The sequence below is a fragment of the Euphorbia lathyris genome, chromosome 3, assembly GCF_963576675.1.
Source record: "Euphorbia lathyris chromosome 3, ddEupLath1.1, whole genome shotgun sequence".
In the NCBI taxonomy this organism is placed as follows: Eukaryota; Viridiplantae; Streptophyta; class Magnoliopsida; order Malpighiales; family Euphorbiaceae; genus Euphorbia; species Euphorbia lathyris.
In genome coordinates this window covers 51,474,919-51,547,007 of record NC_088912.1, presented here as the reverse complement: position 1 = coordinate 51,547,007, position 72,089 = coordinate 51,474,919, and the positions used below count along the sequence as shown (strand labels likewise).

At 36.2% G+C, this 72,089-nt stretch overlaps 2 protein-coding genes across 2 annotated transcripts; one reads left to right on the top strand and one right to left on the bottom strand.

Annotated features, from left to right (window-relative positions):
• Positions 1–23,263: 23,263 nt before the first annotated feature.
• On the top strand, positions 23,264–30,997 carry LOC136224621 (uncharacterized). Its single transcript, XM_066013007.1, has 4 exons — positions 23,264–23,390; positions 24,011–24,076; positions 26,319–27,652; positions 30,608–30,997. Coding segments are annotated over exons 2-4 (1,374 nt in total). The 5' UTR covers positions 23,264–23,390; positions 24,011–24,074; the 3' UTR covers positions 30,646–30,997.
• Positions 30,998–37,321: 6,324 nt separating this feature from the next.
• On the bottom strand, positions 37,322–42,172 carry LOC136224802 (protein HIGH CHLOROPHYLL FLUORESCENCE PHENOTYPE 244, chloroplastic). The gene is made up of 8 exons (XM_066013224.1): positions 41,853–42,172; positions 41,527–41,780; positions 41,358–41,456; positions 41,080–41,274; positions 40,386–40,478; positions 40,187–40,282; positions 39,764–39,904; positions 37,322–38,096 (listed from the first exon to the last, which is right to left on the bottom strand). Exons 1-8 carry the CDS (start codon positions 42,004–42,006, stop codon positions 37,920–37,922), a joined length of 1,209 nt encoding a protein of 402 aa, XP_065869296.1. The 5' UTR covers positions 42,007–42,172; the 3' UTR covers positions 37,322–37,919.
• Between the last annotated feature and the right edge of the window lie 29,917 nt (positions 42,173–72,089).

Below are 72,089 nucleotides of genomic sequence, written 5' to 3'. Positions count from 1 at the left end.
AGGCCCGTCGCTATTCGCACATTTTTGTCGTTTGAGATGGCGAATAGTTCCGTTTCTCCCAATGCTTCCGCTGGCAACTTCTCCTCTACCCTATCTTCCTCGTCTGGCTTTGGTTCAAGTGACAATGTAGAGGCCTGTTGAGATACAAGTTGATCACCTTCAACTATGACTCGCCCTTGGTGTGTTGGTAAATGTAATGTTAAATGCTTCATTGAGATGAGCGACTCCGTTTCTGACAGGAATGGGCGTCCCAGAATTATGTTGTAGGCCAATGGGAGATCAACAATTGCGAATTCTAAATCACCTCGCCATTTTAGCTTTTTATCGCCCATTTCTGCCTCCAACACCACCTGTCCACTTGTTTGAGAGGATTGACCCCCAAAACCTGTTACATCCATGAATGTATGTTCCACTCGCTCGTCATTAATTCCCAACTTGTTGAATACAGCCCGAGTAATAACATTACAAGAACTACCAGTATCAATAAGGACCCGCTTGACGTCCCATCCTTCTACAGCCATTGTAATCACCAAAGCATCCGCATGCGGCTCCGTGATTCGCGCGAATGAGTAATTGAGGGCATCCCCCCTATGAGTGTTGTTTTTTCGCTGTTCACGGCGAGCTCTTTTTGTTGGAGGCTCATAGATCCCGCCGGCTATCACATTTATCACTCCTTTTTTCTGCTTCTTTTCGGGCCTTGCCTCTTCTTCATGTGGTAACGTTGCTTTCTCGTCACTAGTCTCCTTTCGTACAAATTGATTCAGCTTGTCCCTTTCGATCAGCCTTTCAATCTCCTTCTTCAATTCATAGCAATCGTTCGTGTCGTGGCCGTTCAATCTGTGGAACCTGCAATATTTGTTAGGATGTCGCCCCAAACTGGTTCGACCTTTTACCTCGGGGAACCGCACATCCTTCTTCAGGGGGCTCTTTTCGATCCAAAGTAACACCTCCTGGCGAGTCGTGTTTAATGGTGTCTGATATCCACCACTTTGAAAGGGGCGATCGCCTCTTCGAACAAAATTACTTTTGGACTGGGTCTGGCGTCGATTGTCCGAAGTGGATCTAGCGGCATCTCTTTCTCGCCGGGTTTGAGCCCTATGTTCCCTGTTGACATCATCCACTTCCATGAATTCCTTTGCTATTTTCATGAGTTCGGCCACTGTGCGCGGCTTGTTGCGGATGATTTCCTCCCGCATACTCCAATCTGTGGTTCCATCTGCCATGATGTTGCGGATGCTCACGATATCCGGGTTTTGCAATCGCACCAGAATATCGTTGAATGCGACAACAAATTCCCTTAGGGAATTATAGTTCCTCTGTTTGATCTCCTTCAGCTGCCTATCCGTCACATCCGCTGCTTTACAGCCCACAAATTTCGCACAGAAATCCCGACTATATTGATGCCAATTGTGAATAGATTCTGCGGGTAAAGATCGAAACCAATCAGATGCGGCTCCGCCCAAAGTTGTCGAGAATAACCTGCAAATGATGCTTTCACTCGCTCCTGCAACATCCATTAGTTCTCTGTAGTTCCTGACATGAGCCTCAGGATCAGAATTTGGATCCCCATAGTATTTAGGTATCGCGGGTGGTTTGATTCTGTGATCTGGAATGAATTCCCGCAACGAATGGGCAAAAGGTGAATCGCTCTGGACCTCTGCTCTCGGCCTAGGCGAGTACCCCATTCACTCCATCATGCTTCGTAATTGATCTTCTAAGTCAATATCGGGTATTCGCCGGACTTCTTCCATCCGCTGCTGGTGAATTCTGGGTGGCACCCACCCGCCCATCGGTGTTGAGACGTGTGCCTGTTGGGGGACTAACCGCTGTCCCGTTATAGGATCAAAGTTCCATGTGTGCTCTCGCCCAGGAGTCATCAACTCCAAATGTCTGTGAGGAAAAGGTTCCACTTGCTGTAGCGGAAGAGTGCCTTGCACTCCTGGCAACGGTTGGGATGGCTGCCAGGTCGGATGTATCGTCGTAATGAGATCTGGGTGCGAGTAGTTGCTCGGGTGGCTGTGTGGGTTTGTGCGACTACTCTGGCCCACTTGATTTGGCGCCTGAGATGGCTGCGGGAGGGCCGATATGACAGGGATAGTCGGTGATTGTGTTGAGATAACCACAGGTTCTTGAGGAGCAGCCGCCACGGCGGTATTGTGTTCGGCGAGGGCAGTTAGTAAATTAATCATTCGATCTCCAGCCGCCTGGCTCATGTTCGAAGCCAAGACTTGTCCTGCCATCTGCACGAAATCACTATTGGACATTTCCATCTCAGTTTGCACTTGGACTTCCAATAAGGGACTCAATTGTCCCGAAGGACCCGATGAGCTAGGCACCACAGGCTGTGTACTTGCAGGTTGCGAATTCGCAATCCGTGGTCCCCTGGAGTTCATACTGGTTGATCTAGTGGTAACGCCGGTCGTTCGTGATGGTTCTGATATGTTCTTCGCGTACCTTTAACCAAATGTTGGTAAAAAAAGGTCCACGCTCACCGCACCAATGATAACTTGCCGGATCCGATTTGATATTCTCTGCCAGAGTTACCTGCAAAACAGAACCGGAGACAGGATCTCCGGGAAAACTCTCCGACGATCAAGTCAGTTTTTGTAAGAAGGTTGGTAATTTGACAATAGTATTGCGGGGAAAATTGTGAGCGTACCTTTTTCCCTCGTTCTTAAGGCCTTTTATAGGTGTTTTTTAGGTAACCGCCGAGGGCGGTTACTCCTTAGTGGGCCACGTTCTGAGGGCGGTTCCCCCTTTTTAGGCCATGTCCCTTTCGTGGCTTTCATGGCAACGAACGTGGTTCTGAGTGGGAGTCTTGATGCTCCGTTTAGGAATTCGGGGCGGTTACTCGCTTCACCCGTTTTCGCTTATTCGGGTCCCATTCGGGGCGGTTACTCGCTGCGCCCGCTTCCTTTATTCGGGTCCCATCCGATCTTAGACCATAGGTCTAAGTATGGGCTGGGCCTGCGAAATGAATATGACCCGGTTTAGCCTCGCGGGTCATCAAGAAAATACCAGAATTTAACGAGACGATCAATATTATCTACATCCCCGGATACAAAATAATATTTCAAATGAGTAAATATTATAATAGAGAAAGAAAGAAAAATTAACTAACCTTAAAATTAGAAGAGGTTTGTTGTGTGATGTTTTAAGCCTAAAGCCCAAAACCCAATATACAACATTAGAAAAACTTTACTAAGTTATGTTTTTCCAATGTGGAATAACAACATATGCACATCTCATTTCCCCTTCTTCTCTCTTGGCTTCCAATATGGGATTCCTAAAAGAGAGCCAACTTTTCTACAATCTCCATCTTGGCGATCTTCCAGGAAACCTAACCAAACTATCTCTCTATCCTTTCCCATACTCAGTAGTGTCTCCCAAATGCAATTTCAAGTAGAGATGACATTAATCAAGTCTAAACAATGTTGAAACTTGATTAACGTTACCACCTTCGTTGCCATATCTACAGGATTCTCAGCGGTCAGAATCTTCTGAAGCTGTATTTGTCCGGCTTCAAGAATTTTCCTTACAAAATGATAACGAACATCGATATGCTTCACCCTTGCATGATAGACTTGGTTCTTTGCTAAATAAATAGCACTCTGGCCGTCACAATGCACTTTGACATGCTTCTGACCAAATCCTAATTTTTTTAGCAACCCCTGAAGCCAAATTGCCTCCTTAACAGCCTCTGTAACTACCATGTACTCTGCTCCGTCATAGACAAAGCAACTGTCGACTGTAAGGTAGACCTCCAACTAATTGGTGCCTTTGCCATGGTGAAAAAATAACCAGTAGTTGACTGTCGGGTATCCGAATCACCAGCATAGTCAGAATCACAATATCCTACTACATATTGACCGACTTTCTCATCCCACTCAAACATCAAACCAACATCCACAGTGTGTTGGATTTACCATAGAATCCATTTCACAGCTTGCCATTATCCTTTACCAGGATTATGTATATATCTGCTCACAACTCCAACTGCTTGTGAAATGTCGGACCTCGCACCATCACATATATCAAGCTGCCAACTGTATTCGCATATAGAACGTTTGACACGTATTATCGTTCTTCATTATTTTCTGGAGATAGATTTGCACTGAGCTTGAAATGAGGAGCAAGTGGAAGGCTTGCCCCCAGTACACCTTTGTGGTGGGACCCCTCCCCGGACCCTCGCTCAGCGGGGACGCGTGTTGGGGTTTAATGTCCTATAGACAATTGTTTTAGGATACAAACTTAATGTGAATGAAATGTTCTTTATATCATTTGTTTTAATGAGATATATGTTTTATGACTATATAAAGGCAATCCCTTTTAAGCACTAAATAAAGTCTAATAAAAGAAAATCCGTAAGTTTGTTTAAAGTGATTATAAAGTGTTCATACAAGCATGAAGTGAGACGAAACTTTGTAATAAACTAATAAACTTAAAACCACCCCAAGTCAAGTAATATGTTTAGGATTGACATATCACTATTGAGACTTGCATGTAACAATGTCTTCTGTCCGATAGAAAGCTGATCTCACAAGCTTCATATATATAGATATCTGGACAGTTACATGGATCCGATGAAAAGTAGTTCATTAGGATTGGGCACCCGACTTGAGATAACAGGATGGGTAGATTCATCCTTGTCACATGTTCATCTCATTGGTATTAATAGGTATAAATAATCCTCAGACTCAAAGGAATGTTAATTGGTCATTCTGGATTACTGAATGTGACACTTTGATCCTGTTGTAACACGATCCTTAACAGAGATGACTCTGGGGTGTGAACAGCAGAGGTTGGGTATCACAGGAAGTGATTGCGGGATCATTATACATTAGATTGAGCATTTATCACTCCCGATAAATGGGAGATATCTCCATGGATCGCTTGTGGAAGTCTTGATTCTAAATCCTTGCAAGGTGATAGCTTAAGATTGAAATACGGATTTCTCTTAACCTATCTAATTGGAGTTGACTCGGCCTAGACAAGTAAAACGAACGTCTCGCTATATGTGACTTGACATTATCCATAGTCATAAGATTCAGTTCAGGGATGTAGTTGATAAAGGATCGAATTATACCGTAACTAATACGGAAAGGTCAACGACAGAATCAACCTGTCTTCTTATAGCTCTAGGGGAATGATTACGGACTTGCTAATCACATACTTTGTACATCTTTCCGTTATGCAAAGATTAAATATAATTCTTTGAAAATTAATTTAATAAGTTGCATACGGCTAGAAACAATAAGAACCTAATAGGTCACACATAAGACTTGGAACCCAAAAGAGAGACAGATGCTAATTAATTGACGGAAGCCCAACTGAGCCCAATAAGACCCATTACTAGGGGGGGCGATTTTATGTATGTTAAATACATAAATAATTAATTTGATTTTATCAAATCCTAATTAGATTAGGATTATGAATTAAATTAATTAAAGGATAAATAAGTTAGGAGTTTTAATTAGATTATATTACTCCTATTATTATCCAATAAGGTTATTATTATTATCTTTTATATTTAGATATATTAATAGATAATAATTAAGAATTCTATTCCGAATTAAATTCTTATTTCAATAACCTAATTCTATCTAACTAAGGATTGGATACAAGAAAGATTATAAATACCCCCTATGGGATTTTCGAAATCCCAACCCCTAGAGAATTTCGAATTCCTAACCCTAAAGCAAGAGAGAGAATTTCGACCCCTAGCTCGAGGACGAGATTTTCCACCGCTTCCTTCCGTTCAATTGATTTTCATCTCTTTCTCTTTATCCTTGATCTTGTGTTGATTAATTAGAGACAATCTACTTTGGTTGTTTTAAAACGGTTGATTCTAACTTGATCTTCTATTGTTTTGTTTTGTGCTCGGGAACTCGAAGTAAGAGTTGTGGGCACTTCGTTTGCAACGGTAGATAGAACTTCTGAAAGGTATTTCTTTTATCCCTCTTTATATGAAATAACGATTAACGGATCTTGGGGTTAATGGAAATAAGTTAAATTTTTTATATTTCCGCTGCTATACGTTAGCCTATTTTCCTTCAGTGGTATCAGAGCCTGCGTTAAATCCGTTATTTCATATATGAAAATTTAGAAGTTTTTCAATCAGGTTGAATAAATATTTATAGTTAGGTTAATTAACAAAACCGTTTGGATTAATTAGTTCTAAAAGATAAATAAGTTTTAATTAATTGTTAATTAAAATAAATTGTCCATATGTTCCTAATAATTTTGGTTGATAATCATTATAACAAAATCTATTAGGTTTATGGTTAGATTGATAAAATCAGTTTTATTTATTCTAAAAGATAAAACGAAAAATCTATAATAGTTTTTTCTTATTTTCTGAAAATCGTTTTAAAACCGTTTTATAACTTATATATATATATATATATATATATATATATATATATTAAAAAAATAAAAATTTATTACAACAGCTCGGGTCACGCCTTATGGCGCGACCCGACTGCTGTCGCGCGGTTGCTGCCGCGCAGCAGCAACCGCGTGCGGCGCCTGGCCGCCGCTGCCGCAATGCAGCGACGGATCAGACGCCTAGGGCTGCTGCCAAACGGCAGCAGCCCGACCTCGGGTCCGACCCGAGACCCACTTGATTTTAAATCGTTTAAAATTAGTTTTAAATATATATATATGTTTCAGAAATTAATAGTTTTCTGTTTTGATTATCGAATGAAAATTTATTTAAAAGTTTGTTTTACCTATTTGTAAATGAAAAAGTTTTAAATGAATTAAAATCAAAATAATTGGGACGTGCATAATTAAAGTTTTGTATAATTATATTAATCTAAAAGTTTAATATAAAAGGATACGAAACTGTTAGAAGTAAAATTGGATGAAAGTTAATTTGATGAGTTAATGTGATTATCCTAAATACTACATAAAATACTTATGTAATCAACCAATTAAATTTATTTAATTGAGTCTATGCATGTTTGGAGTTATGGACATATTTGGACCCTCTTTAGTCTTTTGGTATTTTTGAAATAGGGTCTGCGAGTCCTGCCTTTCTACTATCTATTGTAATTTCTCCTCTTATCTAATTCCATTCAATTCAATTGAAGTTTTCTTTAGTAGAATAGAAATTAATATGTAATTTCAAGGCGCCATGGAGAAGACGGAGGACCTAAAGAGAAATATGTAATAGTTAGTATTTCCCTAGGTTTGACCTTTTTATTCCGTCTCTGGCTTGACGGAATAAGTTAGATAATATGTCCATAACGCCAATGTATATGTCTGATGTATGCTAAAGCAAATCAAGACTAAGTTAGATTATGAGACCTAAAATAAAATCCCTCATTAAAAAGTTTACTAAATAAACAAGTTATTAAAATCGGTTGCCCCTCCCTAATATTATAATTCAACCGGCAGTACTGGGGGCCTTTGGGTTGTTGAGCAAACTCAAGCTCGGGGTCTTACGGTAACACCTGAATTATCGAAAATCACTTTTCATGAATATGGGGTAATACTTAAATTAGATTATGATAATTGGATGAGCAAACTCATGTTGTCATAAACTAATGGGCAATATGGTTGGGATTAATGTGAATAGCATATTAGTTACTAATGTGGTTAGTAACCCAATAACCTAGGAATCACATTAAAGATGTGATTGATTACATGAATCTAACTAACGAATGAGACTAGCTTGTTGAGCAAACTCAAGGCGAAATCTCAGGAGTTAGGATCCTAGCTCACTAAAGGATTTGTGAAATTCTTCGAATTAATATGGAGGGCTATTAATTTGGCAAAATAGTGGGAGCAGTCTAAAATAAACTAAAAGGCCTATAATTTTAGATTGATGTACTTTAAAGTAAATGAATAACATACGTTTACTCTTTCTCACTCTCAGGTTTGATTAAACACTCTTAAAATCATGACTAACACCAATCTGCAAAACATTCTTACCGATAACAAGTTGAACGGTTCAAACTTCACCGACCGGTTTCGTAACCTCAAAATTGTTTTGAAGTTCGAGAAGAAAGGGTATGTACTTGATACACCGATACCCCCTTACCCAATGGATGGTGCTCCCTACCAAGAATTTTATGCTTACTTGAAACATAAGGCTGATGACGATCAAACGGGAGACATCATACTTGCATCTATGACACCGGAATTACAAAGGCAACATGCGGATATGGATGCCTATTCCATGGTCAAGCACCTAAAAGAGTTATTTGTGAATCAAACTCGGTGCGAACGCTTCGAAATAACAAAGCAGTTATATAGATGCAAGATGCAGGTGGGCACATCTGTAATGGCGCATTGTGCCAAGATGATTAGCCTTATCACCAAGTTTTCTAGTATTGGAGATGCGATGACCGTGAACTAAGTGAGAACTTACTTCTTCAGTCCCTCCCCGAGAGTTACTCACAGTTCATCATGAACTACCAAGCGAGTGGCTTGCAAACCTCTCTTGAAGAGCTTGCAAATATGCTCGAGACAGTCGAGCCCAATATAAAAGAAAACGAGGAGATACCAGGCCTTGCTATTGAAGGATCAAAGAAGAGGAAAGGGATCTTTCCCAATCCAAACCATCCTAAGAAAGGCAAGGAGGCCATGCTCACCGAAACAAAGGGAAAGGAAATAAAGAAGCCCAAAGGCAAGTGCCACTATTATGGTGAAGTGGGGCATTGGAGGAGAAATTGTTTGTTGTACCTAGCTACCCTCAAGAAGGGAGAAGTCGGGACTTCAACATCTGGTATGTTCTATATTGAAATAAATACAATTTCACAGTCTGAATCTTGGGTACTTGATACCGGATGCGGATCTCATATTTGTACAAATATGCAGGAACTAAATCGGACTAAGGAATTAAAGAAAGGAAGCATAAACTTGCGAGTAGGAAATGGAGCAAGAGTTGCCGCCCTCGCAATTGTAGATTATGTTTTAAATTTGCCCTCTGGGCTTGTAATAGAATTAAGGAACTGTTTATACGTTCCACAAATGTCTCGTAACATTATTTCTATTAGCCGTCTTGTTGACGACGGTTTTCATATTTCAATAAAAGACAAATATTGCGATTTTTATAGAGATTCGATTTTCTATTTTTCAGGAATATCACAAAATGGGATTTATGTGTTAGATGACAAAATTTCTGTTTTCGCAATTGATACCAAAAGACATAAGCTAGATAATTCAACTTACTTGTGGCATTGTCGTTTAGGCCATATAAACAAAAGACGCATGCTTAAGCTATATCAAGATGGGCTTATAAATTCAATTGATCCTAAATCATTGGAAACATGCGAAGCATGTTTAAAAGGTAAAATGACAAAGACACCCTTTAGCAATAAAGGTGAACGTGTATCAGACACTCTAGGACTCATTCATTCAGATGTATGCGGTCCTATGTCAGTCCAAGCAAGAGGAGGATTCAGATACTTCATAAGCTTCATAGACGACCATACCCGATATGGTTATATCTACTTGATGACGCACAAGTCAGAAGCTTTTGAGAAATTCAAATGCTTCAAGAATGAAGTAGAAAATCAATTAGGAAAGAAAATAAAGACACTTCGATCCGATCGAGGTGGCGAATATCTTTCAGATGATTTTCTGAATTATCTAACTGAATGTGGGATATGCTCACAATGGACACCTCCCTATACACCATAACACAATGGTGTATCCGAGAGGAGGAACCGTACCCCACTAGATATGGTACGATCCATGATGAGCATAGCATTACTTCCAAAGACATTCTGGGGCTATGCCTTAGAAACCGCCCTCTTCACCCTAAATCGAGTACCAACTAAATCCGCTAATTCCACACCATATGAATTGTTCGTTGGTAGGAAACCCGTGTTCTCATTCATAAGAGCATGGGGTTGTTCAGCATATGTCAAACGCATTGCGTCCGACAAACTAGATTCTAAATCTGATAAATGTTTCTTCGTTGGATACCCTAAGGAAACTGTGGGATATTACTTCTATCATCCAGATGATCAGAAAGTAATAGTATCCAAGCACGCAACCTTCTTAGAGAAAGAGTTTCTCGAAAACACAGAAAAGGGAAGCATGATTGAACTTGATGAAGTTCATGAACAAGAAACACCAACTGAAACAACAGAAGCGGTTGAGGAACCCGATGCAGTCCCATTAGATGAGACTCAAGTGCCACCCCTTCGTAGATCACAAAGAGTTCATGAACTCCCTATTAGATATGGTTTTCTAGTGGGCGATGATGATGAGGTTCCCGTGTTAGACGACGAACCCGAAAACTACGATGAGGCTCTTAACAGTCCAGATTCTAAAGCATGGCTTAAAGCTATGGATTCTGAGATGGATTCCATGTACACCAACCAAGTGTGGACTTTGGTTGATCCACCCGAAGGGATAAAACCCATTGGGTGAAGGTGGATCTTCAAAAAGAAGACTGACATGGATGGAAAGGTTAGCACCTACAAAGCTAGGTTAGTAGCGAAAGGATATCGTCAGAAGTAAGGAATTGATTATGACGAAACTTTCTCTCCTGTGGCTATGTCCAAATCAATCAGAATAATGCTTGCTATTGCCGCTCACTATGATTATGAGATTTGGCAAATGGATGTGAAAACAGCTTTCCTAAACGGAAACCTGCTTGAGGATGTATATATGATGCAGCCTGAAGGTTTCATATCAAAGGATGCAAACAAGGTTTGCAAACTTCAGAGATCCATTTACGGACTCAAGCAAGCATCTAGAAGCTGGAACAAGTGTTTTGACGAAACCATAAAACAATTTGGTTTCGAACAAAATTGCGAAGAAGCTTGCATTTACAAGAAAGCAAGTGGGAGCTCTGTAGCATTTCTGATATTATATGTGGACGATATATTATTAATGGGAAATGACGTAGCTCTACTACAGTCGGTAAAAGTTTGGTTATCTGGTAACTTCTCAATGAAATACCTCGGTGAAGCAGCTTATATACTTGGTATAAAGATCTACAGAGATAGATCAAGAAGACTGCTTGGTCTTTCATAGGCTACATACATCGAAAAGGTGATAAAGCGGTTTAGCATGCTTGAATCGAAACGAGGTAACTTACCCATGCTACATGGAGTAAAGTTAAACAATCATCAATGTCTTAAAACCGATGATGATAAGAAGCGTATGGTTGTAGTCCCGTACGCCAGTGCAATCGGTTCGATTATGTATGCTATGCTATGCACTAGACCTGACGTAGTGTTCACGTTAAGTATAACGAGTCGTTACCAAGGAAATCCGGGAGACGAGCACTGGATTGCCGTAAAAAACATTCTTAAGTACTTGAGAAGAACTAAAGATATGTTTCTAGTGTACGGAGAAGGGGATCTGAAAATAGAAGGATTTTCAGATGCAAGTCATCTCACAGATGAGAACGATTTTAAATCCCAATCAGGATACCTGTTTATCTTGAATGGGGGCGCGGTCAGCTGGAAGAGTTCCAAGCAAGGAAGCGTAGCTTTCTCTACGACTGAGTCAGAGTATATCGCTGCTGCGGAAGCAGCAAAGGAAGCGGTTTGGATTAGGAAGTTCATTACTGAACTTGGTGTGGTGCCTGACATTGTAAATCCCATTACACTGTACTGTGATAACAATGGAGCCATTATGCAAGCAAAGGAACCACGGTCTCATAATGCATCCAAGCATTACCTAAATCGATACCACATTATAAGAGAAATTGTGGCAAGAGGAGATGTGAGAATAGAAAGAGTACATATAGAGGACAACGTAGCAGATCCGTTGACAAAGCGCTTAACCCAGAAAATACATGATCGTCATCTAACTTCTACTGGGATAAGTTATAGAAACAATTGGCTTTAGTCTAAGTGGGAGTATGTTGGGGTTTAGTGTCCTATAGACAATTGTTCTAGGATACAAACTTAATGTGAATGAAGTGTTCTTTATATCATTTGTTTTAATGAGATATATGTTTTATGACTATATAAAGGCAATCCCTTTTAAGCACTAAATAAAGTCTAATAAAAGGAAATCCGTAAGTTTGTTTAAAGTGATTATAAAGTGTTCATACAAGCATGAAGTGAGACGAAACTTTGTAATAAACTAATAAACTTAAAACCACCCCAAGTCAAGTAATATGTTTAGGATTGACATATCACTATTGAGACTTGCATGTAACAATGTCTTCTGTCCGACAGAAAGCTGATCTCACAAGCTTCACATATATAGATATCTGGACAGTTACATGGATCCGATGAAAAGTAGTTCATTAGGATTGGGGACCCGACTTGAGGTAACAGGATGGGTAGATTCATCTTTGTCACCTGTTCATCTCATTGGTATTAATAGGTATAAATAATCCTCAGACTCAAAGGAATGTTAATTGGTCATTCTGGATTACTGAATGTGACACTTTGATCCTGTTGTAACACGATCCTTAACAGAGATGACTCTGGGGTGTGAACAGCAGAGGTTGGGTATCACAGGAAGTGATTGCGGGATCGTTATACATTGGATTGAGCATTTATCACTCCCGATAAATGGGAGATATGTCCATGGATCGCTTGTGGAAGTCTTGACTCTAAATCCTTGCAAGGTGATAGCTTAAGATTGAAATACAGATTTCTCTTAACCTATCTAATTGGAGTTGACTTGGCCTAGACAAGTAAAACGAACGTCTCGCTATATGTGACTTGACATTATCCATAGTCATAATATTCAGTTCAAGGACGTAGTTGATAAAGGATTGAATTATACCGTAACTAATATGGAAAGGTCAACGACAGAATCAACATGTCTTCTTATAGCTCTAGGGGAATGATTACGGACTTGCTAATCACATACTTTGTACATCATTCCGTTATGCAAAGATTAAATATAATTCTTTGAAAATTAATTTAATAAGTTGCATACGGCTAGAAGCAATAAGAACCTAATGGGTCACACATAAGACTTGGAACCCAAAAGAGAGACAGATGCTAATTAATTGACGGAAGCCCAACTGAGCCCAATCAGGCCCATTACTAAGGGGGGGCGATTTTATGTATGTTAAATACATAAATAATTAATTTGATTTTATCAAATCCTAATTAGATTAGGATTATGAATTAAATTAATTAAAGGATAAATAAGTTAGGAGTTTTAATTAGATTATATTACTCCTATTATTATCCAATAAGATTATTATTATTATCTTTTATATTTAGATATATTAATAGATAATAATTAAGAATTCTATTCCGAATTAAATTCGTATTTCAATAACCTAATTCTATCTAACTAAGGATTGGATACAAGAAACATTATAAATACCCCCTATGGGATTTTCGAAATCCTGACCCCTAGAGAATTTCGAATTCCTAACCCTAAAGCAAGAGAGAGAATTTCGACCCCTAGCTCGAGGACGAGATTTTCCACCGCTTCCTTCCGTTCAATTGATTTTCATCTCTTTCTCTTTATCCTTGATCTTGTATTGATTAATTAGAGACAATCTACTTTGGTTGTTTTAAAACGGTTGATTCTAACTTGATCTTCTATTGTTTTGTTTTGTGCTCGGAAACTCGAATTAAGAGTTGTGGGCACTTCGTTTGCAACGGTAGATAGAACTTCTGAAAGGTATTTCTTTTATCCCTCTTTATATGAAATAACGATTAACGGATCTTGGGGTTAATGGAAATAGGTTAAAATTTTTATATTTCCACTGCTATACGTTAGCCTATTTTCCTTCAATGCGTAGTGCGACCGGGCCGCCCTTTTTATCCATGCCAAAATGTCTCAGTACTTTCTTCAAATATTCTTTCTGAGTCAAACAAAGTCTCCCCAATTTCCTATCTCTACTTATCTCCATACCGAGAATCTTCTTAGCCTCATCCAAATCTTTCATTTCAAACTCCTGATTCAGTTGAGTTTTCATTTTCTCTACATATCATCAACATAAAGGAGAAGGTACACAAATGATCCATCTTGTAGCTTGCGCAAATATACACATTGATCATATTTGCTTCTGGAGTACTTCTGTCCCATCATGAACTTATCAAATTGCTTGTACCACTGCCTTGGAGATTGCTTCAATCCATACAATGATTTGTTCAACTTGCACACCAAATTTTCCTTAGCAGCAACCTTGTATCCCTCTAGCTGAGACATTTTCCTCCTTCAGGTCCCTATGTAAAAACGCGGTTTTACATCCAATCGAACTAGTTCCAAATCAAATTGCGCTACTAAGGCCAACAATCTTTTAATGGAGGTGTGTGTTACAACTGGAGAAAACACTTCATTGTAATCAATTCCCTCCTTCTGAGCATAGCATTTAGCCATTAATCTTGCCTTGTAGCGAACATCAAACTTGTTAGGAAATCCCTCTTTCTTTGCAAACACCCATTTCCATCCAATTGCATTATTTCCCTTTGGTAGACTTGTTAGCTTCCATGTCTAATTCTTTTCAAGGGGCTGCATCTCCTCATCCATATCATTCCTCATTCTTTCTTCTTCTGAACTCTATACACCTTTAGATGCACAAGCCACCATATCTTCTTAGCGAGCAGTCTTTTTTCTGTTTCTATGTGGCTTTCTTAATGCAATTGACATATGTTACTGTGGAGATTCTTGTGTTGGAACCTCACATTGTTCATATGACCCTTCTACTGTAAGAGTATCAGATTCCATTGTTGGATCAATTTTTCTACTTCCCTCAAGTTCTACCTGTTTGGAAGTATCCTCCACCTGATATAGAGTATCATCCGTCTGCTTATCTGCTACCTTCTTCAATATAGTGGATTCATCAAAGGGAACATCCCTGCTAAATATTATCTTCTTGGACTCAGAGCACCATAATCGATATCCTTTGACTCTAGAGGAAATGCCCATAAATACTGCTTTTTTTGCTCTTGGATCCAACTTCGATTCCTTAACTTGGTAGTATGTAGTGGAACCAAACACACTAAGGAGTTATAATCTTAGATGGTTTTCCATGCCACACCTCTAAAGGTGTCTTGCCATTGATAATAGATGATGGTAACCGATTAATGAGATGGCTAGCGTATGTTAGAGCCTCAGCCCAGAACTGTCTGCCCAAACCAACATTGGACAACATACATCGAACTTTCTCCAGTAAAGTTTGATTCATCTGTTCTGCCACCCCATTCTGATGTGGTGTATTTCTAATTGTGTCGGAAAATTCCTTCATCTTGACAAACTTTTATGAAAGGAGCACTTTTGTACTCTCCACCATTATATGATCGGAGACATTTGATCTTTCTTCGTGTATGAGTTGCCATCATCTTTTTCCACATGAGAAAAACTCCCAACACTTCATCCTTCGACTTCATAGTGTATACCCACACTCTTCTAGAGAAGTCATCAACAAAGGTAACATAATAGGATTTTCCTCCTAACGAATCTATTTTGGAAGATCCCCATACATCTGAGTGAACATAATCCAAAATTCCCTTGGTATTATGGATTGCAGTGCCAAACTTCACTCCTGTCTGCTTTCCCTTAATACAATGCTGAAAAAGATCTAACTTGCAGGTCCGAACTCCATTCAATAACCCTTGACTCACCAAAGCTTTCAAGGACTTTTCACCTGCATGCCCCAGCCACATATGCCACAATCTGGTTGCTTCTAGCTATTTATCATCATTAGAAACCACTGATGTTTCTTTAGTAATTGTATTGCCATAATAATAGTACAAGTTGTTATTCTTTTGAACTCCATTCATTGCCACAAGTGCACTAGAGGTGACCTTTATAGAATCTTATTTGATAACAATAGTGAAGCCATTTTTGCTCAGGACTCCAATAGAAATGAGATTCTTCGTCAAGCTCGGCACATATCTAACATCTGTCAAAGTTCTAGTTGCTTAATCATGATTCCTCAACTGGATTTAATCAATTCCAGCTATCTTACAAGGACTGTCATTTGATGTGTGAACAACTCCACCGTCTATTTCTTTGAAGTCAAAGAACCACTCCCGATTAGGACACATATGGTGGCTACAACCAGTGTCTATAATCTATGCTTTCAACTCACTTGATGATGTCATGGTTGCCAATGAAAAGGCCGAGTTATCATCATACTTAACAACATTCAAAACTGCAACAACCTTCTTGTTTTTCAGCTTCGGACAATCTTTCTCCTAGTGCCCTTTCTCTCAGTAAAAGGCACATTCATCTTTGCCAATAGATTTTGATCTCTCCTTCTTACCTTTACTCTTCTTCTAGGAACGACCTCTCATGGCTTGTGATTCTGTTGCACCACTGCTACTTTCTTTTTTTATCTTTCTTTCTCAATTCGTAGCTATACAATGCATCACAAACTTTACTAAGAGACACCCCAGCCTTTCCATGGAGTAAATTAGTTTCAAGAAAGTCAAACTCCTCAGGAAGGGATCCCAACAACATCAATGCCAAATCTTCATCTTCAAAAGTCACATCCAAGTTCATCAAATCAGTAACAAGCTTATTGAAACTCGTGATGTGATCATTCATCGTGATACCAAAAACATATGAGAACCTAAACAATCTTTTCTTCATACGAATCTTATTATAACTGCTCTTCCTTAAGAATTTTTCCCCCAATGCCTTCCATAATACATTTGCAGAAGTTTCTTCGCTGAATGCATACTTTTGCTCTCTAGATTGGTATGATCGAATTGTACCACACGCTAAACAGTTTATTGTTTTCCAATCCTTCTCATCAACGTCTTCTGTTTTCTCTCATTCAACGGCAACATCTAGACGTTGTTGAAACAACACATCCAAAACTCCGCCTTGCCAAATGCCAAAATGACCAGTACCATCAAAGATCTCCACTGCAGTTTCTCCTATTAGACACACCTATTCTTGACAAAATAGACATTTTTATCGTGTGGAACCCTATGGTGTTTCATTAGTCATCATCTTAGCTCAACTTGAAAAATCACCAATAATAATTTTCTTAACTTCACTAGAAAAATTCTCAGACCACTGGTGGAGTCACAAACTGATAGGAAGATTTTCTTACAAGGAATAATTCAGCAAAGAAAACAATAGAAAATAAAAGATAAAGAACAGTAGATTAATATTAAAAGATACGGAATACAAAATTGGATTGTAGAACAATCCCCACAGGAAAGTTACGAACCCTCCCTATCTATCTAACAATAAAGCCCTGCAAGGATGCAGAAGAAAACTAATCGAAAAAATAGCCTGCCTTGTCCCCAAAATAGCCACCTTAAATAATAAAAATAAAGCACAAAAAAGTAGCGTATCCTTTTCCAAAACAGAGACCCTAAATAATAAAAATAAAACACTTAACCAACTCATCAAAACAAATGACCACTTTTATTTTTTCCTTTATGTCCTTGTCAATAACTAACTCTTTGATAATTCCCATTAGGTCCCTGAAAGTTCCTACATGTATAAACCCGTAATGTCTTAGGCTCTGTAGGGTTGTGATCAATTGTAACATTAGGATTAATGGAATTAGCATGATCTCTATCATTGCCACCCCCTTGAGAAACTGTCTTGTCCTTAAGACAGAAATCGGGATACTCATGTCTAAGCACAAACTCGTCCTCCCATGTGGCATCCTCGACCCCTTTTGATTTCCATTGGATCAGCCATTGAGAAAATTGGTCGCCGTGTTTCTGGATGGTTCGCGTAGCGAGCACTTTGGCGGGAACTAGAGAGTCTGATGGATCAACTTGGAAGTCATAGGGCAATTCGGTTGAATGAGGATGAGATCCAATAGACTTTTTCAGCAAGGAAACATGAAAAACTGGGTGAATTTCAGTCAAGAATCTGATAAGGACCAAAATAACGAGCAGACAACTTAAGATAAATCCATCGAGCTACTGATTATTGTCGGTGAGGCTTCAGCTTTAAATAGACCCAATCTCCCACATCGAAATTGATTTCGCGATGATGACGATCAACCTGCATTTTCATTTGGTTTTGACTGCGTAAGAGGTGTTGTTTAAGCTGCTTCAAAGCTTCATCATGGTTTATTAAATCTCGTGCCACAGCTTCAACTTGGATTTCACCAGAAACATAGCGAAGAACAGAGGGTGGTGGTCTGCCATAGACAGCTTCGAAAGGAGTTGTACCAGTGGTTATGTGATGAGAAGTATTGAACCAATACTCTGCCCAAGGGAGCCAATGGAGCCAGAAGCGGGGTTGGTCAGTAGCAAAACAACGAAGATATGATTCTAAGCAACGATTGACAACCTCCGTTTGGCCGTCTGTTTCAGGATGGTAGGAGGAACTAAATCTCAGTTGTGTGCCCTGTAAACGGAAAAACTCCTGCCAAAACTTACTCATAAACACCGGGTCCCGATCACTGATAATGGATTTGGGGAAACCATGAAGTCGAACCACCTCTTTTACAAACAATTCAGCAACAATCCGAGCTGCATACGGATGTTTAAGAGGGACAAAGTGACAATATTTAAACAAATGATCAACAATTACCATTGCTGCCGTGTAACCCTGAGACCGAGGCAAACCCACAATGAAGTCCATGGAGACATCGTCCCATATAGCCTGTGGAATAGGCAACGGTTGAAGTAAACCCCCCGGGGCCACGGTGGAGGCTTTGTAACGCTGACAAGTGGAACATTGTTTCACAAAATCTTTAATTCCTTGTACCATTCCTTTCCAGTAAAACACAGCAGCAATGCGCCTATAAGTCCGATAATAACCAGAGTGCCCCCTACAACCGTTGTATGGAACTCGGTGATGATTTGTGGAATCCACTATGACTGAGGAGAAAGAACCAAGCTACCTTTCCGATATAAAATGCCCTGCTTCAAGACGTAGCCGGGTTTAGAGGAAGGATCCGTTTGCAAAGATTCTGCAATCGAGGATAAACCAGGATCTCGACTAGTCTCTTCTACCAACTGATCTCCATCGAGCCATGTGGGAGTGGATAAAAGGGAGTCCAGTTCAGGGTCTAATTGTCTGGAAAGAGAATCAGCAGCACGGTTCTGTTTTCCCGGTTTGTAAATTACTTCGAAGTTGTACCCCATTAGCTTATCAAGCCAATTTTATTAATCCATGGTTGTGATTCTCTGTTGAAGCAGGTGGCGGAGGCTTTTCTGATCAAAGTAAACGGTAAATTTTCGGCCTAATAGGTAAGGTCGCCAATATTGAATAGATAATGCCAAAGCCATAAGCTCTTTCTCGTAGGATGATTTGGAAATATTTTTATCAGACAAGGCTTTACTGTAGTATGCAATGGGGCAACCATCTTGCATTAACACTACTCCCAATCCGCAACTAAAGGCATCACTTTCAATATAGAAAGGCCTAGAGAAATCAGGCAAGGCAAGCAAATGGGTTGAACTGAGTTGCTGTTTAAGCTCCATGAAAGCTTTTTGGGCAGTATCATGCCACACGAAATTGTTCTTCTTGGTGAGGGAAGTCAAGGGTTGAGAAATTTTACCATAATTGCGGATAAACTTTTTGTAATAACCCGTCAAGCCGAGAAAACCTCTAACCCCTTTGACATTGTGTGGTACTGGCCAATCAATGACAACTTTAATTTTAGTCGGATCAACAGTCACGCCATCCTTTGAAATAGAATGGCCCAAGTAATCTATTGTTGTCTGCCTGAAAAAACACTTCTTAGGGTTGATTTTAAATTGATGTTCAGTCAATTGTTGCATAACAAGCTCCAAGTGGTGAAGATGAGCTGGCCAAGTGCTACTATAAACGAGAATGTTATCAAAGAAAACTAGGACGAATCTACGTAACCATGGCCGGAAAACGTCATTCATCAGGCTTTGGAAAGTGGAGGGGACGTTTGTGAGCCCAAACGGCATCACTAAGAACTCATAATGGCCGTCGTGAGTATGAAAAGCCATCTTAGCTTCATCTCCCTCTCGCATTCGTATCTGATAGAACCCTGATTTGAGGTCAATCTTGGAGAAATATTCAGCCCCGTGTAGCTCATCCAAAAGTTCCTCTATTGACGGAATTGGGTATTTATCTGCTATAATCACTTTGTTGAGGGCCCGATCATCAATACATAATCTCCATGTCTCATCTTTCTTCTTGACCAACAGCACTGGGCTAGAAAAAGCACTCTGGCTCGACCTAATAACTCCCATTTGATAATTTTACTATTTGCCTTTGAATTTCTTCCTTTTGTATATGTGGGTACCAGTATGGTATGACACTCACTGCTCCATGGTTGGGCACGAGGTTAATAGAATGACCGTGACTGCGGCGTCGGGGAAGCCTTGTGAATGGTTTGAAGACCACAGGGAATCGTTGCAGCACTATCTGAATTTCTTAAAGTTAAACTTCTTCTAAACCAGGATCACATCCTTTTATCAGTTGGTGTCGCGGCTTCTCCCTACTGAATAGCTTCAAACTTCCACCACCCAACCACACTTGGAGGGAGGAGATATCTTTCCAGGTTCCCCCAATTCCTTGTAACTCCACTTGGTGGCCACAGTATGAAAAACACATCCATTTTTGCTGCCAATTATGTGAAACCGTACCCAAGGTATCTAGCCAAGTCATGGCAAACACCATGTCTAAGGAGCCCAACTCAAACACCAAAGCTTCAATGTGAAACAAATTTGTCCCCAATTGGACTAGAAGGCCGGTACATTTTTCTCATGCATAAACGCGAAATCCATCTCCCAATTTGATGCGCATTGGCTCTATGGAGATTGTATCAAGCCCAAGTGAGCGAACAAACTGGCTGGAAATGAAATTATACGTCACTCCCAAGTCAACTAATAACACTATTGGAATCCCATGCATTTCTGCCTGTAATTTCATAGTTTGTGGAGCAGTAGGTGATGCAGTATAAGAAAAATCTGACGAGTTGCACTCTTCATCAACTGGTCCTTCTTCAAGAGTGGTATTATCCTCTAGTTCAACAAGTAGTTCATCGGATTCCAAGAGAATTTCATTATCGACAATAGACAAGCGAAATTCGCCCAGATTGCACTTGTGTTGGGGACTATAGGGTTGAGAACAGCGGAAACATAGCCCTTTCCGGCGCCGTTCATCCATCTCCTTCATGGACAAGTGTCGAGTTCCTCTGTTTTGTTGAAAATTGCGATTCTAGTTTGATAATGGTGGTATAGAACGTATGGGAGTAGGTTCTAGGGATTTTATACCTGGAACAGTGTCTTTTAATTGGATGGGTTGACTTGTATCTTTTAATTGTGGCTTGTTCTAGGTAAAAGAAGTCACGTGCGCTGTGCTACCCTTCAACAACACACCATTCTCCTTTGTCACCCAACCCGCGATTGTTTCTTTCAATCCGCCAATGAATAATCCTGTAAACAAAGCTTCAGAGTATTTGGGTATAAAGGCGGTAACGGATTCAAACTCCTCGATGTATTCATCCATAGTTCCCGTCTGAAAAACTGATTGGAGAGCTTCATGCATATTCTTGCCCCGACTCTCACAAAAACGGCACAACATTTTTTCTACAAAATCCTCCCATGTAATCTGAGGGAAATCATGCAATATGTTGGCATACCAATTAACGGCGGCACCAGACATGCACATTTGAGCTAGAGGCACCTTCATATGGACCTGAATTTGATGTACACGAAAATATGTCTATGCTTTTGTGACCCAAGCTCTCGGATCTACTCCCATGTATTCTGGCAACTTCACCTTAGGCAAAGAAATTACTCCCCCTCCAAAGTGGTTACTCCTCATAAAGGAATTCAAATTGGGATTACTGGACTGCCCAAACTTCATTGTCGAACTGTCGAGTCTATGTTCCTGAGTTTTCTCAAGTGAGTCTGCTTTCTGTGGTGTGTACTCTGAATCTGGTGGCTCTGTTTCTTCTCCCATGGATTTTTTACTAAGGCTTTTGGCAAACTTGTGATCTAGATGCTCAATCCGTTGCTCCATATTTCCCAACTTATCCTCTATCTTTTCCATATGTTTTTGTAACAAGGACTGAATTGCACCCAGTGTAACCTGGAGGCCACCCAACTATTGTGTGTGATCTTCAACCCTAGATTGTAAATCCATCTTCCTTTGATTTCTGGTTTGCATATAAGGGGTTTCCCACAGACGGTGCCAATTGATAGGAAGATTTTCTTACAAGGAATAATTCAGCAAAGAAAACAATAGAAAATAGAAGAGAAAGAACAGTAGATTAATATTAAAAGATACGGAATACAAAATTGGATTATAGAACAATCCCCACAGGAAAGTTACGAACCCTCCCTCTCTATCTAACGATAAAGCCCTGCAAGGATGCAGAAGAAAACTAATCGAAAAAATAGTCTGCCTTGTCCCCAAAACAGCCACCTTAAATAATAAAAATAGTCAACTGTTAAATACCGCTCCCAAATTTCTTATTACCGCCTCTTTTGGACTTTTTTGCCATTCTCATAATTTTGATCAAAAAACTGAAAATTCTCTCTCCAAAATCATAAACCTGAACAACAATAATTGAAATTATGAAAATAATTGATGTGTGACAATCCGAACCCCGAAAATGGATGATTACGAGTCGGAAACATTAAGATTTACATCTTTTTATCAAAGAACTCATGAAAATAATATATATGTTTCATGACGATTTTACATTTTTCGTCACAAAAAATTGAATGATTTAGTATTTTTCGTCACTAAATTTTTTACGATTTTGCATATTTCAAAATTTGGCCTAAATGGATGCAGCATACCACCCGACCCATGGTGGGAACGGATGCGGCGTACCGTCCGACCCATGGGAGGAATGGATGCGGCGTACCGCCCGACCAATGGCGGGAACGGGTGCCGCATCCGTTCCCACCATGGGTCGAGCGGTATGCCGCATCCGTTTAGGCTAAATTTTGAATTTTCTCTCAAATTTTTTTTCCCAATTTCAAAATTTTTTTTATGTCAAGGGCAAAATTGTCCAATGTGGGCAGTGATAAGGAATTTGGGGGTGGTAAATAGCAATACCTTAAAAATAAAGCACAAAAAATAGCGTATCCTTTTCCAAAACAGAGACCCTAAATAATAAAAATAAAACACATAACCAACTCATCAAAACAAATAACCACTTTTATTTTTTCCTTTCTGCCCTTGTCAATAACTAACTCCTTGATAATTCCCATTAGGTCCCTGAAACTTCCTACGTACATAAACTCGTAATGTCTTGGGCTCTGTATGTAACGTCCGTAAAAAAAAAAAATATAGGTTATAAAATAGGTTAAGTTTGCATATTAATTATACTGTAGCAAAATAACATTTAGGATAACTATAAATAATTGGAATAGATATATTAAATATATTCTAATTTAATTATATATATATATTATTTAATTTGAGAGAGCAGTTTTGCGTGGGTATAGCTTTCTTCTATGTTAAAGTATCTGAACAAAAAGGAAAACCTATTTTCTTTCTCTGTCTCCACCGTCAAAAGCTAAGGAACACATATTGGGATTTTAATTGTTTAGGGTTGCGACTCTCTTTCACAGGTATGTGATGGTTTTACAAAGATTTACTTTTAACTATTTCCTTCTTTCTTTTAGCACTGTTGTTGTCTCCATTATAAATTTAAATTGTTTAATCCTATGCTAAAACTCCATTCTTTGAATAGTGGTTAACTATTGTGTCAGAAACTCCATTATTATCCCATGGGTTTCTTTTATTCTTTTAGACATATCTTAAAATATTAATTTTTATCTTTATGAATCATGAACTTGAGTGGTTTCATTTTTTTTATTAATTATTTATTTTAGTGATTTTGAGTTCAAAGTAAACTTCCGAACAAGGGCACATTGCAATTGATTTAATGGTTATATATATATATATATATATAGAACACATGGTTTATGATTTGATTTTTGTCAGAATAGGTTACAGACACATGACTTTTGTTTTTTCTTATTTTGAAACTAGTATATATATATATATATTTGCAAACTATTAAAAAGGTTTCTTTGTTTCATATATATATATATATATATTAAATATTACCATAATTTAGGACTATATTTAATGTTATATAACAAACTTTAGTAGATTAGCACACATGTACACTTTTAGCGTTTATGAATAATTAGTTAATGAGTTTATATATTAAATATTATTTTAGGATGCGATGATCAAGCGGAAGATAGATCCGGAGAAAACGCTTAATTAGATTTTGTGGGTGTCAGATGTAAGTGGTTAATTAAATATATAGTTTGTGTTCTTGTTTGTTTGGGTGTTATATTTGATTTGGTGTAATAATTGCTTATTGATTGATTTATATGCTTGACATGTATACTTGATATATTTATGATGACTACGGTGACGTGAATGAATCGAATTTTGATATTGATGGTTGTGAGGACATGAATGGTTGTTAGACCGAGACTTATTGGGGATAGAATGGAAATCGATTATTATACAGTTGATAAACTTTGGAAATATGAAAGTTTGGAAGATTATAAGAATAAGAGCTTATCTAGGATAGTAGACTCAATGGTTGCAACTGAAATGAGAAAAATGAATATTGTGATCACGTGAAATATAGACACTGGGTATTTGTTAAGACATGGTGTTAAGGTACCGGGTATTTGTTACGACAGGGTACCTAGAGATAGGAGACGGGATGCCGGGTATTTGTTACGACAGGGTATCCCATGATATGATTTTATTGACCATGCAACCATTGAGTATTACTAGACTATGATAAGCAGGGCCCTTAAATAAAAAGGACTGTTAAATTTTAAATTGATAAACATGTTGCTTGATAAACTATAATTTAAATGCACGAAATTATTGTATGCGTATGTGGTTGCTCTGTGTATTTAATTAACTATCTTATTGAGTCGGCAACTCATCCCCTTGCCACCACCACTTTTCAGGAATAAAAGATTAGGGACGCTGGTTCCGATCGGTCAATATGCAAAGTCGTCAGTATTAGAATTCTATTTATTTATTTTCTACCCTGATTAATTACTGAGACCTTGTCTGTCAATTTAATATTAATAGTTCAATCGACATCGAAACTATATTTTTTTTGTGCGGAATCAGTTTGCGGTACATTTTAAGCTCATAATGAAATAGTACTTGAAGTTGAAGTTTTGATTAATTAATTTTTAGGATGGAAAACTGAGTTGTTGAATTAGTTGAAGACATCGTATTTCTGTTTGGATTAAAATTGGTGGTTTTTGAGAAATCATTATGTTGCCTTGGATTTAAATGCTCAGCTTCACATTACAGGTCCTTAGATTCATATATATATATTTATATATATGCAAACACTTTTTTTTGTATCATGTTGGAATTCTGAATGTGTGTATATACATAAGTTTGAGAAAATATTCCCTTTCTTTTTAGGCTAAATTCCAAGAAAAACCCATGTGGTTTCATGTTATTCCAAAAAAACCCTTGTGGTTTGTTAATACAAAAAAACCCCTGTGGGTTGCGCCGTTACCCAAAAAACTGAAAATGGCTTAACACCGTTAAAAAGCTGACGTGACACAAGGGTAAAACGGGAAAATCGATTTATTTATTTATTTTTTCCCTCTCTCTCCTCCTTCTTTTTCTTCCTTCTTCTTCTTCTCTCCTCTTCCTCCTTCTTCTTCTTCTTCTTCAGCGTCTTCTTCTTCTTCTTCTTCTTCTTCTTTCCAGATTTCTGAAGTTTCGGAAATTAAAAAAAAAGAAGAAAAAAAAGAAGAAGGAGAGAAGAGAGGAGGAAGAAGAAGAAGGAGAAGGAGAAGGAGGAGGAGGAGGAGGAAGAAGAAGAAGAAGAAGAAGAAGAAGAAGAGGAAGAGAAGGAGGAGGAAGAAGAAGAAGAAGAGGAAGAAGAAGGAAGAAGGAATAAGAAGAGGAAGAAGGAAGAAGAAGGAGGAGGAAGAAGGAAGAAGGAAGAAGAAGAAGAATAATAAAAAAAAATAAAAAAAATTCGATTTTCCCGTTTTACCCTTTGCCACGTCAGCACTTTTAACGGTGTTAAGCTATTTTCCGTTTTTCGGGTAACGGTGCAAACCACATGGTTTTTTTTTGTATTAACAAACCACAAGGGTTTTTTTGGAATAACATGAAACCACAGAGGTTTTTTTTTTTGAATTTATCCTTCTTTTTATACATGGCACCCATGTGATTATATATGTATATATATTAGTGTGTAAAAGTTTAGGTGTCTAAACTTTTATTTTTATTTATTTATTTATCCTTATTATTAATATTATTATTTTAAGGGTATGGAAATGTGTATTAATATATATTCAAATAGATGATTATTATTATCCTATGAGTTTGGTTTTGCGAAAAAAGGAGGTTACATTTAGTGGTATCAGAGCGGGTCGACATTTAGGGACGGTTACGTGAAATTGTTTATTTATGTTATTAGGGACGATTATGTGCAATTATTTGTTGAACTGTGCATTAATCTTATTTATGATACATCATAGGACCATGTCATCCAGAGGTAGAACACATATTGACCGAGCGTCTAGTGAGGATTCTGTTGGGTCCCAACATGCATCATTTGCACCTCCAAATGCTAGTGGCGGATCTAGGTCTTCAAACCTACCAGGAGCTGGTATGACTACAATGGTGGGTCAAGCTCAAGCTCAGGTTCAGGCTCAAGCTCCGGTTCAGACGGGTCCTTTAATTGACCTTAACTACGAGAGATTAAGGAAGATGGGGGCAGAAAACTTTGAGGGTACCACTGACCCTACCAAAGCCGAGGAATGGCTAAAGGACACTAAACGAGTGCTAGCCAGATTGAAGTGCACTCTTGAGCAACGATTGGACTACATTGTCTCTTTACTGAAGAAGCATGCTATTACTTGGTGGGAGTCTATCGAGAGAGTTGTTATTGCTCCTAGGGTGCTGACATACGAAGATTTCAAGAAGGAGTTTGCTGATAAGTATATGCCTCGAGTGTACCGAGATGAGAAGAAAGTGGAATTTTATAATCTGAAGCAGGGTAATATGACAATAGCTGAATATGAGCTTCGATTTGCTGAACTTTCCAAGTATGCTCTAGATGCAGTGGCAACTGAGGAGGATAAGTGTTACCGTTTTAAGCAGGGTCTTAGATTGGAGATTCAAAAGTTTCTAGCAGTGAAGATTACTAATTTTAAAATCTTACTAGAAATAGCCACCAGAGTGGAGTGCACTCATCAGGAGGAGAGGCGTGTAGAGGGTGCTAAGAGGAGATATTCAGAGTCTCGGGGAGAACAAAATACTTCTTTTAAAAGAGGGGGGTCTTATGAGCACTCGATCGGTAGATCAGGGTTTCAACATGGAGCTTCTAGCTTTAGAAGTGGAGGCAGGTCTGGATTTAGGAGATCTTCTGGGTATGGCCGAGGTACTAGTGAGCATAGTTCTTATAGTGCTCCATCTGTGGGTACAGGTCGAGCATTCAGTGCTGGAGCTGGAGGTTCATTTGAGAGGAGGTATGCACCACCACCGACTTGTATCACTTGTGGCAGGAATCATTTGGGACCATGTTGGAGAGCTGGGAGGATTGTTTGCTATGGTTGTGGTGAGCCCGGTCACATTCAACATGACTGTCCTACAATCAAAGGTACCAGTGGTAGCACTCATTCTGTTACAGTGGGACAAAGTAGTATGGGCGATAGTGGTGCTAGTGCTGGCAGGGGTCGTGGTAGAGGCCGAGGAGGCCATTGTGGAGGTCCTAGTGTGAGCGGAGTTCAAGCAACTCAGGCACAATATCAAACAAAAGTGTATGCAATGACCGGAGATGAGGCACTTGCTTCTCCTGAAGTCATCACCGGTACTATTTCTATTTCTGATATTCCAGCTTTTGTTTTGATAGAACCAGGATCCACACATTCATACATAACATTTGCTTTAGCTTTGAAAATACCTGGTAATATAGAATCACTTGGTTATGAATTACGTGTTTGTATGCCTATAGGTAGTAGTGTAGTGGTGAATAATGTTAGGAGAGCTTGTCTAATTAAAATAGGAGGAATGGAGTTTCATGCAGATTTAATCATAATGGATTTCAAGGAATTTGATATCATCCTAGGGATGGATTGGTTGTCTCAACATAAGGCAGTTGTAGACTGTTGTGCAAAGGAAGTAGTGATAAAGTCTACTGAAGGGGAGAAAGTAGTATTTGTAGGGAAACGAGCAGTTGTTCCATCGTGCTTAGTATCAGCTATCCAAGCTTTTCGTTGGATTAGAGAAGGTTGTGATGCATTTCTAGCTCATATTATGGACACTAAGGTAGAAGTTCCAGAGTTGGATGAGATACCAGTGGTGAGGGAGTTTCCTGAAGTGTTTCTTAATGAGTTACCTGGTTTGGCCCCATATAGAGAAGTAGACTTTACCATTGATACCCTACCAGGGGTGGCTCCTATATCTATTGCACCATACAGAATGGCGCCTATTGAGCTTGAGGAGTTGAAGAAACAATTAGAAGAATTGTTAGATAAAGGCTTTGTTAGACCAAGCACTTCACCTTGGGGTGCACCGGTCTTATTTGTGAAGAAGAAGGATGGGAGTATGCGAATTTGTATCGATTATCGACAACTGAATAGGGTGACTGTGAAGAATAAGTAACCTTTTCCGAGGATTGATGATTTGTTGGATCAGTTGAAGGGAGCAAAAAGCTTTTCAAAGATTGATTTAAGGTCTGGATATTGGCAATTGAGGGTAGCAGATAAAGACATTTCTAAGACGGCTTTTCGTACGCGTTATGGGCACTATGAGTTTCTAGTGATGCCATTTGTTTTGACGAATGCACCAGCTGCATTAATGGCTCTAATGAACCGCACATTTCAACTGTACCTGGATCGGTTTGTGATCGTCTTTATTGATGATATTTTGGTGTACTAAAAAACGAAAGAGGAGCATGAGTTACATCTAGGAATAGTGTTGCAAATTTTAAAGGAGAATGAATTATATGCAAAATTGAGTAAGTGTGAACTTTGGATGGAACATGTAGTCTTTTTGGGTCATGTGGTGTCTAAGGATGGGGTTATGCGTGATCCGACTAAAGTGAAGGCTATTATGGACTGGAATCCACCAAAAAGCGTGACTGGAGTAAGGAGTTTTCTAGGTTTAGCAAGTTACTATAGAAGGTTTGTGGAGGGATTTTCAATTATTGCTGGGCCATTGACGAAGTTGCTAAGGAAGGGTGTAGCCTATCAATGGACTGAGCAGTGTCAGAAGAGTTTTGATGAATTGAAGAAAAGATTGACATCATCACCAGTGTTAGTACTACCATCTGGTAGAGGTGGATTTGTGGTGTATACTGATGCTTCAAAGCATGGATTGGGATGTGTGATGATGCAGAATGGGAAGGTGATTGCTTATGCCTCTCGTCAGTTGAGAACACATGAGGTGAACTACCCCACACATGATTTAGAGTTAGCAGCAATTGTTCATGCTTTGAAGATTTGGAGACATTACTTGTATGGAGAAACATTTCAGATTCTTACTGATCATAAGAGTCTGAAATATATCCTTACACAAAAGGAGTTGAATTTGAGGCAGAGGAGATGGATCGAGTTATTAAAGGATTATGACTGCACCATTGATTATCACCCGGGCAAAGCGAATGTTGTAGCAGATGCATTGAGTAGGAAAGACTTCAGAAGTGTTAGCGAATATGAGGGGTCATAATATAACATCTTTAGTGGATTTAAGGGTTATAAACGTGATATTAGGTGTGGATGAGGTGAATGGGTTGATGGCTACGCTACAGATAAGGCCAATGTTGGAAGATAGGGTTATGGAATTGCAAGCTCAAGATCTTTATCTTCAGAAAATGAAGGAGAAGATTCAAGCCCAAAGCCCAATATATAACATTAGAAAAACTTTATTAAGTTATGGTTTTCCAATGTGGGATAATAACATATATACATCTCATTTTCATCTTCTTCCATTTTGGCTTTCAATATGAGATTCCTAAAAGAGAGCCAATTTTTCTACATAAAGTTTATCTAAATTGAATAAGCTGAAGGTCTATCTTAGAGACCATTTTAATGTTTAATTTATAGATAAAACTATTTTTTAAATAGAATTTAATAAAAAAAGAGAGGTCTTCCACGTATATCTAACCTCTCTAAGAAGCCTTCTTTCAACAACTCTAGCTTTAATCACAATCTCCAATTGTTTCCTTTTTTTCTTTTTTTCTTTGGCAGTTGTGCATCTGTCTATTTTTTTTCTTCATTCATTCTCCTTCCATCTATATTTCTATTCCCCACAATATCCCCCATATTTTTAGTGTTGTCATTGTTTTCTTTTCAGTTGAAATCCATATACCACATCAGATTTTTTTTCGTCGAATTTGCATTTATCAGCTATAACTTTTTCGTTTACATTCTTTAGGAGTTTAGTAAGAGCGGAATCGTATTATCTTATGAGTTGCATCGGTAGAAAGGATTCAGATCCGATTGGTCAGAAGAAACTAAATGATAATAATTGGTTTGCAGCTGCTTTCATGTAGATTTGGACTCAAGTACAAGATTTGCCATTGTTTTGTTTTAATTGCATCTTTTATGACTTATTTTTGCTCTTCATAGTGTTTTTATAAGCATTTTATTAAAAAAAGTTAAGAATTCTAATCTCCATCGATGTTAATAGAGAGTGAGTTAAACTACCTACCACTGAGGGAGTGTAAGAAGATGAATAAGGCAATTAGGCTATTGCCCTTTCATTACTTTTGATTCTCATTAAAAACAAAGTCTAACAATTTACATATAAATATTTCTCTTAGGTGTGCTTTCCAAGAAATGCAACAACCTTAAGGAATAAAGGACTAAAAGGACAAGGACACTTGGCACAATCTACTCCCTTCATCTTAGGGCTTACATTGGATGGATGTGATTGAGGAAAAAGTTGATTGTGTGTGGTGGGGTGCAATGTATCCAATGCACTATATGCTAGAATGTACCATTAATGTGTTTGGACATAAATTCCCCTATCTGATGTAAATAACCGAAGTGCCCTTGGCAACTCAAAGGTCAGATTCGATCAAAAGAAAAGGGGAAGACTTCATCTTGAAGACTTCAGTTTGTACTTCTCCTCTTGCTTTACTCTTCTTCTTCCTCTTGCTTTTCTGTAACCTGTAACTTTTTCTTCTAGAAAACTTTGATTGTTAATCTTCTTAGAGCGCATTGAAGAAAATCATAGACCTTTAAAGGTTAATTGCTCATTTTGAAAAATATGGTATCTAATTGACTTCTACCTAATAATATGAGTAAATTATATTGATAGTACCTGAACTATACATCAATTTATATTTTGGTACCTGAATTATATTTTATCGCAAAAATATACCTTAAGTAATAGTAACCAGATAATTTAGTACGTTTAGCCAATCATTAACCGGTAAATACGATTTTTAACTATTTTTAATTAAAATTTTGAATATTTTCTCTCAATTTCTTTCTATCTCTTCTATTTTCAGCCTCTCGCTTAGTTTCTTTCTTATTCTTCCTTTTTCTTTTTCTTTTTCTTTGTTTCTCCTTCTCACTTCCTTTCTCTCTTTAAAAATAAAAATTCAATATTGTTCCATTTCATTTCTCTCTCTAAAAATATGAAAATTCAATATTGTTCCATTTCCTTTCTCCCTCTAAAAATGAAAATTCAGTATAGTCTCAAAGTTCATCCACCGACCCAAGGACATTAGTTCCAGCTTCAAGACTTGCTCTTCGCCCATTCCCAACATTGAGTCGTCGAAAAAAAATTAATTCCTCACGAGCTGGAGAATCACCATCTTTAATTAAATTTTTATCTCTCACTTCTATTCTCTCTCATAGTTTCTTTTTCTCTTTCTTTCCCAGAAAGCAGAATTTTGGCGAGGAAAAGGTCTCGCACTTATGGATTCGTTAACACTGTTAAGAAGCTCGAAAGACTAAGCGAGCTCGTGCTTTTAGCATGAGCAATGCCCAAGAGAGGCGTAGCAATATGCGTTTGAGAGTCTGGTCTTTCTTCCCTTGGCTGATTTTAACGCTGACAGTGATAAGCAGTATTACCTTTAACATTAAAAATAGTACAATTAAAGACTCAACGTTAATCAATTAGACCAATTATGGACATCTTAACAGATTTGTTTACACTGTTATGTTTTCTGCTTTCTCATTCCATCTATCACGTGATTGAGAAAAAAAGGAATTTCTTTTTTTTTCTTGATAAAAAGGAATCTCACCTTCATAAGAAATTCATATGAAAGTTTGAATCGCCGAAAAGAAAAACACAAAAATCTCAAATAAAAACAACCCTAACCTAAATCCCCTCATATATGGATACAATGGCACACGTAATCTTAGTTTCCAGAAATTTCCACAGCAATTCTGCAATTCGCTGGAAGGTGCTTCCGTCTAACTCTCCTCGACAAAGCTCTCCAACTTCAAGTAGCCCAACACATCAACTGAAGCAGAAGGAACGATTTTTTAAACAGCGCTAATTGAAAACTTAAAAGGGATTGGAGCATAGGAAAAAGAAACTTACTTTTGGGATTTTTACAGACTTAGTAAGTTCTGTTTCAAAGTTTGTGGGATTGAGGTTGAAGATGAAATCAAAGTGAGATTGAAGTGGAATCAACGATTTTGGGGTTCCAAATATATGAAAAATGAGGAGATTTGGGCTAGAGTTTTAGTGAATTGTTATTAAGATGCTTGCATTCTTCTTTTGGGGGTCAAATTTCAGATGAATTTTTGATTGAGAGTGAGGAGGTTCCTGCGTTATCTATTTCAAAAGAAGACAGATTATTGCGATTACTTTCTCAATCACGTGATAGATAGAAAAAGAAACGGAAAACATAACTGTACAAAATAAATCTGTTAGAAAGGTCTAAAATTGGTCCAAGCTGTTAACCTTAGATCCTTAATTGTGCTATTATGTAGGTTAGGGTTATTATTGCTCATCAGTGTTAACGTTAGAGACATTTTTGCACCTTATCCCTTTTCATTTTAATATATTTATTTGAGTTTTTTTTTTCTTAAGGCTAAATTCATCGTTTGTCCAAAAAATTTGATTGGTCGCCTGAACTTGTAAAGTATCCCGATAGTCCATTGAACTTGCATAAAATGTTCAGTTAGTTCATTAAACTTGCGTAAAATATAATCAATTGATCACTCGGTTGTAAAAAAAAGTAAGTTCAATGCGAAAAATGTATTGCACGCATCTTAAAAAAAAAGTAAAACAATCAAGATCGAGGTATTGCGGTTGTAATATTAGAGAATACAAAGTTTATAGTTGAGCAAGTAATAACTGCATTTTTACCCTATTATTGAATTATGTAATAACATTATAAGACACGTAGAATATATCTTCTGCATTTAACTTACTTTTTTACAATCGAGTGATCAATTGATTACATTTTAAGTAAGTTTAAATGGCTAACTGAACATTTTATGCAAGTTCAAAAGACTATCGGAATATTTTAAAAGTTTAGGAGGGCAATTTTACTTTCTGGACGAGTTTAGGAGTAAATGATGTACTAAGCCTTTTGTTAATTTACATTTTTTATATGATGACAGAATAGCTTTTGTTTTGGTTTTTTTTTTTTTTTTTGTTTTTTTTTTTTGTTTTTTTGTTTTTTTTACGGATTTAGAGTTTGAAATTTGGCTCTGGACATTGAAGTTGTTTTGAATTATTAGTATTACTTAATTGTAGCTGCTCTTATCTGATGGTTGTTTATGAGGTAGAGAGCTTGGAATGTAACGGATTTGTGTATCCTTTTAAGTTGCTTATTTGTATTCAGTGGCGAACTAGAACCCAAAATAAGCCGGCTTAAATATTTAATAATAATTTTTTATAATGTTAAAAATATTATATCACGTAAAATTCAATAATTCTTAACACAATAATTTGGGGGCTAATTTTAACCGTGCGGTTGACTGGTAAATTTTCAAAGTCGGGCTGGATAAAAAAAATTTAGCCTCCAACGTGCTAAAACTGTAAAAATATTATTATTTTTTAGAAACTAGCATTGAACTAATAGATAATTAAACATGTTTACTTTTTTAATGGTAAAAACATAATAAAAATGAATATTAAATATGTTTATTTTTTTTTTAATGGTAAAGACATATTAAAAATAAATTCAAAAGTGTTATCAAAATATAATTATCGAAAAATAATAATAAAATAAATATAAACTTTTTAAAACAAAATGAAGATGGAAGGAGTTGAACACAAAACTTCTCAAATAAAAGTAAACATCATTAACCATCACATCTACCTTTAAACATTGAAATAATACTATATAGAGTTAATATAATTCTCTCCAAAATATTATTAGATACCATTACTAATTTTTTTTTTTTCAATTCTCCGGTGGTCTGTTGGGGTTCGAGCCCACCCCACCCCACCCCTAGTTGGACCCCTGCTTGTATTAGTATATCCCACGGGTAAGAGATTTTTGTATTTTGGATCGATGAATTTGTGTTAATGGTTAATAGGTATTAGTTTGACATGATAAATACTGAAGAGGGAGAAAGAGAGAAAGAAAACAAGTTTAAAGAGAGAGAAACAAAATTGGAGAGGGTGTATGTCATGTAAATAGAAAAGAGAAAGATGTTTGGGTTTTGGAATGGTATTTAGTCAACCGGTCAAGTACCGGGACAAAGATACTTAATTGTCTATTCATATTTTTAAAATAAAATTAAGGGTAAATTACAAAAATGGATCAAATAGGAGGCTATTTACATATTTAACTCATTTACTTAACCTACTACATATCTAGATTGATTTTGTGTGACTTTCTTATAATACCTTAAATATTTACGCGCGTCTGTCTCCCTCCCATCCGACTTCGCAGATTCGATCTTATGCAAAGGCTGCGAAGCTAATGTTTGGGTTTACTTGATGAATTTAATTAGCATATGCGAAGCCTGCGAAGCCTGCGAAGCTAATGTTTGGTTATGAATTTAATTAGCATATGCGAAGCCTGTATATGTTTTGAAGCTAATTCGCGAAGTGGTATATAACAAAAAATGTCAAACAACAACAGATTCTAACATTAAAATCATAACATTATCAAAATTTACAACAAATTGCCACAATAAACTCCTAACAAATCACTTCATAATACATATGCTCCTATTCACTACCGATGGATGGATGTGTCTCACGGCACAGAACAAGATTGCCACAATAAACTCCTAACAAATCACTTCATTATACATAGGCTATTATTCACCAGCGATAGATGGATGTCTCACGATATATAGGCTCTTATTAACCACTGAGGGATGGACGTGTCCCATGGTGTAGACTCCTATTCACCACTGATGGTTGGAAGTCCAGACCTTTTGGAATGGATGTCTCTCATGACACCCTAACACGCCGACTTCCAAGAATGAATATTATGTATTCAACCACATTCAGAAAAAAGGAAGATTTGGCTTCGCGAAACGATGTTTTCGCGACGTCTGCGAGGAGGAATGTGACGCTGTGACTTCGCGAAACGATGATTTTGCGGAGTCTGCAATGAGAAATGTGACGCCCTGACTTCGCGAAACGATGATTTCGTGGAGTCTGCGAGAGAAATTTATCGAATTACCTCGCAAACTTCGCGTAATCATTGTTTCGCGAAGAGAAATCGATAAATTTCTCCCCACAGACCTCGCGAAAACCGCATATGCTAAGTGAATTTATGGAAAAAAACGCAGAAAAAACAGTATATACTTACATTTTTCGACGGAACCAAAATGATAAACTGGGAAAAACGATGAAAATAACGTAGAATCACCATTTCTTCGATGGTCACAAGAAGAAAGAAACCAAGAAACGAGCAGGAAATGGAAGATGAAGAACCATGACTTCGTTTTCTAGGATTAGGAAGTTGCAGAATCAAGAGATGAAGAGAGGAAGAAGAGAAATACATTGTGATTTGGAGAAATGGTGCAGATTTCGTACAATTTAAAGGAAGATAGGAAGATCAAAAGTCTTGGAATTATTAATGGAAGAGCTGCCAACCGTTTCGCGCAACCAAGGAGAAGAGGGGAGAGACCATTTGTGTTTGGGGAAGTGGAAAGGTTAGGGGTATTACGGGAAAGTCACACAAAATCAGTCTGGATATGCAATATGTTGAGTAAATGAGTTAAATATGTAAATGGACCTTCCATTTAACTTGTAATTTTCTCTAAAATTATATAATAAAATAAAATTCAAATACCAAAATATTAAGTAAGTTTACCTTTAATAATTTAAGCGATTGGTTTCCTAAAAAAAAAAAAATAATTTAAACGATTGGTTAAATTTGTTTGGCCTTAAATATAAGGACCGCTCTTATAATTAAAATACTTGTAATTGATGGTTATTTTATAGGAAAATCTACCATATCCACCATTTCTGGAGGTGGAATTTTGTTTTGCATGCTATTATGCTCTTAAATTGGAGATGCTCTATAAAAACTGTATATAAAAATATTTAATTGAAAATGTTAAATCTAAATTTTTTAAGTTAATTTTTTTTTATTTATCAAAATACTGATTTGTAACTTAATTGAATATTTAAAGTAATTGAAAAATTACAGCTACCAAACGCGCTTAAAATAATTAAGTGTTTAAAGTATTTAATTAAGTGATTTTTTAGGTTATCACGACACACTTATAAGGATTTTCAAATTCAAAGAATTACTTTCAAAAAAATTCAAAGTATTGCTTAGCGTATATGTTGAAGGTTTTTGAACTGACCAAATAACTCAGTAAAAAAATTCAAATGAAATTATACCGTTAACTCTAATTAGATATAATTGTAGAAAATTGAAATCTCGAATTAGAATCAAAAAAATTTTTTTCTATATTTTATTGGGATAAGATGTAAAATACCTTTAATGTTTATATGCATTAACGTCTAAAATGATGTCATTTTACCCTTAATGTTGGCAGCTAAAAGCAATTTTACCCCTAACGTTAGCAAGCTGAGTCAATTTCAGAGATTATTACTCTTTATTATGCGCCAATTGTATATAAAGTGGTTCTTAAAAAAAGATTTCATATTTTTGCAATTTAATAATAAAATTGAAGATTCATATTTTAAAATTCGACGAAATATTTAAATTTTGTTTGTCCAACTCGTACGTAATACAATATATTTTTTAATTTTTTCTTTTAAATTTTTCACGTTTAATCATATGTTTGTCATATGTTTGTGATATGTCACTAATGAGTGATCAAATGACGTACATGGGTAGATGACAAAATTCATGACCAATAAGACAATTTGATAAATAATTTCTTCAATGGACCCAACTTGTCACATTAGGAGTAAAATTGTTCTTGGCTGTCAATGTTAAAGTAAAGTTACACCATTTTGAATGTTAGAGGTAAAATTGCTTCTAGATACAACCGTATGAATATTTTTTTGCTCCTTATCCCTGTTTTCTTTGATCAGATCAAAAATTCGGAAGAATGTAATGATGAAACCACAGGGTAAAAATGCTACTTTTGTTGTCTATTCTAAAAAGAAGCCATTTCCATTGACAAAATTGCATTTAATGTCAAGCATGCATATCATTTCTATATTTTTGAACTTCATAATTTTGAATTTTCTCATACGAGTAAAGAAATTAGAAGGAAAAGGATCATACCGAGTCCGCACTCTAAAGGTAAAATGCACTCATCATACCTCAACCTTTCAATAAATTTCAGAAAATGCCACAACTCTCATCTTTGATTTCATTTTTTGAAAAGTCCTTTTTACCAAGAATGCAACTATCAAATTACCAAAAGTACAATAGAAAGTAATATGGAAAAATAAATAGTAAATCCCACTTTCTTTTTTGGTACTTGTCTTGTTTGTAATGACATGTCATCTACATTAAATTAGCATATATGCATGTCATGTGAGTTTTAAGTAAGTTGATTACTGATTCTGGTTCAAATAACCGTTCTAATAATGAAATCAAAGCTGGAAGAATTTTATGATACAAAAAAAAACCTCTATGGCATTTTCACCAAAAAAAAAAAAAAAAAAAAAAAAAAAAAAGAAAAAGAAAAAGGGTTTAGGGACTGTCAGTGTTATCTTACCCGTGAAACTAGACATAGCATCACTTGGAATAAGAAGATAGATTTCATTCAGAAGAAAATATCTGTTTGCTTCGATTGTGCTTTGAGGTCTTTCAATTTCTTCAATATGTTTGTGAAGTAATCCTGCAAATATTTCTCCAGTGTGACTATATCTTTTTGCTCCACGCCAAGGAGGTTATATGTTTCCGCCATTGGAGCAGAAAAAACAATATCACTTGTTAGAACCTGCATTTTCCATGCACTTAAGTTAGTATTTGTATTGATGCATTTGTATAATTGCATCAATAGTGCCACAACGAACAATAATGATATGCACATTATGAAAACCCACATTAGAGACGAACATTAGAGACGACCAAGGAGAAACCCATAGCAAACTGCCCCTCCTATAACAATAATAATTATAATAAGAAGAAAAAAACACATACACACAACAAGAAAAGTGGACCTATCTCTCTAGCAGGATATTCTTTCAAGCCTAGTTGTCATCTTCTATGTTATATTTTCTGACCAAGAAAGGTCAATCTGCCAGCCTTGCTGACACCGATTTCAATGCCTTTCTTTTAAGGTCTACAGATCTTGTTATTGAAGCTTGAAGCAGTAGAAATAAGACAAATATTGTTGATTAATTTAAAGGTATTCTGGCAGATGTTTTTCTGCTGGCATCTGCAAACCGTTCTTGAATGATTCTAACAACTATACTAGTCTCATGGTCATGTGAATTTAAGCTGCGTACTGCAGTAACCTATGAAATAAGCCATGCACAAGGTTTTCAAGGAGGAAATGTAATTAGAACTTTTATGAGTGCATAAAATAAATCTATGCCAACTCAGGTTTACAATGGTATTGTCCAAGAACAAGATCACAACATCTTAGTTCTTACATGGAAATTCAGAGCGTAGGTTCAACCCTGAAAGGTAATTCAAAACTCGGTAAGTGAACCCAAAAATATTTATTGAAACTCAATATCCTTTCTTTCAGATGGTAGCTCTAAATTTTATGTTGTGTAGCATCTATACTATGGTTTAACATACCTAGATCCCCCTGACCTTAATTTTAATTTATTTTTTCTTGTATGCTCTGCACCTCTGTTTCTTTAACTCTAAACTCTTTCAAATTATGCATTTTTCTACAAGCAAATATACTTAACAACTGAAGTCAGCAGATGTTTCAATACTTATATTATTGTTATGAGTTTGTGAACAGGTGTTTAATAAAAATAGCATTTGGACATAAATTTGAGAATATAGATGAACTAAAGTGACTTAAGACTTAAGTACCCTTGAAAAGACTAAAGGAACGGAGGTACAAATCTCACAAACTAAAATTATAAATCTTCCCTCAAAAAAAAAAATTATAAATCTTAAACTAGGATTTCTAGTCATTAACAATACCAAAAACCACTAGCTTCCAGCCCAAAAAAGTACATATAGTGCCATATGTCAGTCGTATATTTCATACTGCAACTGCCAACCCAAATACTTTACCACAGCAAGTAATAACAATTCAAGTATTCTTCTTGCTGTAGACGAGATTCAGGGACAGGCCATAATATACTTCACTTCAAATTAAGGCTACTATAATACAAACCTTTGTCTAACTAATTCATCATTAACTGCTTAATAATTACTATTGGTTTATGCTTCTTAATTAACAGAATCTGATCTACAGTACCTGATTGTTCAGGTGGATGAAAAGTGTCAAAGCAGAAGAGAGGCAGATCATTCAACTGTCATTTTTAATTTTATTCTCAATTCCAGGTACAATTCAACTCTCATTTAAAGGCCTAGTACACGTTTTATAATTTGAAGGCTCTTAGTTTAATTTAGAGTAAAATGAAACAAGAGAAAGATAGCTACTGGACATGGCTATAAAGCACAAGAATTTATAACCTCTGAAAATGCCAGTCTATCAGCAACATCGTTTGTCCACTCGAAAAACCGTGTCAATTGACGGGTGAATCTCAAGATTGAAACTGGAACTGTAGTAACATTTGCATCCTGCCCTGCTAGCCTTTCACACAATGTGATGACCTAAAACCAAGAGTAGGATGTTCAACAGAAGAATCATGATGAATCAATTACTTTTGAATGCGGGCAAAGAAAGAAACATGAAGTCATAGCAGTCATCGAATAACAATTTTGAATGCTAGCATATTATTGGTAAGTGGGCAAAAAGAACTCAAATGATTATTAGTTAGAGAGCCAAAACTAAGCAATATTCTCAGCTCTGGTGGCGGTAAAACTTGAGAACGTAGTAGCAGACATCGGTGTATTAAAAATAAATAAAATAAATAAATTTGTTTTGTAGCTTACCTCTTGGGTTGTCCATGCTCGAGGACCAGCAAAAGTGAGAAGCTTCCCATTAATGTTCTCATTCCGCAATGCTATCATTGTCAACCTAGCTATATCCTAAATAAGAAACGCCAAAATTATACCTAATTAGAAAGCAAGTAGAAGAAACTAATTAAAAGATATATAGCTGCCTCAAGAAGAACTAATTACAAAATATAACCTGAGTGTCCATGTAAGCAATTCTCGTAGGGGCATCTGTTCCCCAAACAGATTTCTCTTCTAGAATTGGAACTGCATATTGCCCAATAAGGCCCTGATAAATTAGCAACAAGCATGGGAACTCAACAATCGGATCAAGAAGTTCAAAAGAGATGACATTAGCACAAATACAAGTCTAAGGAAATAGAAAGAACAATTTAGCCCATAGAACTAACAAGGCATGAAACATATTTCTGGAATAGATCCATTATCAAAGAACAATAAATTCTTACTTGATTGTTCGTATATAGGTGTTTTAAACTAGAAAAAATATGGATTTTGGCACATTTCATCCTACCAAGAAATTCATCTATTATACATTTGGTAGAGAACTTCAAGTATTATTTCAAACAATTATCAGCTTCAATGAAAATTAGGAATTAACAATAAGTTATACTCCCTTGTTCCATTACATAAGTTGTGAATTTTTTTTCCAAAATATAAAACTTTCATGTTTTCCCAAAAATTTTAATTTAGTTTTTTGTTCCAATATTGAATTTTTATCTTGGTTTTCAATATATCAATATGTTTTTTTAATTTAAGATTACAAGACTTATTTCCGTGCAACTGTAGAATGACTTATATAACAGAATGATAGAGTAATTAATAGTGATAATAATAGCTAAGAGAAACAGAATTTAGCCTGGGAGATTTACCTGCATGAAACCGCATAATCGTATTACCATGTGAGGAAGGCCAGAGTCCTGAAGAAACTTCTCGGTACAATATTTTATCTCCATTAAGGGAACCTCAGGATGCTTGTCACAGTTGTGGATTGAATAGAACACATATTTCTGGATTCCCATTGCTTTTGCACATTGTATTAGAGCAACTTTTCCTTCCCAATCTACCTAAACAGAAGAGACATATTACACAAACAACAAATAATCCGGAAGCGACTTAATTCAAAAATCTCTAGAACCAATCGACTAACCGTTTTAATAGGCTCTTCAGGACGCCCAGTGGCACAATCAATAATCGTATGAATTCCAACCAATGTTGCCGGAATTGTCTCCGGTTTACTAAGATCCGCCTGCGAAATTAAATCTAAGCCTGAGTTAAAGAATCGATGAGAGAGAAGAAGGAAAAGAGAGGAGACGGACATTGACAACGGTGGCACCCCAATCGCGAAGGAAATCCGCTGGAGCAGGACGAGGCCTAACAAGGCATCGCACATCGTAGCCTTCGTCAAGAGCTCTCCGAACAATTTGTCTACCAAGAGTTCCGGTCGCTCCTACCACCAAAATACTCGTAGGCCTTACTGGAGTTCCCGGTGCCATATTCAGTGCACCGGATGGCACTGTAGCCTCCGAGGCACTTGCATTGCATATAACCGCTGGCCGCGCCGTACATTTCCCTTTCAAAATGAAACAAGAAAAATCAAAATACTTAGTAAATAATGGCAATCGAAAAGCAAGAGTTGGAGTACCTCTAGAAGGGAATGAATTGGAGAGAGAAATGAGAGGGTGAGGGGCTAAATTATGGCGCCAAGACAAGGAAGAGCTAATATGGTGGTGATTATCGGTACAATTTTGATGAAGTTTAGCGGTTGTGGCTAGTTGGGTAGGAAGCCTCAAAGCCATTGTTGATGTTTGGAAGTGAAGAAAGAGAGGGAAAAGAGCAGTTAAAGTCAGAAGAAGCAGAAGAGAAGAGAGTATTGGATGAGAAAGTTGCCACGTCCCTCTCTCATTTGGATTACGATTTTGGCCACTTGTTTGTTTCTCTCCACATCTTCTTCCATTGCCTTTTCTTTGCCATTTTCGGAGTTACGGGTCTTCCACCATCCCCAATTCATATTTCGATACATGTAATAATTAATAATTCGTCTATTTTCAAACAAAATTAATATTTTTTCTTTTTTTTCCCTTGTGGTGGTGCTGCGGAATCTAAAACAAATACTAATAATTAAATTATTAAAATATAAAAAGGGTGACTTAAAAAAACAAAAACAAAAACTTGATTTAAATGCCAATGGGATAAAAGTACCCTAACGTGCAATTTTAACCTAACATCTAAAATGGTGTAATTTTATCCATGACATTGGTAGTTATGAGTAATTTTATCATAAGTTAAGTCTGTTTGAGAAATAATTCATTAAATTATTTTCTTAGCTATGAATCTTGTCATCTACAATTCACATGTAGATCATTTTATCATTAATTAGTAACAAGTCACAAACATATGATTAAACGATAATTTTTTTTTAAAAAAATATATTGCATTTTGTACGAGATAGACAAAAAAATTCAAATATTTCACCGAATTTTTTTAATTTTCAATTCTATTATTAAATCATAAAAAATATGAAATCTTTTTTTAGAATCAACACATGTGCAGTTGGTGTAGAATAAGAAATAAAATATCTGTATTTTATAATAATGTCTGAAATTGATCTAATTTGTCAATGTTAGGAGTAAAATTGCTTTTCACTGCCAATGTTAGAGGTAAAATTGTACCATTTTAAACGTTAGGAGTAAAATTACTCCTGGCTGAAAGCATTAGGAGTATTTTTGCACATTGTCCAAATTCTATTAGCTACTAAATTATGTTTATATGTTAAAGGTTGAAAGATTAAACATACTGAGTATAATTAACCAAAATTTCCAAATTAACCTCTGATTTATATTTGACCTTTTATTTTATGAGTATTTTTGTCTTTTTTACTTTCTTCACCCGATCATGCTCATGTTTTTTGCTTGCTCGCCCACTATTTGCTATCATTTTGCATGCCTAATCCAATTTTCTCTATAAGTGTAATTCTGTAAACGCCTCGCGATTACAGTTACCACAGATAACGTACGACATCACTTTGGTAAACACGACATTGAATTGCAAATCGCCTCCTATATCTCTACTTTGTCTTTTATTCAGCTTGAGTTCAACTCCTTTGTCACAAAAAGGTGATAATTACGAGGTTAGTCTCTAACATCCTAGCTCAAATATGGTACTTCCACTTACGCACCACCATAACGCAATCATGTCTTTCTAATACATTGCAAACCCTAACATACCTAAAATTGTTCCGTCGATCCATTGATTTTTATGAGGCCGTTCAACGAGCTTATTAGAAATGGCCTATTGTATTCATAACTTCTAGGAAAATGCCATTGAACCACACATGAATTTGATTTTCACTCTCGATTGGTTGCCGCTTTTAACGCATTGCTACATTTTACTCCGATGTGTTTACCACAAATCGGCTCACAAACTCCAACTATTCACCGGTGAATACTTTTTTTGTTAGATCCTTGTTTACAATTCCATCGTTAACAACCTTTCTATTAGTGGGATCCATTTTTCCATGGGAAAATTACAAAACTGGATCAAATGGGAGACCCATTTACATATTTAACCCATTTACTAATCTTACTACATATCTAGACTGATTTTGTGTGACTTTTCCATAATACCCCTAACCTTCCTACTTCCACCACTCCTTGGTTATGCGAATCGTCGCTCCCCATATCTCCTTGGTTATGCGAAAAGTTGCTCCTGCATTAATGATTTCAAGACTTTTGATCTTCCTTTAAATTGCACGAAATCTGCACCATTTAGTCAAAATCACAATGAATTTCTCTTTTTCATCTCTTCATCTCTTGATTCTGCAACTTCCCAACCCTAGAAAACGAAGCCATGGTTTTTCATCTTCCTGTTCGTTGCTTGGTTTCTTTCTTCTTGTTACCATCAAAGAAATGGTTTTTCTACGTTATTTCCTTCGTTCTTCCCATGTTATCATATTGTTATTGTCGCTTTTCGGGGTGAAAGGGACGAAAAATGTAAGTATCTGGTTTTTTTTCTGCGTTTTTTAAATGAATTCACTTCGCAATCGATGGTTTCACGAAGCTTTACGAAGAGAATGAGCCTAGAAAGTGACGATCTACTTCGTTAATCGTTGATTTCGTGAAGCTATGCGAAGAGAAAGCGTCTGAAACGTATGGATCTACCTCGCGAATCGATTAGTTCGCGAAGTCTGCGAATAGATCCTCACGTTTCAGACCTCACAGACTTCGTGAAAGCAATGATATGCGACGTAGATAGTCACGTTTCTGACCTCGCAGACTTCGCGAAAGCATCGATATGCGAAGTAAAACCCTGCACATTTACATTCGCATGCTTCGCTAATCTTCATTTCACGAAGCCAAAATCGTCTTTTTCCCTGCCTAACACGATTAATTTTTTCTGTAGATGGTTGAATACGTAATATCCCTTTCTGGAAGGCGGCGTGCTGGGCTGCAGGGGAGATGATTTTCCTTCCTGTATAGGGATGAACTTCCCCAAGACTGACACATTCACTCCTAAAGTGGTTGGTTAGAAGAGGTTTTGTCAATCTTGGGGTGCACCATGGGACACGTCCATCCCATGGTGCCAATCTTCAAAGTGGACCTAACTTAATCCGGTACCAATCTTGAATCGGATGAGTAATCTTGGTGTGCACCGTGGGACATGTCCATCCCAAAAAGTCTGGAAGTCCAGACCTTTTGGGATGGATGTGTCTCACGGTGCCCACCAAGATTACTCATCCGTTTCAAGATTGGTACCGGATTAGTTAGGTTCACTTTGAAATGATTCGTTAGGAGAGTTCATTGTGGCAATCTTGTTGTAAATTTTGATAATGTTATGATTTTAATGTTAGAATCCGTTGTTGTTTGCCATTTTTTGTTATATACCACTTCGTGAATGCTGGATACGCATATGGTCGAATATGCGAAGTCAGACGGGATAGAGCGAGCCGCGCGTAAATATTGAGGGTACTATGGGAAAGTCACACAAAATCAGTCTAGAAATGTAGTAGAAGTAGTAAATGAGTTAAATATGTAAATGAGCCTCCCATTTGACCCAATTTTGTAATTCTCCCTTTTTCCAAGAATGGTTTAGGCTTAATAGGTCGGTTTTATACTATTTACTTTCATCTCATCATAATTAACTGGTCATTATCTTAAAAGTTAAAAAAACTAGCAGCTCTTAGTAAAAAATCACTCAAAAAAACACCCACATCACCCTCACTCACCCCTCTTCTTATTCTCCTCTCTCGCTCTCTCTCTTTCTCAAATTCTATTGATGGATGAACAAATCAGGGACTTTTTCTATAACACTCTGAAATTTCTCTTCATTTTTGCACATAAACATCAATTTTACTTAGGGAATTAGGAATTGAGTTCATTGCTTTTCCATGGACAATAACTATCATAGTTTCCATGCAGTGGCGGGGCCAGAAATTTAAATTTGAGGGACTAATTTTAGCCGTGGAGTTAAGGGTAAATTTTTAAAGTCCAGCCCGTCAAAGCTGGGCAAAATTTTTTTAAACTCCAACGTGTTAAAACTGTAAAAATGTTATAATTTTTTAGAAACTAACATTTAACTAATAGAAAATTAAATATGTTTATTCTTTTCACGTTGTACATTTTTAATATTTTAACGAACACACCGTCAACGCGTTAAAACTGTACAAATGTTATAATTTTTTAGAAACTAGCATTGAACTCATAGAAAATTAAATATGTTTACTCTTCACACTGTCACACACTTTTAATGTTTTAGCGAACACACCATCGTTTCGGTGTGTTCGCTAAAACATTAAAAGTGTGTGACAGTGTGATTGCTAAAAGTGTCCAGCGTAAAAATAGTAAATATATTTAATTTTCTATGAGTTCAATGCTAGTTTCTAAAAAATTATAACATTTTTACAGTCTTTATCATTAAAATTTTTTATATTTTTCATAATTTAAGATTTCATTTAAAAACTAAGTTATTTGAATCTCAAAAGTAAGAAATTAATGTTTTTAATGATAAAGACATAATAAAAATGAATTCAAAAGTGTTATCAAAATAAAGAGTTTATTTAAATTAATTAATAATAGTAATATGTTTTTATAATTATTGAAAAAATAAAGTTAAAATAAATAAAAAATTTCTAAAATAAAATAACATTTTTACAGTCTTTATCATTAAAAATTTTTATATTTTTCATAATTTAAGATTTCATTTAAAAACTAAGTTATTTGAATCTCAAAAGTAAGAAATTAATGTTTTTAATGATAAAGACATAATAAAAATGAATTCAAAAGTGTTATCAAAATAAAGAGTTTATTTAAATTAATTAATAATAGTAATATGTTTTTATAATTATTGAAAAAATAAAGTTAAAATAAATAAAAAATTTCTAAAATAAAATAAGATTAGGGGGATTTGAACCTAAGACCTCTTGAATATGAGAATACATCCTTAACCATCTCATTCACCTTTAAACTTTGAAATAATACTACATAGAATTAATCTATACTAATTTTAGGGGAGGCTACCGGGACTAAACGATAAATACTCAAGGGCGGAGCCGGTGGCCGGGGGGGCTCCGGCCCCCCGAGCCCTGGGCTGGCTCCGCCCCTGTGTCCATGGTGGAGTCTCCACTGTGACATTCGTTTGGTGTTGTTCTCGTGATGATTCCCAGAAGGAATTCAACGTTATTTTACATAAAAAAAAATCGATCGAGGAAGGGATTGCAAAGGTTATTGCGGTTTGAAAGAATTGGTCGTGTATGTTCCCTACATTAATTCGTCGTGATTCTCATGCTTTGCTAAATGTAGATAACTATATTTAGTATCTTTTTCTATTTTAAGATGTCTGTCGTCTGTACAACATGATTTATCACCCATGTAACCATTAGTTTGCATATGTAACCTTGTTGGAGTCTAGTTACATGCTTCAAATCGAAACAGATTAGTAGTCTATTTAAATTCATCTTATGTTACGATGTTTTACGTTCGAATATGCATATTGCTCATGCTAACTTGTTGTTTACACCTATTGTTTAATTTCTTATCCATTGAACCTAAACATAATAGATTTAATTTTGTTAAATTGAAAGATTTTTCAACTGTATGTGAGATTTTTTAATTCCAGAAGTGGAATAGTCATCCTTGGAGGCAAAGTATGTTTTACAAGTGTGTATTAAATTGGTTGTGTAATCATGTTCTTGAAGTTATGATAATGAGTACAAAATGTCCTCCTTATCCTTATGACATGGAATTCCAAAGGTAATTCCATTTCTTGTCGAGTTTAATGAATTATTCATTAAATCAAGTTAACCTTATATTCGTAGTTTGCTTTTGGTAAGGTTGCACGAGGTTTCTAAAAGCATGGTGTCAGATTGAGATACGAAGTTCATAAGCCATTTTTTGACGTACTCTATGAGCTCTTTTTGGCACTACTTTGAAGTTTAGTACCACAGGATATTGTTAGGCGAATTCTACAAATGCACGGTTTCACTTATAGTAATAAAAGATATCAATGCCACAGAGAATGCTATTTTTTTTTTTTGGTAAACATGAAAAGAAAAAACACAAAAAAACTAAGGCATAATCATCATCGGAAAGCTAACACCCAAAAGGTCATCTAAGAGCAGCTTTCGAACCTCATGTGGCGGGAACGAAAGGACAGACTCCGAAGTCAAAATCATGAGCCAGACCAGCCAAAAAATCAGCAACCCGATTCTGCTCCCGGAAAACATGACAAACCCGAACACCCTCAAAATTTCTGATAAGATGCTTAATACCTTTAAACAGATTTCGACCAATGCAACTAGTAACACCATCTCCCTTAAGAGCATCCACAATTTTAGAATTATCAGATTCAATCTCAATCAAACGGTAGCCCTTATTTGAAGCAAGAGAGATACCAGAGAAGAGGCCCTAAAGCTCCGCATCATAGGAGGACCCTTTACCAATCTTCTGACAAAAACCAGCCACCCAATCCCCATGACACTCACGAATGACCCCACCAGTCGAAATGGATCCGTCACTCATCCTCGAGCCATCGGTATTAATTTTGAGCCACTCCACAGGGGGTCTCACCCAGTGAACATTAGCCTCAACACGAGAAGACCCACAACTGCCTTCCCCCGAGTTATTTCAAGCTGCCTGAAAATCATTAGCAGTCGAATGGATTACCAATAAAAAATCAGAGGGGATTTCCTCTTTTCTACCAAACACAAAATAATTACACCACCGCCACAAAAGCCAGCAGCAAGTGATAAAAGTAATTTGCCAATTATTAATCGAGTTTAGCTCCTTATCCCAGAGACACCAAGAAAACCAATCTAGATCCGGATTTGCAACGAAGACAGACATCAGGCGAGTCGGAACAAGGTATCGCCATACATCCCTATTATGCTGACAGTCACGGAGCGTGTGAGTTATATTCTCACAACCAAGCACACGCCGAGAGCAAAGTTCCGTAGAAACCAGGTGTCTACGAAATCTTTCTTGGTTTGTTAAAAGCTTATGGTGAGCAGTCAGCCAAGCGAAACTGCGCAATCTTTGTAGAATTCTTAAGGCCCAGATTTTTTTCCAATGACCCGAAACAACACCTACCATAGGTTCATGAACAAGGTCATATACCGATTTGCAAGAAAATTGCCCAGAATTAGAACCACCCCAGATGCAAACATCAGAATCGGCCCCATCCAGGCTAAGTTTAACACTACGAATCCTCAAAAGCCAATCCATATTAAGAAACGGTTCAATCCTATCCCAATCCTAATCTCCATTACTATTGACATAGTCCGCCACCCTTAAACCAAGAGCAGAAGCATGCAGTTTTGGATTAGCTACATCAATCAGTTTAACATTGTTCACCCAAACATCACTCCAGAACCCCACATCAGTCTCATTTCCAACATTCCATTTAACACCACTACAAAATTCCTGGAAAACAGAGTGGAAGCTCTTCCAGAGGAAGGAACAATTTTTAACACGAGCAGTCCCTCCAAACACCTCATCTTTCCTATACTTACCAAGAAGGACTCGTACCCATAAAGCATCAGGCTCTTTCCACATACGCCAAACAAGCTTCATAAGAAGAGCCTTATTATTATCTTTAGCTTTTGTGATACCAGCTCCGCCTTCATCTTTAGGCCGACAGACATCACTCCAAGAAATAGGATGAACCTTTCGATTATTATTAGTACCACCCCATAAAAACCGACGATTAAGTTTGTCAAGCTCCTTTAGGATGGGCTTAGGAAGAAAAGAGGACTGCATAACATGATTGGAAGCAGAACTAATGACCGATTGGACAAGAGTCATACGACCCGCAAGAGAAAGAGTAGAAACCTTCCACGCAGATAACTTATTGCTCACTGAATCGATAGTTTTATGAAAGGTAGCTTTAGAAACTCGACCACTGAAGAGAGGGACACCAAGATAATTCCCAAGAGAGCTAGTCACAGGGATACCAGTGATGGAACTAAGAGTGTTACAAAGAGAAGAAGACATGTTCTTAGAGACACGACTTTGAATGCTAATGCTAATGTTAATGAATATTGTTTACTAATTTTTTTTTTTGCTTTATAGAAAATCATTAATTTGGTAAATGGTTTTGTTTTAACTTATATTAAATCTAAACTAATTCCTATGAAATAGACTTAATCCAATCTCTCGATCCAGGATTAAGCGACTTAAGTGTTTTCAGAGTAAACAATTCCAATTCCTTGACCTATCGCAATGAATTAGAAGTATGAATTAAAAACGGAATAAGTTACGGATGTAATACAATTATATTCTTTATAAACTGAATCTCTTCTAGATTTATAAAATGATCATTATTCATATATCTTGCTTATATGAATTTCCTTAAAATAGACATAAAGCAATAATGAATATAGAATAATTTGCATTTGATTGATTTGTTTCTGAAGAACAATTATTGACATTGTTGAACATTTATAAAGAGTAAAGAATACAGGGAAAAAACTGTAACATATGAGAGTATAGGGGTTGTGAATCCTTTTACTGTCAAGCCTCGAGGCCGTTTTCTCTTTTTATCTTCTTCTTTGTATCTCGAGGAAGTTTATCTCTCGACCTTACTTCCTTCGATGCTTGGATTTAAATCTCTAAGTTATTTCAATATTTACAACCCTGATCTTGAAATATATGTATCTTGATATCTTTGTATACAACTTTGTATAACTTTGTATATCTTTTTTTTATATCTTGTGATTGATGTAGAATGTCCTTTTTATAGATGAAGGAAAGTCGTGTCCCTAGAGATGTGATGAATAGACGTGGCTGATGGCGAAGAGAAATATTGATTCGGGCGAAAGGATGTGCTTCAAGGATGAAAAATCATGTCTTTAGCTGAAAAAGTGGCTATCACGAACGAGATAGCAAAGTCACGTTCGTGACATGAGGAAATCAGTCTTGTGTAGCAAAATTGAATGTCACAAACGTGACAGTATGCTCACGAACATGACAAGGACTTTTGTCCTCGGGGAGGGAAATTCAATTGTCACGAACGTGACATGTGTTTTTCTCTTCTTTTGCTCATTTTTATCTGTCATTTGCTCGTTTCCTATTAATATTCCTTAAATGTGAGCTGTCACTCATATTTAACGTATCTTTGCTCAAATCACAAGCAACCATGTGAAATCTTTCCAAAACATTTAATAAAGTAAGCTAAATGGATGAATATAAACGTGAAAATGCATGCAATAATAAGTAAATTTCAGACTTATCACACATCCACAAACCGATGGGAAAATGGAGGTTGTCAACTGGACATTAGGCAATACCTTGAGAAGCGAGTGTATGGACAAGCCGGGAATGTGGGACTTTGTGTTGGCTCAAGCGGAGTTTCCTTATAATGGGGCCGTGAACTCAACCACGGGGAGATCGCCTTTCGAAGGTGTGCGTACCAAGATCCCAAACCATATTCTTGATATTGGGGATGTTCCGAAGGGAGATAAGAATAGCATAGCAACCCACAACCTTGCCAATGACTACCATCAAATGCACCAAAAGGTGAAATAAAGCATCAAAGAACGGAATAGCAAGCTAAAAGCTAAGGTGGATGAGCATCAGAGAGATCTCCAATTCGAAGTCGGGAATGAAGTAATGGTGGACATAAGCAGGGAGAGACTTGCTAGCGCCCCGAGTAGCAAACTCAAGCCATAAAACTATGGCCCCTATAAGGTAACTAAAAAGGTGAATGTAAACGCTCATCATATAGCCCTCCCGAATTGGTTGGCAAGATGTCAACTTTTTTCAATGTGCGGGAATTAAGTCCATGGAAGCCGGATGGTCCTCTCGAATTTACCAATGTCGAGTCAGAGTCCAACTCCTTTAAAAAAGACGAGAATGATGTAGACATCTTACATGAAAATTCGAGGCAAGCTGAAACTGTGTCTCACACGGTGTGTGAGAAAAGAGCCGTACGAAAGAAGTCTGGACATTTAACTCACACGGCGTGTCACCAGGGGCACAATGCGTATGAGATGGTTGTTGAGCCCTGGAATTCAAAATCTTAATTCACACGGCATGTGCTTGTTCTCACACGTTGGGTGACCTAGTGGAGGGGGCGTGGATCAAGGCTTCGACGAACCTCGCGGTTGGAGAACAAAAGTCGAACGACGTTCACAACATCCACACGCCATGTGGGATGACTTAACCAGCAAGGAGGACAAGGGTACAAGGCTGTCTGAATTGTTGCTCTCTCTCTTATTTATTATTTTGCCATTGTATTAATTACTGTCTTGCCATCTAGGTCTATTAACCTAAATATCATTTAACCACCTTATCTCAACTTACCCCTATACTTTCCTTCATATTTTGTAACCCTTGTTAGGGTGTTTAAGTCTTTTACATTTATTTTAGGGGAGGTATTTAAACCTATTGGTTGCAAAGATTGTTAACTTTATGAATCATTTTATCAAAACTCCATTACAACAAGGTTTACATATCTATTAGAATTAACTCCTTAAAGTTTAGCTTGAGAAGAAATTTATTTGTTGATTTAAGATTAAAATCAACTTGTTCATTAGTAAACCGTATCATTAGATATAATTGATGTTTGAAAGGTTCAATTTGAGAGTTAACTAGCCTTTTCAAAGTTTTGGTAACATATGAATAAAATTGTTCTTGATTGGAAACGTTAGAAGTAAATTTGTACTATTTTATACGTTATAGATTTGTACTATTTTATATGTTATATACAAGTCTACATTTCTCCGAAAATGCTAGGATCAAATTTGGCTCTTATTCCAAATTTTATTTACATATAAAAGGCTAGAATTTCAAATTTTCACGAGCCAGTCCTGATCATTAGTAGAGCGAAAATAATAATGTAAAATTGTAATTTAGGATGTTAGAGATATAATTTATGTTTTGAGGGTTGTTGCTTGAACTGATTACTTGACTTATTTGCATGCAATTTCCCAAATAGCAAAAAAACAATAGAAATAAAAATATGACTAGCTAGCACTAGCATTAGCACTAGCACACACACAAAAAGACGGTAAGATTGATTATTTCTCTTGAATAGAAAATCATAATTTCAAGTGGATGCACACACGCATTGACTAAATTATTCAAAATTAATTAGTTAAAAGTCTTTGGAAACATATTTAGATGGTAAATAAAAGTGGTGAAAGTTGATAAACTACCCATAATAAATCACTATTATCTCTTGTTAATGGAATTCCCTTTTCAGAGTTCTTTCTAACTTCTATTACAAACTTTCTTTTCTTTCACAAAACACTTTTGAATTAAATAAAATTGGTACTTTGATCTCTATTATCTTATCTGGGGAGCTATTTGATAAAACTATCTTTCTAGGAATTCCAAGTTTCAATGAAGCTGAAATTTGCCAAAATAGGCATTAAAAAACATAGCAGGTCAGTTAACTTATTTTAATATATATAATATCCGAAACACCTTGAGTGTTTCTGTTGGGTTGGTTCTAAATTTTTTATTTATACACACAAAATAAGAAATGAAATTGAAATATAAAAGAAAAAATAAATAAGGAATAAAAAAAAATATCCGAAATACCTTGACTGAACCAAAGGGGTATCACTGGGAGGAGCATCCGAAGGAACGGTAACTTTAAGACATTATTCTTCCCAATCAAAATCATCCTTATGGTAAGAGAGAAAAATGAGAGAGATAATGTTGGACAAAATAAATTTTAGGAGAGAGAATTGAAAATTTCTTTTTATTAAGGACATAAAAGTAATTTATTAATATATGGGGACCACTTTAAATATTTAAGGAGTGAAAATTGATGAGGTGTCACATTGATCAAGTGGTTAACAGGGTTGGCCGATCATTTTTACTTGCTTTACACTTTAGCGGGAGGTCACCAAAAGGTTGTACACTTTAGTGTGCAAAATTGAAGGTTGTATACAAAAGTGTGAAAATGGATAAAGGTTGTACACCAAGTATGTAATTTACCCCCTAGATAGCCTACTGGAGCTTTAGTTATCGCTTGTTCTTGGGTGGGCACAACAAGTCCTAAGTGTTCAAATTCGGGATATTAGGAAACCAATTCAGCTAAAGAAACTTCATCCAGAGACGAAGGATGTTCATCATTTCTAGGTTTATGGATTTTGGGTTTCTTAGACTAATGAATAGAAGCCACATCAATTTCAACACATGACAAGCAACAAAAAGAAAATTATAGGAAAATGGGGATGAAAATGAACTTGATAGAAAAAAGGAAACTAGACGGGGAAGATGACGTGAATGCAATATGGCATTTCAGTAGATGAAAAACGAGAAGAAATAGTTCAGAGCAAATTTGGTAAAATTTATAGGAAGAGAAGAAAGAGCAAACGTTAGGAAAATAGTTCGACAGATTCATTCAATGCTCGTAATGAGAGAATAGTCATCATTACAAGCTTTTAACCAACCAAGAGAGGATAGGGAAATGATCGCAAACCACCTGGGCAGACGTGCAGAAATAGAAAAGCGTTACAAGTTCCAAGAAAAATATTCTATCCCACGCACAAAAGGAGAAGTTTACACACACATTAGAAAAAGTTAAGGAAAAATTATCGAAGCCAAAACACATGAGCACAAGCCTTCCCTTGAAGAATGAACCTTGAAAGATTCAGAAAAAAGGGAAGGGCCATATAATACCATATAAAATAAATATTAAACACGTGGAGCAGTGACAGCCTTCAAATCCAATAATAACATGCGAAAGAAAAGAGCTTTCGGATCCGACAGACTTCCATGAATTGTTTTCCCTCTAGAAAACCCTCATGTCAGCTAGCAGAAGTCAACCAGAAGACATCTTCTAAAAGAAGACTCTTCATAAAGGAAGACTTCTCCTAGTAGGAGAAGGATTCCCAATAAAAGAGGGAGCAGTAGAAATAAAGAGATTCGGTAGAATCACTATCAATAGACACATATGAGATATGACAAGACCTAAAGGGTATGTTAACATCATTATCTCATTACCTACAACTCTTCCAACCCTTGCTTATTTAGGTATCAGAGCGGATTCGTCGTACTCCGGTCCCTTTCTAATTGTCTATACTGTCTTGCAAGTAACTCAAGGAAGGATTTGGAAGGAATTTCGGAAACAGAGATAACAATCATCTCCACCCCTTCTAAACTCTTACTTAGACATTGGAGTGGGTTCGCCGGATGTTGGCCTCGTCTGATTGTTTGTTCTTTTTTTGCAAGTGGTCTAAAGAAAGATTCTGAGAATGCTTGAGATACAACATTATCAATTATATTATTATTCTAGTTGCACAATGATGTTTTTAATTCCTAAGGCAACACGATGGTAGTGTATTACATTTAGATGTCGTTTGGTTCGCGGAATAGAATGGAATGGAATAGAATAGTTATTCCAAAGGAATAGAATAACAAAGAATGGAATAGAAATTCTTAGGAATTACTATTCCTATGTTTGGTTGGTGGAATAAGGTAAAATGGAATAGATAATTTTTTTATTAAAAAGACAATATTATCCTCAAATGTAATTTCTTATTTATTTTAAAATTTTAATTTTTTACTATAAATTGTTCAAATATTTAATATATATTATTTTAAAAAATATATAAAAAATAGAAAAATGGGAAACACGAAAGACGAAAGACAAAAAAAACACGAAAAATACATTAAAAACGAAAAAACAATAAGAACATGAAAACGGAAAAATTGTAAAAACATGACAAAAGAGACGTAAAAAAACAAAATGTAAAAGCGCAAAAAAAAAATTAAAAACACAAAAACAAAAGAAAAAAATGAGATAAAAGTGGAAAAGGGTGAAAACGCGAAAACATATAAACGTGTTAACACAAAAAACACACACACGCAAAATACGAAAAAACACAAAAAAAAATGTGCAAACCGTAAAAAACACAAAAACATGAAAAAAGTGGAAAACACGAAAATGTGAAAAAAAAATGAAAAACGTGAAAAAATCGAAAAACACGAAAACATGAAAAAGTGTTAAAAACACGAAAAATGCGTTTGTAGCGTTTTTTTATGTTTTTCCGTGTTTCCCAAGTTTTCTTGTTTTTTCCGTTTGTTCACGTTTTCGTATTTTTTACGTTTTGTCATGTTATTGTGTTTTATTTTGCATTTTTTCGATTTTTCACGTTTTAGTTTTTCGGTTTTTCCCCTTTTTGTTTTTTTTTCGCGTTTTTGTATTTTTCGTATTTTGTTACTTTTTCGTGTTATTCACCTTTTTCCATGTTTTTCGTATTTTTTCATATTTGTTTGTTTTTAACGTTTTCGTGTTTTGTTTGCGTTTTTCGCATTTTCATGTTTTTCACATATTGTCACGTTTTTGTGTTTTAGCATTTTTCGTATTTTTTCGCATTTTCGTGTTTTTATTTTTCACGTTTTTTAATATTTCGTGTTTTGTCACTTTTTCGCGCTATTCCTATTTTGTGTTTTTCGCGTGTTTGCTTTTTTTTGCGTCTTCGTGTTTTTCACATTTGTTCACGTTTTCATGTTTTTCGCTTATTTTATTTTTTGCATATTCTCGTGTTTGTAACATTTTCACATTTTTCGTGTTTCATATTTTTCGTATTTTTACATTTTTTAACGTTTTCGTCATTTTTCCATTTTTCATGTTTTATATGATATAAATTATGGATTGACCAAAATTTATAAGATTTGGGAAAGTGATTAGAGAGAAGATTGAGGATTTAATGGAGGATAATTTTGTAAATTACAAAAATATAATATTAGGAATATGCTATTCCTAACCTAAATTGAAGAATAGCTATTTCATGAAATCAAGGAATAGGGATTCCATGGAATAGCTATTCCATAAAAAAAATCAACCAAATGTGGGAATAGCTATTCTTTAGGAAAAGTCTATTATATTCCCCCTCTATTCCGCGAACCAAACGAGCCCTAAGAACTTCAATGTTGAAGATCAAGTTCTAAAGTTGCAAATGATGGAGCTTTTATAGTTGACACTTCAAGGCAGAGATCATTTTGAATTTCGAAATAACCGTTGGAGGGCAACGCTCTTCTATCGCTTTCACTCTCAGAGGATACAATTAAGAGGGTGTTTGTTTTAGCTTTTTGCATGAGCGTTTAGCGTTTCATGCCAGACCGTAGGAAATATAGCGTTTGGTTAGGTTTATATAACCGAAGCGTTTAGCATTTTCTCTAGAAATTGCAGCGTTCTGGAGCGTTTCACGGAAAGCTCCTATTTGGAGCTTTTCATAAACAGTTGTTTGTAGTTATTTGTTATTGACAAAATTATCCTTCTTATTTCCACAAAATATGTTTATTCTTTAACATTATTTATATTTCTACAACATAATTACCGGAAAAATAAGGTTTTGTTGCGTCAATAATTTTTTTATTTTTTATATAGATTATTTTTATTAATTTGTGTAACAAATTTTTTATTTCATAATAGGATAAGGTGCAAAATACCCATAATATTTATAGTCAAGAGCAATTTTACCCTTAACGTATAAAATTGTGCAATTATACCCCTAATGTTGGCAGCCAAAAACAATTTTACCTTTAACCATTGCACCATTTTAGACGTTAAGAGTAAAATTATTCCTAGTTGTAAACGTTATGAGCATTTTTTCACATTTTTCCTTTTATAATTTTACCGTTGATTAATTTAAAACATGTCCATTTCATACATTTTAAATCCGAACAGCAACATTTCAATATAATTTTACCAAACATTAGTAATTAAACAGCTAATAATAAACAGTTAACAGCTTACTGCAACTGCAACTGCAAACAGCTAACAGTAACCGCAACAGCTATTAGCTAACAGCTGAACCAAACGAACTCTAAAAATGAAAGCTTAAGGGCTTAACGTGTTCAAATAAAAGATTGAAGGCTTAATACACAAAAAATTGAAAGATCAAGAGCTTCAAAATGATTTTTATCTTTTTTAAAATATTTTAAACTCATATAGAGTATGTTATAAGATTCTTTTATCTTTTGCACTACTTATTTTATATATGCATATTAAATTTAGTTAAAGCTCATTAAAAACTTGATCAAAACTCTTAATCAAAACAGTTAGATTCGATCAAACCTCGATTCGATAAAACTCGACTTGAAATATTAATAAGTTAATACTAAACTTATCTGAATTTACATCGCAATGAAAAGAACAAGCCGTGAAATTTAAATAATAGTAATAAATAATTCTTATAGTAATAAATGGTTCATAATAGTTAGGCAGCCAACTTATATGACCCACATGTCCAAAAGGATATAAATTATTGGATTGCCAATTTGGATTTTTCTCTTTTCTTGTTGCAACTTTTAATTCTTTAGTCCAAAAGAAAAACAAAATAGAGCGAAAAATATATACCTTTAGTACTATAATATTTGAACTTTCATCACTGAATTGTAATTATGGGTTTTATGCTTCATCCCTCTCCATCTCCTTATACTATTATACTATTGTCTTTTTCTTTTTCTTTTTTTTTTTATGAAATATTGTCTTCTTTCTTAATACATCGTATATGAGCATTCGGAATTTGATTTCTATTCCCATTCATACTTTTTTTTTTACATAACAAAAATAAATTTTGTGATTACGCCTGTTTATTTTCGATCAGTATTCTTGTGGTTTAAAAATTTACAAAATGATATTTTTGAGGTTCATTCTATTAGCAAACACAGACAAAATTGATTAACGGTGTAAAAAAAAAGTCAAAAAGAAAAGAATTAATTTTATCTTTATATTTATTTATTTTATAAATTAACCCCCTTATTATCTAATTATCATAAATAAACCCCAAAATAAAAAATAAAAATCAATTACACAATCTTCTCTATTTCTATTTAATTTCTTATTTTTTTCTACTTCCTCTCTCTTCTTTTATTAATTTATCTTTCTAGAATCAATTTAACATAAAAGTAATAGATGTATGTGTTGAGTATACCGAAAACTCAACTTCATCTTTGTCCAAAGCAGTATTCTACGTTTTGCCTTTAACAACAAACTAAGAAACGAAGAAATCAACAATCCTTTTTGTTTCAAAATTTGCGTTTCTTATTCTGTTCTTTGATACCAACACCAAATTCTTCCTTTCTTTTTCTCATTTTCATTTCGTAAAATCAATCAGATAAATAAACACGGTCTATACACATGGATCAGAAGAGTTATTTAATATTTTCATGGCTTTTTCAGTTCAATCATGTAATATGCATGTTTATTTAATACGATATCAATCAATCGATTTAATTGTTTGTGTTTGTTCTTAGCTTTTGCAGTTGTAACTCTTTCCTCATATCTGCTGTTAATTTTTGTAGGGAGGGATTGGTTTGATCTTTGTAATTATTTAATTAATTAATTACATCTTTAATACTAATTAATTCATTAAATAAAAGGTTGTTTGAATTCAGTTTTCAATCGTTTGAAATTCAAGGATTGTGTTGGTAGGAAATGGATATATTTGAACTTGGTAAATCAGATTTTGTGTTAACAAGATATACATCCTTTTATCTGGATTGGCTAGATTCCTTGAACTGATTTTAATTCCGGGAAAGTGGATCTTTCTAATAATAAAAAACTTATTTTCAGTTTGAATTGTCAGAAGCAGGAAAGCAATTTGGTGTTGGCTTTTTCACTGTATCTCTTTCTGGTTATTTTGCCTCTTCTCTTCTGAGCTTGATTTTGTGTGTTTTTGTTGTAGGTGGTACTTACTGCGTATGTAAAGATGGAGTGGGTGACGCACAGCTTCAAAAGGCACTAGATTAGATTATGCTTGTGGAGCAGGGGCTGATTGTACTCCAATCCTTTAAAATGGTGCTCGAAACGTAGTATACTGCCTTGGAGTAAGAGGAAGTTGAGTTTTCGGTATACCCGAACATTTATATTCATTGCTTTTATGTTGAATTGATTCTAGAGAGAGAAAATTTAATAAAGAGAAGAGAGCGAAATTAGAAGAAAAATAAGAAATTAAATAGAAGTAGAGAAGATATTGTAATTGAATTTTATTTTTTATTTTAGGGGTTTGTTTGTGATAATTAGATAATAAGGGGATTGATTTATAAAATAATTAAATATAAGGATAAAATTAACTCTTTTCCCTTTGACTTTTGACTTTTTTTAAAAACCGTTAGTCAATTTGACCTGTGTTTACTAACGGAATGAACCTGAAGGTACCGTTTTGTAAATTTTTAAACCACAAGGGTACCGATCGAAAATATGTGTAACCACAAGATTTATTTTTTTACTTTTCCCTAAAAAAATTAGCATTTATTTAAAATTGGATGGAGGCTACCTCTTTTGTTACCTAGACCATCGTTAAAATGCTAAAAAACTTACATCCATGGTTGAAAGATTTGGAATGCCTAGTTCCTAGGATTGAGCACCGTGTTGCGCCTCCGCCACGGGACTATTTTACCATATACGTGTACGTTATCCATATAGATATGAGTTTTGAATACCCACTTCCAGAGGTGATCAGGGATATTTTACAATCATTTAATATCTTCTTGGGACAACTTCACCCTAATGGTTAGCTGAACTTTCTTTGTGATGCTTACTTAGCGAATGGGTTAGGTGCACCCTTTACTATGCGGATTTTCCGTATGCTACACTCGATGTCTCACCGGCAAACTAAAGATCATGTGACCTTCATGTTAAAGAAAGGATACAGTCCTTTCAATTCAAAGATTTCGAACATCCACAGGTGGGGAAACACTTTCTTTTTCATCAAAGAGGTGGAAGGCGTACCTCTTGGGTTCGTCAATTCTTGGAACTACAATCCCAAGCCAAAAGGACGTGGGTTAGATTACAGGCTGAGTCCTGAGGAGGTGGAAGTCGTGGCATTGCTTCAATTGGTCAGATTTTGAGCCTACGAAGAAGTTCTAGAGTTTATCTGGGCGGATATTCCCTTAGCCGTGATGCAGGAAGATGACAATCATTCCAACACTTATAGTGCTCTGATTAGAGGTAATATAATTTGATTTCATTCTTCCTAAAGGACGTTTTATTTATTCCGTGCCAGGGGGAAATCTAATACAGACTCTATCTATGTAGAGCGGAAAAAGGCTATGAAGGCAGTCCTAACATCAAAGAAATGCCCGACTAATTAGGTGGATGAGGAAACACCTCTCTCCAAAAACTGTAGATCCACTTCTTTGGTTATCGTGGATGAGGAGACTGGTGGATCAACTTCTAGATCTTCTAATCCTCCAGGCAGATCAACCATGCCTCCTATTCTGCAGCCCGTAAGATTTGTCCTTGCATCCTTTATTTTTCTTTTCTACATACCTTTTGAGTATCCTTTTTGCGTTTGGTAGAAAGTGAAGCCACAACTAGGGCAGTACTAGACTAAGGCGTATGGTCCTACCACAACTTTGTTGGATACCAAGATGGTGGACGATCTCTACAAGACTATGATAGGGACGTTTTATCCCTATCTTTTAGAGTGAATTACGATTGATTCTTGAGCTAATAACAACATTTAGTGATTAGTTCTTTGTATATTTCAATAAATCAACAAAATGTAATAAAATGTGTACTTTTAGTTAATTTAAATCATTTTGAATCTCATTTTGATATAAATAAAGTAAATAAATAAATCAAGTAATCTCAAGTTCAATGATTCTATTTTACAGGATTAAGAAACGCACACAAGATGCAAGAGACAAATAAAAAGCACAGAAGCGACACATCATATGCCATATGAAAACAAGAAAATACCATTCTAGAGTCACACTCGGCATGTGGGAAGTCAACTCGGCGAGTGGGGTGTGAAACAGATAAAAACGGCAGTCAAAACAGAGATTTTCAGCATTTTTCGGTCAAACAGGCAACCCACAAGCCGTGTGACTATCCCACACAGCGTGGGGGAAGCCCCGCACGATGTATGGATATCCCACATGACGTGTGGGGAGGCTGAAATAGCCTTTCGGATGCCGAATTTCACCCGAATTGGGCCAGAAGCAAGCTCACTCGCTAAGTGGGCCCAAAATTTAGCATTTTAGTGTGTGAACAAACAGAAATAAATGTAATTACGATTATACCCATGAGCTTGATTTGTGTATAAATAGGAGTGTTTTGGCACTCAATTAGGCATTCCGTTTTTGTGTAATAAAACCCTACCACCTTGAGAGCTTGTGTAATCCTTCCATCACTCCGTCGAAGTTACGTTCCATCCGCGTTCACCAAGCTCAAGAGCTCCACCTCCGAATCCGAAGTGACGGCCTTGAGTCCGGTTAGCTAGTTCTAAGGGCTGATTCTTCTCCCTTTCTATCTTGTTAACTAGTTTGCACTCTTCCTATATACTAGATTCGGTTGTATTCCATATTTACGTTTTCCACGGTAATAATATATGATTTACAGTTTTCAGTTTCACTATACGTGTTGATATTTATTACTTGCTTTGATACTTATAATTGATTATTGTGTAGGTCGCTTACAAACTCCGGAATCCATTAGGATTCACATAGGTGTTGCCTTACCAGAAGTGACAAATCGGAAACCGTAGGAATTGACAAGCCACAGAACTTACGAGCCCTATTTTCTGAACCTCAGAATTAGAGTCGCCTTAAGAGGGAATTACGATCTAAAAACCTCACGGAGTTGTTCGGTTTATAGATAAGCATCTTTGCAAGAGTAAATTGTTACTCGTATACATTCTTAAATATTATTTGTCGTATGTTGTGACTTATCACCACCCGTATCACTTCATAAGAGTTTGAACTATACAAAATTGTCTCACTCATAGTTTATGAGTAGTTTATAGTTGTCACCAAACCAAATCTAAAGTATTCACCGCCTAGATAACATATAGAACCGAGTAGTTTAATACTTTTGGGTATAAATCCTATGGATTCAATACCTGGACTTAACCAAATTTATTACTTGATACGATGAGGTACACTTATCCCTTAGTTGCAGAGCTGCTGTAGTGGGGATCTCCTCGAGCCGTGCTTCTAAGCATTTCACGCAGAGCTTGCCCAAAGCCACGCTCCGCGTGAATTGCTCTAAACAGAAAAAAATAAAAAGTTAAAAAAACAAAAAATAGAACCAAGAAGTGGCTGTCACGTTAGTCACGCGGAGCATGGCCCATTCCAAGCTACGCGTGACTTGTGGGAGTTGCGAAGTGCAACTCCCCCTGGCAGCCTTCCCTCTTCCCTATTCCTTTTTCTTTCTTCTTCCACCTCCCTAACTCCCTTATCACATCCCATCAATCAGTCAACTCCTCTCTTCCTCATTCCACCTTTTCCACTTCCCCACTCTTCGCCAGTCAATCAATCCACTTTAATTCAAATTAATCCACCCTTAACTCCTCATTAATTTCCATTAACTCACTCTTAATTACATATATAATCAATAACTCACCATTTTATTAATTTCCCCATATTTAATAAAACATAAAAATATTTAATAAATAACAAACATTCAAAAAACCATAAAAAAATTCCAATTTTTCGTTCCTATCCCAAGGCACGCGGAGCGTGAATGATGCCAAGCTCCTTGTGCCGCCTATAAAAAACGCCATTGTTGGGCAGGAATTCAAGCACGCGGAGTGTGACTTATGTCAAACTCCACGTGCACATGCCCAACTCATGATTCCTATACAAAGACTGTCACACCCGACCCTAGACGACCTCAATCGGCATCGGACGTGAAATAGAAAGATCACAATCAATACTTAGGAGTCTCCAAATTAGAAATATGGTTCCAATTTCAAGTGATTCGGACGGTCGAATCTCCGTAAATCAAAGAAATGGTGGAGAAAAGGTTCAGGAACGATGAAGAGGCAAAGAATCAGAAAAGAAAAAGAAAGAAGATGGTGGAAGCCGCCGGAATTTGGGATTTATATCCCAAATTCGGCAAATGTCACATTTGATCCTTCATCTTTATAGAATCTTTTAAAAATTACTCTAAACTTTTAATTTACATATAAAACCATCAAATTAACTCCAAACTTTTCCTAAAACACCAAATAAAAACCACACACCTAATAATTATAATATATATTACTATCAAGGTATAAATTTTAGAAATTTAGACACGGACGTGACAGAGATAGAGTCACGCGGAGCGTGGCCCACGCCAAGCTCCACATGACTCCTCGAAAAAGCAGTTTCTTTCATCTTCTCCACCTCTCCCCCCTATTTAAACATCACTATTCACCTTCTTCTTCCTCCATCCACCCTCTCACTCCCTATCCACCATTCTTCTTTGTTCAAGCCATATCACTCCCTCACCATGAGCAAACGAACAAAATGCACCTCGGATAACACATACATGGGAGACCTTCAAAACTCCTGTTTAGGCCATTCCCGAAATCAACGTCAACCACCACCACCTCCATAACCCTTCCCCAACGAACTACCACCTTTTCCCCTCCATTACCGAGCCCCTTTCCATATTTTAAATGATGGGGAGGGGAAACATTACGAGTTTATCTCCACCTCCAACATCTCACCTCTCTCCATCTTCAACCTCTCCACCCTCGAGAACTTCGACATTGATAAACCATGGTCCACGCGGAGCGTGCCTTGAGCTAAGCTTCGCGTGAATTAGGTTCTTGAGTAATTTGATGATTTAATCCTGGTCAGCGTGCCTTAAGCCAAGCTCCGCATGAACCAGGCTCTGGTCACACTTCGTGATTTTAAGTTAAATCACGTGAAGCTTAATCTAAACCAAGCTCCACGTGATACAACTTAAAAAGACACACACATAAAAATAAAAATAAAAATAATAAACCAATAAAATAAAAACAAAAATGAATTAAACTAAATAATTAGCTCAAAAAGGAATCCAACATGTCACCATCCTCGGAAAAATTAAAAGTTCCATTATTAGTCCTTAAAATAAAAGACGCTCAATGCGAAGGATCAGTTTAATTAAGAAATTCTAAGTCTTGATTCCGAAGCTAGGAAATTTGTGAGTAGTCGAAATTTGCACCCAACAAAAGCAATGATTCCAAACTCATGAGCATAATCAACCTTAAAAAGGCAATAAAAATGAGATTTTGAGAATTTTAAGAGAGCTTAAAAGTACACAATTAAACCCAAAATCATCATAAGGTATTTTGAGCCTAAAAGAGTTCGCACGAGAACTCTACTTTCTTCACTATTTTTGAGGGCTTTTGCTTCACTCAATTCATAGAGTTTACGCTAAATATCGAGTTAAGTACATTCGTTTTGGTAAAATAATAATAGATAATAAAATGAGCCCACTCGAGCCTACTAACCAATTTCCTTGCTAAACATCCATTTAACATCTAAACCCATTTTTTTCTCCCATTCGAATACCAAATAAAATCAAATGCATTGAAAACCCGGAAAAAAAGCAAAACCTCTAGCAAGAAAGTACAAATCATCTTTGAAATCGTTTTTATGCCACTCTCAAAATAAAAATAAAATAAAGCAAAGAATAGAGAGTTTTAGGCATTCTCAAGCTCCACCGAGCAATTTCAAGCTTATTTTCACTTGCTAGGCAAATCAATAAAGACACGATGCAACCACCAAATTCGGTATTCGAACTCGAGTTTCCAAAAGAAAAATTAACCTCTAACCACTAAAAAGCCTCACCTTCATTACAACCCCAAACTGAGATCATTTTTAATATTGTTCGATAATAACAAAGATGGAAAAACTCGGATGAACATACAAACTTGGTATGATTTTGAGTAAGTATAAAGAAGAGAGTACAAACACCGACCCCCATAAATTCCTGCGATAGAGTGAAATACCTTGGTGAGGTACAATTGAGTTCTCCGGGAATAATCAATCTCCATTAATATTGCCTATTAAGTTTGATCATGGGAATTTCAAACAGGTTATGGTAACTCCTTCGCCCATGTAAGTGCTCATTGAAAACTCCTCACAAAATCTTGGTTTTGGAATCACGCACTTGGTTAAACCAAACGAAGGTTTGTTTCTCAATTGTCTCAATCCCTCGTCTTTTGATTTTATTTACTTGAGGACAAGTAAAACTTTAAAGTCCGAGAAGGTTGATAGAGACGTTTTATCACTATCTTTTTAGCGTGATTTACGGTTTACTTTGAGCTAATAATTATGTTTAATTACAAAAATAGGTGTGTTCTGAGTAAATAATAAAATTTGTACTTTTGATAATTTTTCCTTCCCTTTTTAATATTTTAGAGGAATAAAAAAATAAAGTAACCTCGGTGTTCGAAGTCGTGTTTTGCATGTCCGGGATAAAATACGAGATGCAAAGGACGTTAGGAAAAAATGGCCAAAATCCCCACTTCCACACGTAGCGTGCCAGGTCATCACGCGGTGCCAACTGAATTACGACAATCAACCTTATCCTTGCCCCAAGTCAACTTCAGTCGACGCAGAGCATGACAGGTACCACGTGGAGCTTGGAACAGTGAGAAACAATTAATAAACTCCATGAGCCCATTCACACGGAGCGTGACCTCTTCTAAGTGGAGCTTGGTCCGGTGAGAAACTATTGAAAAACTACAGGAGCTCATCTACGTGGAGCATGGACTGGTCAACATTTGGGGATCTAGTCTTCGAATGTGTGAACTCTGCAACAGATGAAGAAGACCTATTTTTGCGAAGCGTGCTCACTTCCATTTCGGAGCCTGACCTGAAAATTCAACAGCAAATGTGAATCATCCCGAAGACCTCTGTAATTACGATTATGCCCCGAGCTTGATTTGTGTATAAATAGGAGTGTTTGGCATTCATTTAGGCATTCAGATTTTGTGTAATAAAACTCTATCACCTTGAGAGCTTGTGTAATCATTCTGTTACTCCGTCAAAGTTCCATTCCATCCTCATTCCCCAAGCTCGAGAGTTCCACCTCCAAGTCCTACGAGACGGCTTTGAGTCCGGTTAGCTAGATCTAAGGGCTGATTCTTCTTCCCTTCTTACTTGTTAATTAGCTTGCACTCTTCCTATGTACTAGGCTTGGTTGTATTCCGCATTTACGCATTCCACAGTTATAATATATGATTTGCAATTTCAGTTTCTTTAAACGTGTTATTATTTATTACTTGCTTTGATATTGATAATTGATTATTGTGTAGGTTGATTACGAACTCCAAAATCCATTAGGATTCATATAGGTGTTGCCTTACCGGAATCGACAAACCGAAAACCGTAGAAATTGACAAGCCATAGAACTTACGGGCCCTAGTTTTTGACTATGTTAACTAGAATCACCTTAAGAGGGAGCCACGATCTAAGCACTTCATGGGGTTGGTCAGTTTATACATAGTCGTCTTTGCAAGAGTAAACAATTACTCATATATGTTCTGAAATAGTATTTATTGTGTGTTGTAACTTATCATTACCCGTTTCACTTCACTAGAGTTTGAACTACACAAGTCTGTTTCACCCATATTTTATGAGTAGTTATAGTTGTCACCCAAACCCAAAGCTAAAGTATTCACCGCCTAGATTAGTAGTTTAATATTTGTTGGTATAAATCTCGTGGATTCGATACCTGGACTTAACCAGATTTATTACTTGATATGACATGGTACACTTATCCCATAGTTGCCGCGAAGAGATACCGCTAGTTCTCTGCGTGCATCAACAATCTATCTACCTTTCTTGCTATTCACTTATAACCGAAGTGAACAGAAGAGATTTTGAACTTTTCTTAAGCTATTGATAAGTTTGTTCTTACTCAAAACACAATGAAAGAACTATTAAGCTGTTACACAAATGAATACAATAAATGTGTATAAGCTTTTTTTGTTTTGCTTCTTGAGACTTTAAAGATGATTCTCTCTAGGTTTCAGTATTGATGATCAAGTCCAAAATAAGCAAATGATGGGGCTTTTATAGTGACACTTTGAGGCAGGTCATTTCGAAATTCAAAATACCTGTCGGAAGGAAACGACTCTCTTTTATCGTTTTCATCCTTAGTAGCCAGTGTACACAATCAATGGTTTTTCTTCTCTTTTTTGTTGTGTCCAGGAGATAGCCAGATTCTGGGTATTGATAGAGGCAGTTTGACTGTCTAACCAAATGAGGTAAAGAATCCAAGTTAACCAAGGGACAAGTCGTTTGTTCCTTATACTTCTTTCCTTATATAGAGGCACAATGTCAGTGGTCCAGAGTCAATGTTGATCTTGTCTTCTATGCCTTGATCTCATTCTTCTGGAACAAGTCTTCTTGTGGCATGGCTTCTGCTTCTGGATCCTTCCAGCTATTGGGTTGTAATTGATCCTTGGGCCTTTGATCCATGTTCAAGGCCTTTGTGTATATTCCTTTCTTATTCTCATTTAATCAAACATACACTTAACAAGCACATTAGTCCAAATAAATCAACATTTAATTTTAATGTTTTACTAAGTATGGGATTATTAATTTCTTTTAATATTTTTGTCATAATCAAAATCAGTGTGGAAATTGTGTTTCAACACTTGACACCTACCGGTTTCTTGATGTGTGCCTCGCAACCCCAAATCTTTATGAAGGATACATTGGGCTTTCGCCCAGCCCATAATTCATATGGCATACCTTCAACTGCCTTGCTTGGTGTATTATTTATAATGAAAGCTGCAGTTTCCTAAGCATATCCCTAAAAGGTATATGGAGAGAAGCTTGACTTATCATTGGGCGAACCATGTCAAAAAGGGTTCTATTTATCCTTTCGGATACTCCATTCTATTGAGGAGTTCCAGGAGGAGTGAGTTGGGATACTATCCCACACTCTCTCATGAATGTGTCAAACTCTTGACTTAGATATTCACCCACTCTATCAGACCGGAGTATCTTTATCTTCTTGCCAAGTTGGTTCTCAATTCATTTTTAAAGTCCTTAAACCTTTGGAGGGTTTCAGACTTGTGCTTCGTCAGATACACAAAACCGTACCAGATATAGTCATATGTGAAGGTAACAAAATAAAGAAAACTTGTTCTAGCACTTGATCTTATTGGTCTATAGTTAGGGTCATTTTATATAGGCTTTTAGGCATGGTTTTAGGCCTATTTATGTGTAATTATCGTTTGTTTACTGTTAGGCATGAAATTGACTACATTTTAACGTATTAATTATAATAAATTAAGGGTGTTTGTTGTGTTTTATTGCAAGAATGAAGGTCTTATAGGTGCTTTTATGCAGATAAGGAAAGTTTAAGCCGAACAGACTGGAAGCAGCCTGTTTCGCACATACCAAGAGGAGATCGAGCCATTCTTTGATCCAGTGGTCAAACGCCGGAACTTCTGATGATGGACAGCGACAGGACGGGAAGTAGGTATGGCAGTAGCTGCAGGCAGAAAGGCGGATAAGTGCAGTCATAAAGCAACAAGATGAAAGGAAAGCTCGACCCTTGAGTGTTCAAAGGTCAAAAGGATCTTCACTACTTTTAGCATTTTTAGATTTCTGAACAATTGACTTTTTATTGTAATATTTTGATCGGATACTTTTCTAGTACCGTTTTGGCCCTGACCTTTCCTTTAAATAGATGTAGTAAGGATATGAAAGGGATCAGATCTTTTGAGAAAGAAAATATAGACTTAGTCCGGAAGAAAGAAAGCTCCAGAGATGGAGTTTCAGAGCTTTGAACCAGCAGATTGCTCACTCGCCAGTATGAGTGAGTAATCCTTTTGAATAGGCGCGGCCAGTTGGGGCCGGTGATGTAAGCTTCCTAAGTCTATTAATGAATGAATGGTGTTAATGTATGAAGTGTTTGATGAGGCTTTATATTTCAGTGCTTATGCATATATGCCTGTGTTAGATGAATGATAGGACACTGCTTTCATCTTCACCGAACTCTCTATCAAGCATCCAACCCCGAAGCAGAAATGTTAGGTGGTTTTATCAAGGGTTTTCTTATTTGAAATGTTGCTTCAATCTTAATGCAAGAAAGAACAAACCTTTAGGACGTTGTTGGTTTTAGTAAGTCTTAGAATCTTAAGAACACACGAGAGTTGACTTAAGTGAGCATTAAAGCAGAAACCTTGACTTCAGTTGCATCATTCATGACTGATTAGGTTGTTTAGGAGCTTACGGTAACCTGTTCCGCTGTGCTTAGCCTGTTCTACTCGTTTATCATTATCAAGTAATTATTTTTATTCGTAAAATCATTTGTTTAGTCACAAGTTTTCACATCTTTCAACATCTATCAATATAAAAGAGTCACACACCACGAACACCTTGTTCAGCAATGTTTTCTAGTGAAATTTGGTCCTCAATCCCTGTGGAGACGATACTTAACTTATCACTTTATTACTTGTATCTAGTGCACTTGCTAGAGTCTATTTTGAGGACAAGATTTACCATAGTTTATGTGGTGTTTTCTCTATTATACGCTTGATGTGCACTTTGAGGTGTTTCAGGTACAATTGAGGAAGAAAAGAGCAAAACGAAGGTTGAAAAGATTCTCTACTCGGCGAGTATGTCCCGATACTCGACGAGTAACATCAGCTTCTCGATGAGCTAATTTACTCGTCCATACCAGACAATCATCAAGCCTAGTCAATGAATTAGATATAAAAGTCAACCATGAAAGCTCGAAATTGGTAATCTACTCGGCGAGTAAGCCCCTTACTCGGTAAGTATACTTACGAATCCTGCTCCAACTCAACTTCAATTATCCAACTTCAAATAAAAAAGAAACACTTCAATCCGATTCAGAGATAGAGAGAAGACCTAAATAGACTAGAATAGTGATGATAATACTATAAATAGAGGCTAGAACCATTGTATTAGGTATTTATCTTTAGTTATTCTTAGTTTAAGTTTTAAATTAGTTCTTAGTTGTTCGTTTTACATTCAAGTAAGCTCAGATTTCTTTTGTATTCAAGCAACCAAGGTACATTCTGAAGGAAAATAGATAGGCCTAGGCACAGCGAAAATATAAAATTTTATCTATTTTATCTATTTCCCTTTTCCCAAGATGTGTTAATCATTTTTTCATATAAAGAAGGATTAAAAAAAGTGTACCTTTTATGAAGATCTATCCATCGTTGCAAACGAAGTGCCCACAACTTCTCAACCGTGTTTCACGAACAATGAAATCAACAAAAAAGAAAACGGTTAGTAATCAACCAATGAATAGCAATTTAAATTGATTGCCTCTAAAGGAATCGACACGAGATCAAAGAGAGACTAAATGAAATAGTAATTAAGACGGGATGAAGTCGGAAGAAATTCTTAGCCTCTTGAATATGCACTAGCCGAAATTCATAGGTATAAGGACTTGTTTATAGTCTTCCAAATATTAACCCTAATCACATTAGGTTTTAATCACTTAATTAGAATCCTATTCCAAATAGGTTTATTAATAGATAAATAAATACATTTTATTTTTATTTTTATCTATATCTTAATATAAATAAATAAATGATAATCCTAATTTAATTAGATATTTATTTATGTTAGAGATTTAATTAATTAGAATCCCTATCCGAATAAGATTTCTAATTAGATAAATAAATAAATATAATCATTATCTTTATTTATATCTTAATATAACTAAATAATAATTCTAATCCTAATAAGATATTTATTTATATTAGAGATTTAATTAATTAGATATATAATCACATTAAACCTTCTAATCATTATTATCCCATAATCAGATAATTTAATTATAACCATAATCTAATTATAATTATCAATTAAATTATTTCATCCCTAATTTACAAAATCCGACCCATATACTTCCTCTCTCTTAATTACCATTTCGTCCTCCGATTCCAAGTCCCATGTGCGACCCATTAGGTTCTTATCGCTGCTAGCCGTATATATTTATTGGAATTAATTCAACCTGATTAATTTCAAATTATATATAACGGAATGACTTCGAGAGCTGTTACTAGCAGAACCTTAGACATTCCCCCAGTGCGATAAGAAGCCAGGTTGGATACTGACGTTTACCTTTCCATATTAGGTCCAGTATAATTCGATCCTTCATCAATTATATCCTTCAAACAATTATTATAACTATGGAACATGTCATGTTACATATAACGAAGAGTCTGTTATACTTGTCTAGATGGAATTAACTCTGAAAGATAAGTTAAGTGAAATCTCCATTTCTACTCTTAACTCTATCACCTTGCAAGGATTTCAGTCAATTCACCACAAGAGGCCCTTTGGATATATCTTCTACTTATCAAAAGTGACGAATGCTCAATCTATCATTAACTATTCTGTAATTACTTTAAGTGATACCTAACCCTGCTCTCACACACCCTAGGGCCTCCCCTATAGTGGATCGTGCTCGCACAAAATCAAAGCATCACACTCCATAATCCAGAATCACTAATTAATGATTGTTTGAGTCTGAGGATTACTTATACCTACTAACACCAATGAGATGAACAGTTGACACTTAGGTAAATCTATCCATACTGTTATCTCAAGTCGGGTCCCAATCCTAATGAACTCATTCACCTGATCCATGTAACTGTCTAGATATCTTCATATCTAAAGCTTGTGAGATCAACTCTCTATTTCGATAGAAAACACTG

Excerpts from the sequence above, each read along its gene's own strand:
- LOC136224621 (XM_066013007.1), top strand. Across the intron at positions 27,653-30,607 it reads TTCTCCTGAAGTCATCACCG|GTGTGCTTTCCAAGAAATGC; the intron begins GTACTATTTCTA and ends TATTTCTCTTAG.
- LOC136224802 (XM_066013224.1), bottom strand. The coding sequence starts at position 42,006 with ATGGCTTTGAGGCTTCCTACCCAACTAGCCACAACCGCTAAACTTCAT. Across the intron at positions 41,781-41,852 it reads CAATTCATTCCCTTCTAGAG|GGAAATGTACGGCGCGGCCA; the intron begins GTACTCCAACTC and ends TCATTTTGAAAG. Across the intron at positions 41,275-41,357 it reads CTGAAGAGCCTATTAAAACG|GTAGATTGGGAAGGAAAAGT; the intron begins GTTAGTCGATTG and ends TCTTCTGTTTAG.